At 38.9% G+C, this 72089-nt stretch overlaps 3 protein-coding genes across 8 annotated transcripts; 1 reads left to right on the forward strand and 2 right to left on the reverse strand.

The window, feature by feature from the left end:
* Positions 1-19067: 19067 nt before the first annotated feature.
* LOC107827020 (calcium-dependent protein kinase 17-like) lies at positions 19068-26917 on the forward strand. The gene is made up of 8 exons (XM_016654076.2): positions 19068-19839; positions 20596-20739; positions 21385-21537; positions 21769-21884; positions 22085-22252; positions 25606-25733; positions 25861-25960; positions 26484-26917. The coding sequence occupies exons 1-8, from the start codon at positions 19140-19142 to the stop codon at positions 26583-26585; spliced, it is 1611 nt and encodes a 536-aa protein (XP_016509562.1). The 5' UTR covers positions 19068-19139; the 3' UTR covers positions 26586-26917.
* A 1329-nt stretch (positions 26918-28246) lies between these two features.
* Positions 28247-37115, reverse strand: LOC107811039 (serine/threonine-protein kinase BSK7). Of its 2 annotated transcripts, XM_075222152.1 has the most exons (12): positions 36817-37115; positions 36508-36630; positions 35952-36112; positions 35632-35852; positions 35201-35336; positions 33858-33991; positions 33658-33763; positions 32533-32618; positions 30963-31151; positions 30016-30168; positions 29568-29681; positions 28247-29127 (listed from the first exon to the last, which is right to left on the reverse strand). In XM_075222152.1, the coding sequence occupies exons 3-12, from the start codon at positions 36028-36030 to the stop codon at positions 28882-28884; spliced, it is 1464 nt and encodes a 487-aa protein (XP_075078253.1). In that variant the 5' UTR covers positions 36031-36112; positions 36508-36630; positions 36817-37115; the 3' UTR covers positions 28247-28881. The 2 variants fall into 2 exon arrangements, with proteins under 2 accessions (XP_075078253.1, XP_075078254.1); XM_075222153.1 differs by lacking the exon at positions 36508-36630 and having other exon boundaries at positions 36817-36977.
* A 1835-nt stretch (positions 37116-38950) lies between these two features.
* LOC107811040 (uncharacterized) lies at positions 38951-44312 on the reverse strand. Of its 5 annotated transcripts, none has more exons than XM_075222155.1 (6): positions 41540-44312; positions 40780-40881; positions 40183-40394; positions 40018-40106; positions 39543-39740; positions 38951-39470 (listed from the first exon to the last, which is right to left on the reverse strand). In XM_075222155.1, exons 1-2 carry the CDS (start codon positions 44054-44056, stop codon positions 40873-40875), a joined length of 2526 nt encoding a protein of 841 aa, XP_075078256.1. In that variant the 5' UTR covers positions 44057-44312; the 3' UTR covers positions 38951-39470; positions 39543-39740; positions 40018-40106; positions 40183-40394; positions 40780-40872. The 5 variants fall into 5 exon arrangements, with proteins under 5 accessions (XP_075078256.1, XP_075078257.1, XP_075078255.1 ...); XM_075222156.1 differs by having other exon boundaries at positions 38951-39419; positions 39543-39656; positions 41540-44308; XM_075222154.1 differs by having other exon boundaries at positions 38951-39419; positions 39543-40106; positions 41540-44308.
* Between the last annotated feature and the right edge of the window lie 27777 nt (positions 44313-72089).

Genomic DNA, 72089 nt, shown 5'->3' on the forward strand with positions numbered 1-72089 from the left:
AGCAGCATCAACAGTAGAAAATCGATGATGATAAATTTGTATGGTACAACAGTATAAAAATTAAAATTAAAATTTTGTACAAATTTGATACAAATTTGACACATCTACAACAACATATAAACTAAAAATAAATTTTATACAACTAAATATATAGTATACAATTTATTTATAACTTATCTACAACTTTCATATATCATTTTTACTCAGTTAAATACAACTACAACATCATACAACTTAAATACAATTTCATACAAATTTTATACAATATGTCTGTTGTATGTGTTTTGTAAATGATTTGTATATATTTTGTATGTGATGTGTTCTTCTTCCTCTCTGAGATTCCAATTAATACTTCCTCTCTTAATACAATCTGGATACATATCAACAACTTTATGTAAAAATATAGTATTTATAATTTAAATAAAAATTTCATACAACGATTCATATGAGCCCGTTTGGACATAAGAAAATTTTCCCTTTCTTCCAAATTTTTTTTACTTTTTTCGAAATCAGCATTTGTTCATAAAATTTCCAATTTTCACTTGAAGATGTATTTTGAAAATTTGAAAAACTCCAAAAGATTATTTTTCAAAATTTTCACTCAAACCACCCATAAAACTTCAAAAACAACCCAAAATTATATTCATGTCCAAACACGACTCTAAATTTTAAATACCATTTTCACTTGAAATTTTTTTCCCCCTATTTTGGAATTTTACAATTCTTATGTCCAAACGCCTACATACAACTATTTTTCAATTTTCATACAATATTCAAATTATATATATATATATATATATATATATATATATATATATATATATATATATATATAAATACAATTTACTTATGAACAGAATACAACTTTAATACAATATCGTAACTATTGTATGTCACGTGTTTTTCTTCTTTTTCTTCTTCGAGTTTTAATTTGAAATTCAGCCAAAATCAAGTCTAATCTTCACCAAACACCCTCAAAATTGAGATATAAACTCCAAAGAATATTTTTAATGATTTGCAACAACACCCAATCCAAACAAACAATAGTTTTTGAAAACCCAAATTCAAAATCAAAGCTTCAGAACTTGTTAATGGCTGTCAATGGTGGAGAATCAAATACCTTCAAAATTTATTGATTGATAATTTCAATTCGAACACCAATTGTACAACATGAAAGGAAATTGCTAAACTAAAACTTTATATTATTGTTTACCCGAAAAATCGGATAACGTTGAATTTATGTACGGTTCTAAGGGTAAGTAGATTCCTTTGATCTGAAGATAACAATACACGTATTTATGATGCAAAATCGAAAATGATGAACAAAGATACTTAGTGGGCTTTAGAAAGATAAACACAATGAATTCTTAATCCCAGGGAAGATGTCTTCTATTACAATCTATCTTGCCTTTTATAGCCAAGGATCACTACTTTATCTATAGCAACATAATAGAATAATATTACTAGTGGAGGACCCATGATGGTGTGTCTCCTCCTTAATTCCCGCCAAGATTCTCTCCTTTCGGTTGTAACAACTTTTTGTCTGTGAGCTCGATACCGACTCGAGCTCGGTGTCGGATCGGAACCTCGGCCTTGGTTTCGAGCTTGGTGATCACTTTTGGGCATCGATGTTCGGGACCTGTATCGGTCGATGTTACCTCGGTCGATTCAGATGCCCCGAGCTCGACGCCCCCATCTCGGAATTCGTTCGGGTTCTCCGTAAAGATACCCCTTGACTGAGATGCCATCCTCGATCGATCTTCATGATCGAGAATCGATTTTAACCATATACAGATAGCCCCCTCGTTTCTTGAAAAGGAGATGACGAGAAACGATGTGATTTCCCTAAGGTTCGACCGAATCAATGATGACGTTTTTATCGACTTTGACTATGACGTGCGTGATAGCTGTCCCATCGATTTGGTTTTATCGAGGCATTTAATGTGTGTCAGTCGGTAGTCGGCCACCGCTAGAAATGAATCTCCATGCCTTATAAATAGTTTTCCCATATAATATTTTCCACTTTTGTTCTTCCTCTTTTCCCAAATTCCCTTTGATTATTTTCTCTACTTCGTTGCTTTAGTGCCGCTTATACCAGAGTTTTGGTGTTGTCCCCTCCTTCACCTTCCTTTGCGACTTTTTCTTCTCATATTGATGGCGAAAACTTCAAAAATCGTACCTCACAAGGAGAAAGCTTCCTCCTCACGGCCGTGTGACGATAACGCGCCGACAGAGCCGTCCGTTCAAGATTATATTCCCGACCCATGTATTTTAAAAACTGATTTTAGGGTGGAGAACCCTTCGTCCGTTCCGGGTCGGTGTGAGCACGTATCGATGTATACGTGCTCTATAGCGGAGGTTCACCTCGAGGCCGTCAGAAAAGACTGCGGCTGGGGTTCTGAGGTTGTGTTACAAATCCCATCCTCCGATGAGAGCGTCACTACCTACGTGGAGGGATTTTTAAGTGTTTACACCTATCCTTTTATGTTGGGAGCTGTCGATCCCGTGATTTTTGATTTCTGCAGGAGATATCAGGTCACCCTCGGCCAAATTCATCCTTCCTTATGGCGTATAGTCATCTTATTGCGTTTCTTCTCTACCAAAGCCGGAGGGTTGGATTTTTCTCTGAACCACCTTATACGACTGTATCGGCCTCAGATTTATCGTGGACTAATTAGGCTACATCGTCGAGCATCGAAGGCTTTGATGTCGAGCATCGATGAAGATAAGGATCGAGGTTGGATGGGTCTATATATTCGAGTGAGGACTCGTGATCTTATCCCGGAGGAAAAAATGCCATTTCATGAAAAATGGAATTTCGATCGTAAGTGATTCTTGTTTGCATTTCGTGTCTTTTTTCGTTTTTGTTAATATTATTTTCTGATGTCCAGCTGCACTTTGGATGCCATAAGCTGTGCCTGATCTCGAGGATTGGGTTCGAAAGTTAGCCTCGACTTCATCCTATGCCGATCGCGCTTGGCGTGATTTGGCTAAAGGTAGATGGGAGGCCAAGAATCATGGTGAGGTTTGGTTCCTGTTTCCCTCGAGGTATATTCTGCGTTCATTTCGTTATCGATTTTTCCTTTGTATATAGGTGTAACTAGGGATGCCGTTTTGAGGCCTTCGAACGGTGATGAAGGAAACAAGTCCCCGGTCCTGGAACAGGGAAATGAAAAGAAATGAAGGGCTTCCTCTCGGCCGGAGGACCCTAAGCCCAAAACTCGAAAGGTGAGGAGAAAAATCATTGCCCTTTCGATCGACTCGGTCCAACGACTGAGGGAGGAAGAAGACAAAGAAGATAGCTCCTCGGCTTTTGTAGTTTGACCTACGAAAGCAGTCGAGGTTGCTAGATATGTTGAGCCGATGGCGACCGTGCCCATCGGGGTTGGTTTCGAAGACCTAAGTCTCGATCGGAGTACTCCGAGTGATTTGCTCGGGGCAATGGCAATGGGTCATTCACCTTCTCTTCCGTCTTTTTCTGAGGAGGCGTTGAAGGAGGCTCGAGAGCTGAAGACTCCCGATATTGGTGCTAGCTCAGGTGCAGTGGATCCTTTTAAGGATTGTTTTACTGGTGTTGATGACAGTTCCGATATCGGTGATGCTTCTCTTTTGTTAGAGGAAGCTCAGCGTTTTATTACTCGGGTAATGATTCTTCCATACTTGGCTTCTTTGTTCTTTTCCATACTTGACGGTTCCGATATCGGTGATCCTTCTTTGTTTTATTGGTGTTGATGACAGTTTCTAACTATGCAGGCCATCGGTAGGTTTCGAGTTGATCTTAGCCAGTGTGAGGCCGAACTCCGGAAGGTCCTAGGTGAAAGAGATGACCTTCGGCTTCTTCGTAGCAAAAAGGAGGAGGTTATAAAGGATCTTCAAGCGGATTTGGCTAAGGTTCGTGAAGAAAATGTCGAGCTCGATCAACAGGTGAGCCTCGTTCTGTTAAAGTATGGATTCGACTCGACTGTGGAAGTTAACCCTTAGTTGTCTCAGTTGCAGCAAAAAATCGAGAAGATCGGGCTACTTCGAGAGGAGGTCGATCAAATCCGGGCCGAATGCAACCAGTGGAAGGAGACTATTGACCACCTGACAGCGGAGAAAGAAACCATCTTAACAAAGTTATTATCAGCCGATGTTTAGCTTCGAAACGTCAAGCAAAAGGTGTCGGTTCAGGCTAAGAAAATCGATGAGCTTGAGATACGACTTGCTGAGGCTAAGGCGGAGGTTGAGTCGTCGAAAGTTTTGGCGGATAAGTCTATTGCTGTATATCGAGCTGATGCTGAGGCTGCTCAGGTGGAGGCCCGGGAAGCGGCGAAGATTGCCGATGCTCGAGCTCATTGGGTTGCCGAACTTGTTAAGTGTAGATCTCGGAGGGAGACCCTCAAGGAGATACATGCTCGAGGTTTCGACCTTACCGAAGAGGTAAGAAAGGCAAAAGAGCTTGAAGCGGAAGCTGAAGACTTGGCTTCTGATAATGATGACGATAATAACAATGATGGTAGAAAAAGCGGGTCCGAGGGTAGGGAAGACCCCGACCCAGAAGCTTAGAGTCTAATTCTCCATATTTGTAAATTAATTACGTAGGCAATTATATGTATATATATAACAAGGTCGATTTTGATCGATCAGATTTGGAGTGACGTTTTGCTTGTTGAGTTGATGATAATGTGGTGGTTAACGTAAACTCTGAGTAAACGTAGCTTTTTCAATGTTTCAAACTCGATTGGGTCCTTGTTCGAACTCGGCAGCCCGTAGGCTTTAACATTTGAGTGTTTATTTCGAACTCGATATAGAAGTAGCCCGTGGGCTTAATATTCAAGTGTTTATTTCGAACTCGAGATAATGTGGTAGCCCGTAGGCTTAATATTCGAGTGATTATTTCAAACTCGAGATAATGTGGAAGCCCGTAGGCTTAATATTCGAGTGATTATTTCGAACTCGATGTTGAAGTAACCCGTAGGCTCAACGGTCGACTGATTATTTCGAACTCGATATAGAAGTAGCCCGTAGGCTTAATATTCGAGTGTTTATTTCAAACTCGAGATAACTCGATATGCCCGCAGGCTGGTTGCATAATAAATCTCAAGTCATTGTACATATGTTTTGGGGCAATCTATATTAGCATGGTTCATTTTGACCATTTTGGCTTTTACAATTTTTCCTCTATTATTGTGAGAAGACTTTGTTGCATCTGAACTCGATGTATTTGAGGGCCTGGTGCCCCCCAGTATTCGAGGCCGTTCAGGCTAAGGGTCGAAAGCCTCGGATACTGTTTTAAAAGCGCAACACGATCGATGGTTGCCTCATTAAAAATCTTGCCGCAAAAACCCATTTGGGAAAAAACCGGTCTAAGGAAAAAAGATTGCAACACGTGCTTTTGAGTAAAAGAATACTTTTGTTCTTTGTTCGAACTTCTATGCGGGACAATTGAATAAATATGGGAAAGGTCGGACCTTAGCAGTAGTACCGTTTTAGATGTGATACATTCCAACTGCTTGATAGTTGTTTGCCGTTTATGATGCCGAGCCTGTACGATCCTTTCCCAAAGTTCTCGAGCACCTGGTATGGTCCTTCCCAATTTGGTCCTAGTTTTCCTTCGTTTGGATTCCGAGTATTGATGGTGACTTTCCTTAACACCAAGTCCCCTGGCTTGAAGTGGCAAAGTTAATTCTTCGATTGTAATACCTTTCGATTCGTTGCTTTTGTGCGGCCAACCGGATGAGGGCAGCTTCTCGTCCTTCGTCCGATAATTCAAGGCTGGTGTTCATAGCCTCGTTATTTGATTCCTCCGTCATGAATCAAAATCTGGGACTAGGCTCTCCGACTTCGACTGGTATCAATGCCTCGGAGCCATATACTAAGGAGAATGGGGTCGCCCCTGTACTGGATTTCGATGTTGTTCGGTATGCCCAAAGGACTTCGGGCAGGATTTCTCTCTATTTTCCCTTAGCGTCGTTCAATCTCTTCTTCAGGTTTTGAAGAATAGTTTTGTTTGTTGATTCGGCTTGTCCGTTTCCGCTGGGGTGGTACGGGGTTGCTAGTATCCTTCTTATTTTGTGGTCTTCGAAGAATTTTGTGATTTTGTTGCCAATGAATTGCTTCCCATTATCACATACTATTTCGGATGGTATCCCGAATCGGCATATGATATGATCCCACAAAAAGTCGATAACCTCTTTTTCTCTTACTTTCTCGAACGCTTGCGCATCAACCCATTTTAAAAAATAGTCAGTCATAAACAAAATAAATCTGGCTTTACCTGGGGTCGATGGTAGGGGGCCGACGATGTCCATTCCCTATTTCATGAATGGCCATGGGGATAGGACCGAGTGAAGTCGTTCTCCGGGCTGATGGATCATTGGAGCAAACCTTTGACATTTATCGCATTTACGAACAAATTCTTTTGCGTCTTTGCCCATATCAATCCAATAATACCCTGCTCTGATCACTTTTCGTACTAACATGTCGGCACCGGAGTGATTGCCACAAGTGCCCTCGTGTACTTTCCGGAGGATGTAATTGGTATCTCTCGGACCTATGCATATCGCCATCGGTCCATCGAATGTTCTTCGATATAACGTTCCGTCCGCAGTCAAAGTAAATCGAGCAGCTTTAGTTTGAAGGGTCCTGGACTCTTTGTGGTCTGAAGGGAGCTTTCCGTTTTTTAAGTATTCAATATACTTGTTTCTCCAATCCCAGGTTAAGCTAGTAGAATTTATTTCAGCATGTCCTTCTTCGATTACAGATCTTGAAAGTTGAACGACAGTTTTCGAGTTCAAATCATTCACCTCGACCGATGATCCCAAATTAGCAAGCTCATCGGCCTCGTTATTCTGTTCTCATGGAACATGTCGTAGACTCCATTGTTTGAAATGGTTCAAAGTGATAAGCAGTTTGTCCAAATACCTTTGCATTCTGCCTTCTCGGACTTCGAAGGTTTTGTTTACTTGACTCACTACCAGCAAAGAGTCGCAATTGGCCTCAACGACCTCCGCTCCCAAATTTCTAGCTAGCTCGAGACCTGTAATTATGGCTTCATACTCGGTCTCGTTGTTAGTTAACCTGATAGTTTTAATAGCTTGCCTAATAATGTTACCCGTGGGAGATTTTAAAACTATGCCTAGCCCGTACCCCTTTACGTTCGAAGCTCCATCCGTAAAGAGGATCCATGCCCTCGTCGATAAATTTGATTTTAACAGTAGTTCTTTTTCGACTTCGGGTACGAGGGTCGGCGTGAAATCGTCCACGAAGTCTGCTAAAATTTGAGACTTAATGGCCGTTCGAGGTCGATATTTGATATCATACCCGCTGAGTTCGATGGCCCATTTGGCCAATCGGCCCGACAGTTCAGGCCTATGTAAAATATTACGAAGTGGGCAGGTGGTTAATACGCTTATGGGGTGGCATTGGAAGTACGGTCGTAACTTCCTAGAGGCACTAATCAGCGCAAGCGCCAATTTTTCCAAGTGCGGATATCTAGTTTCCGCTTCCCCTAAGGTCCGACTTACGTAGTAAACAGGAAATTGCGTACCTTCCTCTTCTCGAACCAGGACACTGCTTATGGCGACTTCTGATACTGCTAAGTACAGGTAAAGTTTTTCGTCGATTTTTAGAGTGTGCAGTAGTGGTGGGTTCGATAGATATCGTTTCAGTTCTTGTAACGCTAGTTGGCATTCCGGTGTCCAAGCGAAGTAGTTCTTCTTTTTGAGTAGAGATAAAAATTTGTGGCTTCGATCTGATGATCTCGAAATGAATCGGCCTAAGGCTGTTATTCTTCCTGTTAACCTTTGTACAGCTTTCACGCTGTTCACGATGGTGATGTCTTCAATGGCCTTGATTTTGTCTGGGTTAATCTCGATTCCCCGATTTAACACCATGAAGCCAAGGAACTTACCCGAGCTGACTCCGAAAGCACATTTTTCGGGGTTGAGCCTCATGTTGTATTTCCTCAGAATATCGAATGTTTCCTGCAAATGGGTCAAATGGTTCTCTGCGCGCAGGGACTTGACTAGCATGTCATCAATATAGACTTCCATTGATTTACCTATTTGTTCTTTGAACATTCTATTTACTAGGCGTTGATAAGTAGCTCCTGCATTTTTTAGCCCGAAGGGCATTACGTTATAACAATATGTTCCATGTCTGGTCACAAACGAAGTCTTTTCCTGATCTTCCGGGTTCATCTGGATTTGATTATACTCGGAATAGGCATCGAGAAAAGTAAGGATCTCGTGGCCGGCCGTGGCATCGATCAAGTGATCGATGTTGGGCAGTGGATAAGAATCTTTGGGGCATGATTTGTTCAAGTCCTTGTAGTCTATACACATTCTAAGTTTGTTTCCCTTTTTAGGCACTACGACCACATTGGACAACCATTCGGGGTATTTTATCTCTCTAATGGATCCTATTTTGAGCAGTTTAGTTACCTCATCTTTTATGAATGCGTGCTTCACCTCCGATTGGGGTCTTCTTTTTTGCTTCACCGGTCTGAATCTAGGGGACACACTTAGTCGATGTGTCGTTATGTCCGGCGAGATTCCTGTTATATCTAAATGGGACCAAGCAAAGCAATCGATGTTATCGATAAGAAATTGAATGATTTTCTTCCTGAGTTCGGGGCTCAAACCCCTTCCCAGGTATACCTTTCGTTCGGGCCAGTGTTCGATCAAAATGATTTGCTCCAATTCCTCAATAGTTGATTTGGTGGCATCGGAGTCATCAGGGGGCGCGAAGGATCAAGGGATCCACTGATCATTATCTTTTTCGATGCTCCGCTTATCTGGCTGGGTCGAGGCCGATGTCTTTGGTTGCTATTTGGCGTTCCGGCCTTCGACTGTGCCTTCTTTTGAACCCGATCCATTCGCCGGCGAAGAAGAAGATGTTGGTTTTGCTTCCTCGATGGAGAATATTTCCTTTGCGGCTGGTTGTTCTCCGTACACTATTTTGACACCTGTCGGTGTTGGGAATTTGAGGACCTGGTGTAGGGTCGAAGGTACAGCTCTCATGTTGTGGATCCACGGCCTTCCGAAAAGGGCGTTATATCTCATATCGCCTTCGATCACGTGAAACTTTTTTCCTCAATTGTTCCGGCGACGTTTATCGGTAGGGTTATCTCGCCTTTGGTGGTTTCGCATGCCATATTGAATCCGTTTAAAACCAAAGTTGCGGATACGAACCGGTTTTGTAGGCCGAGCTGTTTTACGACCTTCGATCTGATGATATTGGCCGAGCTACCTGGATCAATTAACACACGCTTAATTTTAATTTTATTCATGAGTACGGATATTACCAGTGCATCGTTATGGGGTTGGATGATTCCCTCTGCATCTTCATCATTGAACGATAAAGTCCCTGAGGGAGTGTAATCTTGAATTCGAGATCGTTTTTCCCTCACAATCGACGTTTTAGTGCATTTAAGCATAGGTCCCTGAGGGGCATCGACGCCGCCGATGATCATGTGAATGATGTGCTGTGGTTCTTCTTCTTCGTTTTGCTTGCCGAAGTCCTTGTTTTTAAAATGGTTCTTCGCCCTATCACTCAAAAATTCCCTAAGGTGCCCTTTGTTGAACAAGCGGGCTACTTCCTCTCTTAATTGTCTGCATTCTTCCGTTTTGTGACCATGGGTGCCATGATACTCGCATATTTGATTGGGACTCCTTTGGGCCGGATCGGTCTGCATGGGTCGAGACCATCTGGTATCTTTGATGCGTCTGATAGCCGATACGATGGCGGATGCATCGATGTTGAATTTATATTCCGATAATCGAGGAACTTCTATAGGATCGGCATATTTATCAAAACCTCTATTGCTCATAAGTCCCCGAGAATTTTGTCCCGATCATACATGCAGTTATTCCTAACTGTCTCATGTGCCGAACCGTGGTTCACCCGATCTGTGACGTACGGCTGGTATCGGTCTCTGTTTGACCTTTGTTCTCTGTTGGTTTCCTTCAGAACTTTAGTGGTTGCGCGGTTCTGACGCGTGGGTTCATACGGAAATCCCAATTGATCATCTTCGACCCTGATTTTCGATTGATACCGATTGTGTATATCCGCCCAAGTTATTGCAGGGTATTCGATCAAGCTTTGTTTCAGCCGACGTGATGCTGTCGAACTCAGTCCGTTCAACCCTTGGGTGAAAGCTTGTACGGCCCAGTCGTCTGTGACTGGTGGCAAATCCATGCGTTCCATTTGAAAACGGGATACGAATTCCCTCAGTATTTCATCACCCCTTTATTTTACTTTGAATAGATCCGATTTCCTCGTTGCGACCTTTATGGCACCAACATGTGCTTTTACGAACGAATCTGCTAACATGGCAAAAGAATCGATAGAATTTGGTGGCAAGTTATGATACCAGATCATTGCTTCTTTTGCGAGGGTCTCTCCGAACTTTTTCAATAATACGGACTCGATCTCATCGTCTTCCAAATCGTTGCCTTTGATGGCACATGTATAGGAGGTGAGATGTTCGTTAGGATCGGTCGTACCGTTATATTTGGGAATTACGGGCATACGGAACTTTTTTGGGATCGGTTTCGGGACCGCGCTCGATGGAAAAGGCTTTTGTATGAATTTCTTCGAATCCAGCCCTTTCATCATGGGCGGAGCTCCCAGGATCTGATCGATCCTAGCATCATATGTTTCGAATTTTTTGTCGTTGGCTTCGACTCGTTTTGTGAGTTCCTCGAGTAGTTTAGCAATTTCAGGAGCGGTTCCTGATTCTCGCTCGTTCGATTTCACTGTGTCGGGCTCCGTTCTGGGGGTTACTTCTCGAAGAAGTGGATTGGAGTTTGGATTACTTTGCATATGAGTTTGGCTCTGCAACTGAGCTATCGCTACTTGTTGGGCTTGTAGCATTTCGAAAATCATACGCAAGCTGACCCCGATTTCCCCCGTGCTGTGGGTGTCTCGGGCTATGGGTCAAGCGCCACCCTGAACGCTTCTTTCCTACTCGGAACGCTGATTCGCTTCTAGAGCCATTCGTGAATTGATATCTACTGGTACTTTAGCTCGAATTTCGGGTTCCTCGATTCGAGCCTCGTTGCCGTTATTGGGTAGCCTTTCGGCCACGGGCACCAAGTTGTTGGTTTTATCCTGAAGGCCGGCTTCGAGGTCGATTGGCAGAGCCATTGCTGGTATGAAGTTGTAAGCTGGAGTGTACTGTATATTTGTATCAAATAATCACTTGTTATCCTTAGCCCCACGGTGGGCGCCAAACTGTTTACCCGAAAAATTGGATAACGTTGAATTTATGTATGGTTCTAAGGGTAAGTAGATTCCTTTAATATGAAGATAACAATACACGTATTTATGATGCAAAATAGAAAATGATGAACAAAGATACTTAGTGGGCTTTAGAAAGATAAACACAATGAATTCTTAATCCCAGGGAAGATGTCTTCTATTACAATCTATCTTGCCTTTTATAGCCAAGGATCACTACTTTATCTATAGCAACATAATGGAATAATATTACTAGTAGAGGACCCATGATGGTGTGTCTCCTCCTTAATTCCCGCCAAGATTCTCTCCTTTGGTGCGGTTGTAACAGCTTTTTGTTTGTGAACTCGATACCGACTCGAGCTCGGTGTCGGATTGGAACCTCGGCCTTGGTTTCGAGCTTGGTGATCACTTTCGGGCATCGATGTTCGGGACCTGTATCGGTCGATGTTACCTCGGTCAATTCGTATGCCCCCAGCTCGACGCCCCCATCTCGGAATTCGTTCGGGTTCTCCATGAAGATACCCCTTGACTGAGATGCCATCCTCGATCGATCTTCATGATCGAGGATCGATTTTAATCGTATACAATTATAACAATTGAAATTCATTGATGAATTTTATGGGAAAAAAAGGATAAAAAGCAGAGAAAAACGAAGGAAGAAAATTGGAAAAAGAACAGTGAAGGAGACAAAGAGAGAGAGAGAGCGACGAAGAGAGAGCGCATGGATTGAGATTTCCTATTCAATTCCTAATATAAATGGATACTCATTAATGCTAATTTGTATATAATTGGTAAATTATATATACCAATATAATTAAGTTAAAGCTTGATTAGGGAGGGTAATAAAGTTTTCTGGTAGATTAATGACTTTCTGATTTTGATCGCTTTGACTTTGAGGTTACCTGGATTTCCATTAAATTCTTTATTAAGTGTCTTCATAAACCAAATTATTTGTATCGACAATTTAAATTGATGCTTTAAACCTCAAGTTGACTCGTCCTAGTTTGACTAAGTCAACTGGCATAAGTGGAAAATATAAAAATTGGAATTAATTTTGGTATTATCTAGTTATTCATCAAATGCTACAATAATTTGCCGAGCACAACTATTGGACTAATTTTACGTATAAGCACTGAACTTCCTATAATAATTTAACGAGGCACATTATCTTTTAATGAACATCCAAGGGGGAGTGTTATGAATATATTATATTATGGATGTTCATTTAGTACTCCGTTGTAAATAAGCTTCCTGAAGAAGTTTATCCATATGAGACTCCGCCATAAATATGTTTATCTATTTAGTACTCTATTGGAAATAAGCCTCCTGAATAAGCTTACCCTTTCGGTACTCCGCTATGGATAAATATTACCCATGATAGAAGATTATCTATATCTGGCACAACAGTTTAGAGCAGCAGCTTACAAGCAGCTTACACAGCAGCTTGCAGTAGCAGCTTACACAGCAGCTTCCTTTCTTCTATAAATAGAGGAGAATTCAGTTCATTATATACAGAAGTTTGAAGTTTGAATAAGATATCAGTTTCTCTCTATACTTGTCTTTACTTTACAGTCTTTATTTTATAACACGTTATCAGCACGAGACTCTGCCATCTCGAGAAAATACTTTAAAAGTATCAGAGGTACGAACTTTCTTTTTCTAAATAATGTCAAATCTTTCTAAACTTGAGTTTGTAGCCCTGGATATATCGGGCAAAAGCTACATGTCTTGGGTGCTTGATGCCGAAATTCATCTTGATGCGATGGGTCTGGCAGACACCATCAAAGATAAAAATCAGGCATCAAACCAAGACCGTGCCAAAGCAATGATATTCCTACGCCATCACCTTGATGAGGGCCTGAAAATGGAATATCTTACTGTTAAAGATCCAGTCATACTGTGGAATAATTTGAAAGATAGATATGACCACCTGAAGATGGTCGTTCTTCCACAGGCACGTTATGATTGGACTCATCTAAGGCTACAAGATTTTAAATCTATCAGTGAGTATAATTCTGCTATGTTCAGAATTATTTCCCAATTGAAACTATGTGGTGATAATATTACTGATCATGATATGTTGGAGAAAACTTTCACCACTTTTCATGCCTCGAATATGCTCCTGCAGCAGCAATATCGAGAGATGGGATTTAAAAAGTATTCTGAACTTATCTCACATCTTCTTGTAGCCGAGCAACATAATAGGCTATTAATGAAAAATCATGAAAGCCGACCTACTGGTTCTTGTCCATTCCCTGAAGTAAATGAGACGAACTTCCACCAAGCTAAGCGTGGAAGAGGACGTGGCCCCAGTCATGGTCATGGCCGTGGTCGGGGAGGAAACTCTAATCATGATAATAATAATGCACCAAAGAACCCTCCTCACCACCAGCAGTGGAAAAGGAAGGAGCAAAAGCATGAAGCGGTGCAAGCAGCAAAGCCAGAAAATGCATGCTATAGATGTGGAGGAAAAGGGCACTGGTCACGTACATGTCGTACGCCAAAATACCTGGTTGAGCTGTATCAAGCCTCCCTGAAGAAGACAGAGAAAAATGCTGAAGCAAATTTTATTTCTGAAGACAATTTAGACTTCATGCATTTGGATGTAGCTGATTATTTTGCACTCCCAGAAGGAGAAACAAGTCATGTGATCGGTAGTGAATCTGTAGAGATGTAAATATTTTAATTTTTGTTATTTGTAGTAGATAGTATGGTTATGTAATTATTGTACATAAATAAAAGTTATGCTTTGATAATAATGTTTACTATCATATTTATTTTGTTTATGTTATTTTGAAGAATATGGATAATCCTCAAATTATGTTTGGATCAAAGACCAATCATGAAGATATTTGTGTAGTTGATAGTGGAGCAACTCATGCCATATTCAAAGATCAGAAATATTTTTCTTATTTGCATAAGGAAAAAGCAAATGTTTCTACAATTTCTGGTAATATAAGTTTAATTGAAGGCTCCGGAAGAGCTATTGTATTTCTGTCTAAGGGAACAAAACTTATTATCGACAATGCATTGTACTCCTCCAAGTCCCGAAGAAACTTGTTGAGTTTTATAGATATCCGCCGAAATGGGTATCATGTTGAGACAATAGATGAAATGAATGTGGAATATATTTGTATTACAAAGAATATTTCTGGCCAGAAATGCATTGTAGAAAAGTTACCAACTTTATCTTCTGGCTTATATTATTCAAAGATTAGTACAGTTGAAATACACTCTATCGTAAACGAGAAGTTTACTGATTCAAATACTTTTGTACTTTGGCATGGCCGTTTGGGCCATCCTGGATCAATAATGATGAGACGAATTACTGAAAATTCGAGTGGGCATCCATTAAAGAACCTAAAGATTCTTACAAATAATGAATTTTCTTGTGATGCTTGTTATCAAGGCAAAATGATCACTAGACCATCACCAATAAAGGTTGGCATTGAGTCCCCTACCTTCTTAGAACGTATACATGGGGATATATATGGACCTATTCACCCACCAAGTGGGTTGTTTAGATATTTTATGGTCCTAATAGATGCATCTTGAAGATGGTCTCATGTGTGCCTATTATCATCTCGCAACCTGGCGTTTACAAAGTTATTAGCCCAAATAATTCGATTAAGGGCACAATTCCCAGATTATCCTATAAAGGCTATTCGCCTTGATAATGCTGGAGAATTCTCATCTCAAGCTTTTGATGATTATTGTCTATCAGTTGGGATAAAAGTTGAACATCCGGTAGCTTATGTTCATACTCAAAATGGCCTTGCAGAGTCATTTATTAAACGACTGCAATTGATAGCAAGACCACTACTTATGAAAACAAAATTGTCCACTACTGTTTGGGGCCATGCTATCTTGCACGCAGCATCACTTATCCGTCTCAGACCAACCCATTATAATAAATATTCTCCGTCATAATTTATTTTTGGTCATGAACCAAATATTGCCCATCTACGAATTTTTGGATGTGCTGTATATGTGCCAGTAGCAACACCACAGCGCAGTAAGATGGGCCCCCAAAGAAGGTTAGGAATATATATTGGGTTTGAATCACCCTCTATTATTCGCTATCTTGAACCATTGACGGGAGATTTATTTACTGCTCGATTTGTAGATTGTCGATTTGATGAAATAAATTTTCCACAATTAGGGGGAGAGAAAAAGGAAATCAAAAGAGAAATTGTGTGAAAAGTTTCATCATTATCTCACTTTGATCCACGTACCCCTATATGTAATCAGGAGGTCCAGAAGATCATCTATTTACAGAATATAACAAATCAAATGCCAGACGCATTTACTGATTTGAAAAGGATTACTAAGTCACATATCCCTGCAGGGAATGTGCCTATTCGAATTGATGTCCCAGCAGGACCATCTATTAGCATGAGAGCTAGTGAACCTAAAGCACGCCTGAAGCGTGGTAGGCCTATGGGTTCTAAGGATCAAAATCTTAGAAAAAGAAAATCGAAAAATGATCAAAATGATATTATGAAGGGATCTCCTGAAGAGACCCAAGATCTGATTAGTTATGAGATTCCTGAAGAAATCAATAAACCCGAGACTCAAGTGAGCGAAGAACTTTTAATAAGTTCTACTGGTGATGGGATTAATTTAAATCGATCTGAAATAGTGGTGGATAATATTTTTACATATAATGTTGCACTTAACATTATGCAAGATAGTGAGGATTTTGAACCCCGATCTGTCGAAGAATGTCAACAAAGATCTGATTGGCTAAAATGGCAAGGGACAATTCAATCAGAATTGAACGCACTTGCTAAAAGAGAGGTCTTTGGATCAGTAGTCCAAACACCTGCTAGTATAAAACCAGTCGGTCATAAATAGGTTTTTGTGCGAAAAAGGAATGAGCAAAATAAAGTTGAAAGATACAAGGCTCGCCTTGTCGCACAAGGATTCTCACAACGACCTGGAGTCGATTATGAAGAAACATATTCACCCGTTATGGATGCCATAACATTTCGATATCTCATCAGTTTAGCCTTACGTGAAAGGCTTGAAATACATCTAATGGATGTGGTTACAGCTTATCTGTACGGGTCACTTGATAATGAAATTTACATGAAAATCCCTGAAGGATTTAAAATGCCTGAAGCATATTCAAAATCTCGGGAAATGTACTCAATCAGATTACAAAGATCTTTGTACGGTTTAAAGCAATCTGGGCGCATGTGGTATAATCGCCTCAGTGAATATTTGCTGAAAGAGTGTTACATAAATGATGTTATTTGTCCATGTATTTTTATAAAGAAAATGGCTTCAGAATTTGTTATACTTGCTATTTATGTTGATGACATAAATCTTGTTGGAACTTCAGAAGAGCTCCAAAAGACAATTGAATATCTTAAGAAAGAATTTGAGATGAAAGATCTTGGGAAGACAAAACTTTGTCTTGGTCTGCAAATTGAACATTTAGCAGACGAGATCTTTATCCATCAATCTGCCTATACAGAAAGGGTCTTAAAACGCTTTTACATGGACAAAGCACACCCATTGAGTACACCAATGGTTGTTCGATCACTTGAAGTGAATAAGGACCCGTTCCGACCTCCAGAAGAGGATGAGGAGCTCCTGGGTCCTGAAACACCCTATCTCAGTGCAATTGGTGCACTTATGTATTTTGCTAATGTTACAAGGCCTGACATAGCATTTTCTGTTAATTTACTAGCAAGATATAGCTCTTCTCCTACACGGAGACATTGGAATGGGATTAAGCATATATTGCGATATTTAAAGGGAACTCTTGATATGGGTTTATTTTATGCTAACAAAGATAGTGCAGATCTTGTTGGTTATGCAGATGCAGGTTATTTATCTGATCCCCATAAAGCTAGATCTCAAACCGAGTACGTGTTTACATGTGGAGGTACTATCATATCATGGCGCTCCACAAAACAATCTATTATTGCTACTTCTTCAAATCATGCTGAAATAATAGCTATTCATGAAGCAAGTAGGGAATGCGTATGGTTGAGATCAATAATTTATTTTATTCGAGAAAAATATGGTTTGGAATGTGAGAAAAGACCCACAATTTTATACGAAGACAATGCTGCATGCATAGCCCAATTGAAGGTAGGATTTATAAAAGGAGATAGAACGAAGCACATTTCACCAAAATTATTCTACACATACGATCTTCAGAAAAATGGTGACATTGATGTGCAACAAATCCGTTCAAGTGACAATCCGGCAGATTTATTCACCAAATCTTTACCAACTTCAACTTTTGAGAAGATGGTATACAAGATTGGAATGCAGAGACTTAAATATTTGAAACAAGGTTTTCATCAGGGGGAGTAAAATACGCGATGTACTCTTTTTTTCTTATTAAGTTTTTTCCCACAGGGTTTTCCCTATAAGGTTTTTAATGAGGCAGTTAGCAATGCGTATTACTAAATATGTGTACTCTTTTTCCTTCATTAGGATTTTTTCCCACTGGATTTTTTCTAGTAAGGTTTTAACGAGACACATTATCTTTTAATGAACATCCAAGGGGGAGTGTTATGAATATATTATATTATGGATGTTCATTTAGTACTCCGTTGTAAATAAGCTTCATGAAGAAGTTTATCCATATGAGACTCCGCCATAAATATATTTATCTATTTAGTACTCTATTGGAAATAAGCCTCCTGAAGAAGCTTATCCTTTCAGTACTCCGCTATGGATAAATATTACCCATGATAGAAGATTATCTATATCTGGCACAATAGTTTAGAGCAGCAGCTTACAAGCAGCTTACACAGCAGCTTGCAGTAGCAGCTTCCTTTTTTCTATAAATAGAGGAGAATTCAGTTCATTATGTACGGAAGTTTGAAGTTTGAATAAGATATCAATTTCTCTCTATACTTGTCTTTACTTTACAGTCTTTATTTTATAACAAAATAACTAAATTTTATCTATTATAAGAGTAAGATCACTGAATTTTACTCGTCATAACAATAAAATTTATTCAAAGACATTTAGTAAAACTAAGATAATACAAGCTTTTCTTGGTAGGATAAGTTATTCTTCTCCTTCCATTTGTAGTATCAGTAGACTTGCAGTTGCTAATTTAGTTAGGTAAACTTCTATGGTGTAACTAAACTAACAATAATTACCAACAATTAGTTTGTTAAATTTCTTCAAAAAATACTCTGAGCCTCCTTTACTCAAAGTTATCTCTAGGCAACATTTACCATTCAGAGTGTTGACTAGTTTAAGCCATCCAAAGAATTCTTAAGCACATATTTGACAACTTAATCAACACAATAATAACAACGACAAACTCTGTATAATTTCACAAGTGAAGTCCGAGGCGGGGAGTGTGTACGCAATCTTAATCCTACATTGTGAAAATAGAAAGATTGTTTTCGATATACCATCGACTCAGGAGAAACATAGTCACAACCAATTAACTATGACTAATATACTTATCTACATCAACTGTCAATGAGTTTATATATTCGTATATATTAACATGTTGTAACATATAATAACATGGCTTATTATACGTCAGTATTTTTATTTATTATGGACGATTATCTATAACTATTTTTTAAATGACTTGATAGAGTGAACTTTTTTTTATTGTCATCGTATATAAGTTAAACTCATTAACTATATCTTATCAACAAACACTCATAGTCATAAAAAAAATAAAAAAAAATTAAAGATATTTCTCCACCTCTAACTCTAAGTCATTTTGCTTGTGAAAAAAATGAGTAACCAATCACCATCACTTTACTTCATTCACTCATTTATTTCAAACTTATATTTTCTTTCTTTTTTCTTTCTTTCCTTCTCCTAAATTAACTCTCTTTCTCTTTTCATATTTTCTCATATTGTGTTTATTTCTTCTTCATCTTCATTTCTTTAGCCTCTTTTAGTCCCCCTTTTACACAATGGGGAACTGTTGCTCAAGGGGCCAACCTGATAATGAACATACAAATAATAATGATCATACTAGACAAAAATCCAATACCAAAAATGATCAATCAGTTTCAAATAATTCTCAACAACAACAAAATCATGGTTCAATTACACCACCAAAATCTCCTGATCCTTCTTCAAAACCATCAAAAAATTCCCCTATAGGTCCAGTTTTAGGCAGACCAATGGAAGATGTTAGAAAAACATATTCTATAGGTAAAGAATTAGGGAGGGGTCAATTTGGTGTTACACATTTATGTACACACAAACAAAGTGGTGAACAATTTGCATGTAAAACTATAGCAAAGAGGAAATTGGTTAATAAAGAGGATATTGAAGATGTGAAGAGAGAAGTACAAATAATGCATCATTTAACAGGGCAACAAAATATTGTTGAATTAAAAGGGGCCTATGAAGATAAACATTCAGTGCATTTGGTTATGGAATTATGTGCTGGTGGTGAATTATTTGATAGAATTATTGCTAAAGGACATTATACTGAAAGGGCAGCTGCAACTTTGTTAAGAACAATTGTGCAAATTGTACATACTTGTCATTCTATGGGAGTTATTCATAGAGATCTTAAGCCTGAGAATTTCCTCCTACTTAATAAAGATGAAGATTCACCTCTCAAGGCTACAGATTTTGGTCTTTCTGTATTCTACAAACAAGGTAAGAATTATATATTTATTCGCACTCAATGTTTACGCCTTTTATTGCTTTTCATTTATTTTCTGGTTCTTATGATGCTGTTATTATTTTATGATTTCTGTTGGCGGTACTGATATATTATCTTTTTTGTCTTTTTGAACCGAGGGTTTATCGGAAACAACCTTTCTACTCCCTCGGGGTAGGGGTAAGGTCTGCGTACACACTAGCCTTCCCAGACCTTACTTGTCGGATTTTACTGGGTTGTTGTTGTTGTTGTTTACTCAATGTTTATACCAAACAACTGAATGTAAGATATAATTATATAAATACTGATGTATTCTCACTTTAGAATGGGAGCTTTGGAGCAACGGTAAAGTTGTCTCCGTGTGACCTATACGTCACGGGTTTGAGCCGTGGAATCAACAACTGATGTTGGCATCAGGGTAGGCTGCCTACATCACACCTCCTTGAGGTGCGGCCCTTCCCCGGATCCTGCATGAACGCGGGATGCTTCGTCCACCATGCTGCCATTTCTTTTCTCACTTTAATTTGTGACTCTTATGGTTATATTGTTCGATTTGGTTTAAACACGCAGTGTAGATAAGTATTTAGCGTATTATGATATAATTTGCTTGGTTCTTGAAATTATATTTGGTTTGCATGATTCTTTGATTATATTTTGTTAGTATGATTTTTGGAATATATTTGGTTAGCATGATTATTCTTGGGACTTTGGATGTAATATTAATATATCTCTTAAAATTTTGTATTGTGCAGGAGATGTGTTTAAGGACATTGTGGGTAGTGCATATTACATTGCACCTGAAGTCTTGAAAAGAAGATATGGTCCAGAAGTTGATATATGGAGTGTGGGAGTTATGTTATATATTCTTCTTTCTGGTGTTCCTCCTTTTTGGGCGGGTATATCACTAACACAAACCTTAGAGTATTCTTTAAGTTAGAAAAATAAGAGGCAAAATAAACACATATGTTTTTAATATCTGATTTGTGAGTCATCGGTTCACGTGAATATATTATCATGTGGAAGAGAATAGGTATTGAAAGCAAAATGAGATATCGAGTCGCTTAAAGTAAGTAATTAATAAAATCTCCTCCTTACCCTTTGTAATTTTATCTCAGTGTCGGATTCAGGATTTAGATTATTGAAATATATATAAGTTCAAATTGAAAGCCGTGTTTCTGTTGAACTCGTACAATATTAGTATATTTTTACCAACAACGGTTGTGGTAGAGTGGTAAGTACTCCTCCATCCTTAACCAGAGGTCTTGAGATCAGTCCTAGGTATGGAGTCGCCTTTGTTAAGAGCGCTTTATCCCCCAATATGGGACTTCCCGGCGCGAATCTGGATTTAGTCAGGCTTCAATGCAGATACCGGACACTGGATAGGAACCCCAAAAAACAAAAATATTAGTATATATTTGTGGAAATGAACTTCATGGACTAAGAAAATCCTAGTAATGGTATGTAGAGAAAGAATAGTCTATGTTACAATAGAGTGAGATTAATTAGAGATTAATGAATGATTATTATTAATTTGTTTTCAGAAACTGAACATGGAATATTCAATGCAATATTGAGAGGACATATTGACTTTTCAAGTGATCCATGGCCTGCAATTTCCCATGGTGCCAAAGATCTTGTCAAGAAGATGTTGACTATAGACCCTAAGCAGAGGTTGACAGCAATCCAAGTCTTAAGTAAGTGTTTTACATTGTTCAGTAGAATTCAATCATCCCCTCTTATAATCTGTCTGCCAATATAGTAATTTGTTAAAGGATATTCGAAAGGACTCCTCAAAAATGTTGTCAGGTGTGTGTCGGATCCTCCAAAAGTAGTGCATTTTTTAAGGATCTGATACGTGTGCGAACAATTTTGAAGAGTCCGAGCAACATAATTTACATAATAGCTAACAAACTTTTTATATGAAGATCATCCATGGATCAAGGAAGATGGAGAAGCACCAGATACACCACTTGACAATGCTGTTTTGAGTAGGCTCAAACAATTTAGAGCTATGAACAACTTCAAGAAAGTTGCTCTCCGGGTAATATATTTGCTCGAATCCTCAAGAAATGTTGCTGTATCCGTGTCGGATTCTCAAAAAATATATTATTTTTAGATGATCCGACACGAATGTGACGACATTTTTAAAGAATCTGAGTAACATAAGTTTTTGACGTCAAGTACATTTTAAGAATTAATTATCAATGTACCAAAATATTCACTTGGAGGAATATATTACAGGTAATTGCAGGATGTCTATCAGAGGAAGAGATTATGGGATTGATGCAAATGTTCAAAAGCATGGATACTGATAACAGTGGGGCAATAACACTTGAGGAGCTAAAACAAGGACTTGCCAAACAAGGCACAAAATTATCTGATTATGAGATTCAACAGTTAATGGAAGCTGTAAGTTCTCTAATTACTTATTATTGCAAATACCAAATTATTTTCTTATATTTAACTTGTTAATTCCTAATTAAGTTGTTAGTAATATCAATTGCACTTAGGAGGGTATCCACCTTAGGTCGGCCCAAGTGGTTGAGCTTATATCATAATTTATGGCAATGGGGACCTAAAAAAAACGTCTTGAGTCGGGGCTCTATCGGAAACAGCAACAACGACAACAACCCAGTATAATCCCACAAATGGGGTCTGGGGAAGTTAGTGTGTATGCAGACCTTACCCCTACCTTATGAAGGTAGAGATGTTGTTTCAGGTAGACCCTCGGCTCAAGAACAGAAAAGGGAGCAATAAACAAACAATAGTATCAACAAGGTACCCCACCCTCCAGTAATCTTTGTGCAATAAAGATTATTGAAAATGTTGCAACTTGCAAGTCTCTTATTCGTCAAGCCATGGGCGAAGCTAGGTGGGCAGATGGGGGTTCAGCCGAACCTCCTTCGCCGAAAATTACACTCTATATTAAAAAACTTTATGCATATATATTAGTTGTAGAATCCTCTTAGCGCTTCTTTGCGTGTTTACTTTTTATTTTATTTTTTACTTTTCAAAGTTCGGTGGCTAAGACCCAAATTGACTATCTACTCCTAAGGAGGTGTGATAGAGGGTTGTGCAAGGATTGCAAGATTATCTCGAGTGAAACACTCGCGACCCAACATAGGCTCTTGGTGATGGATGTCGGCATCATGATAAGGAGGAAGAAGAACGTGGTTCGGGGCCATCCGAGGATTAGGTGGGGTGCCTTAACGAAGGATAAAGCCCAAGAGTTGGAGGGGAGGTTGTTGACTATGGGGGCCTGGAGGAGTAGTGAGGACGCGAGCGATATGTGTAAAATGACGGCAAATTGTATAAGAGAGGCTGCGAGAGAGGTGTTAAAAGTCTCGAAGGGTTACTCGGGCGGTCACAGGGGCGACTGGTGGTGTAACACCGAGGTCCAGGGAAAGGTGGAAGAAAAGAAAATGGTGTACCGGAGGTTAGTGGAGAGTACAGACGAGGAGGAAAGGAGGATGAACAGAGAAAGATATAAGACAGCTAGGAAGGTGGCGAAGTTAGCGGTCACGGAGGCTAAGACTACAGCATTTGGTCGCTTGTACGAAGAGCTGGGGGACAAAGGCAGGGACAAGAGGTTATTCCGGCTGGCCAAGGCGAGAGAAAGGACGGCTCATGATCTAGACCAAGTGAGGTGCATCAAGGACGAGAAATGCAGAGTGTTGATGGAAGATGCTCAGATTAAACGGAGATGGCAGACCTACTTTCATAAATTGCTGAATGACGAAGGGGACAAAGATATTGTGCTAGGGGAATTGGAGCACTCCGAGAGTCACCGATATTTTAGCTACTGTAGGCGCATTAAGGTCGAGGAGACCGTAGGGGATATGCGTAATATGCACAGGAGAAGAGCGACCGGGCCCGACGAGATTCTGGTAGAATTCTGGAGGTTGGTGTGTATAGCAGGATTGGAGTGGCTAACTGGGCAGTTTAATATTATTTTCAGGACGAAGAACATGCCATAAGAATGGAGGTGTAGTACGATGATACCACTATACAAGAACAAAGGTGATATCCAGAATTGTAACAACTATAGGGGTATCAAGTTACTAAGTCATACCATGAAAGTTTGGGAGAAGGTAGTGGAAGTGAGGGTGAGGAGGTCAGTGTCAATATCCGATAACCAGTTTTGATTCATGCCTGGTCGTTATACTATGTAAGCTATCCATCTTATAAGGAGATTGGTTGATCTGTATAGGGATAGGAAGAAAGCTTGCACATGGTATTTATTGACCTAGAAAAATCATATGACAAGGTTCCTAGGGAAGTTCTTTGGAGATGCCCGGAGGTGAAAGGTGTTCCGGTTGCTTATATTAGGGTGATTAAGGACATGTATGATGAAGCTAAGACTCGGGTTAGGATAGTGGGGGGCGACTAGGAGCATTTTTCAGTTGTTATGGGTTTACACCAAGGATCGGCGCTAAGCCCGTTCTTATTTGCCTTGGCGACGGACATACTAACACACCATATCCAAGGGGAGGTGCCATGGTATATGTTATTCGCCGATGATATTGTCCTTATCGATGAGACGCGAGGCGATGTTAACGAGAGGTTGGAGGTTTAGAGATAGACCCTTGAGTCTAAAGATTTCAAGTTGAGCATGACTAAGACAAAATATATGGAGTGCAAGTTTATCGGCGTTTCGGGAGAAGCAGACATGGACGTTAGGCTTGACTCTCAAGTCATTCCCAAAAAATGGAGTTTTAAGTACCTGGGGTCGGTTATCCAAGAGGATGAGAAGATTGATGAGGATGTTACACACCGTATAGGGGTGGGGTAGATGAAATGGAGGCTAGCGTCTGGTGTCTTGTGTGACAGGAAGGTGCCCCCAAAACTTAAAGGTAAGTTATATAGAGCGGTAGTTAGACTGGCCATGATGTATGGTGCAGAGTGTTGGTCAGTCAAGAATTCTCATATCCAAAAGATGAAAGTTGCAGAGATGATGATGTTGAGATGAATGTGTGGGCAGACTAGGCTGGATAAGATTATGAATGAAGATATCCTGGTGAAGGTGAGCGTGACTCCCATAGAAGACAAGATACAGGAAGTTAGGCTTAGATGGTTCGGGCACGTATGGAGGAGAAGTATGGATGCCCCGGTTAGGAGGTGTGAACGACTGGCCTTGACGGGTGTGAGAAAAGGTAGAGTACGGCCTAAGAAATATTGGGGAAAGATGATCAGGCAGGACTTGGTGCAGCTTCAGATTCCCGAGGACATGGCCCTTGTTAGGACGTTGTGGAGGGCGAGCACTAAGGTTGTAGGTTAAGAGGTAGGAGGCTAGTCTGTATTTTGCCTTAAGCTGCTAGTGGCTTCAATTGTGTCCATATTACTTCATTAGGGTTGCAGGTTAGGTCGTAGGAGGCTAGTCCGATAGTGTAGTGTCTTAGGATGCTAGTGGCTCTTGTTGTATCCATATTACTCCATTGTGTATATAGTACTGTGCCATTGTTACTGCCTATTGTTATTTCTTTTCTCTCTATTTTATGGTTATTATGTTGTTGATGTTATCTTTCTTGCTCCCTTTGCTATTACTGCTCCACTATCTCTTTTCATCTTCTTGAGCCGAGGGTCTATCGAAAATAACCTCTCTACCCCTCCGGAGTAGGGGTAAGGTCTGCGTACACACTACCCTCCCCAGACCCCACTTGTGGGATTCCACTGTGTTGTTGTTGTTGAATTCCCTTGATGAAAATCCTACGTCCGCCACTGCGTCAAGTTAATGTTAATTTTCATTGAATATATTAAATTAGGCTGATGCTGATGGAAATGGAACCATAGATTATGAAGAATTTATTACAGCAACAATGCACATGAACAGAATGGACAAAGAAGAACATCTTTACACTGCATTCCAATATTTTGACAAGGATAATAGCGGGTAAGTCCTGTTCGAGGATTTAATTTATACATACTGATCGCATAAGAAGAATTAGTTACCTCTGTAATATTTGTAACCAACTTTCTCATAGATTAAAATTTGATTTATTTTCTTTCAATTTGTCCAGGTACATTACAATAGAAGAGTTAGAGCAAGCTTTAAGAGAATTTGGAATGACTGATGGAAAGGATATAAAGGAAATTGTTGCTGAAGTTGACTCTAATAATGTAAGCTTAAAACATGAGTACACGTTATATGAAATACTTGGTATGACGGAAAATATTTTCCAAATTTTTTCTTAAAAAAAGGTTTTCGGGACAACAAGTTATTTTCTGATGTTTGGTTATCAAAAAAATATTTTCTAAAAAAAAAAACATTTTTCACCAAAAGATGAAAAATGAATTTCCGCATTTTTGGGATAAAGTTATTTTCGTTCACAATCATCTCAACAAGAAACTTCATGTCATTGCTCCAACCAATAGTTACACATTACTATTAATATTTAATATACGGAAAATTTTCATCAAAATACTATCCGACTTGCTAACATTATTATAAATGTCAGTTATATTATTTATTTTGAAAAGTATTTTTCACTCTCCAACTGAGCACCCCTGAAATATAACTACTCTATAAAGAAGCCATTTTTTATAAAATATTATTCAAAATATATTTTCCCTTTCTACCAAACATTAAATTTTCAAATATATTTGGTAATTCATGAATAAATAAAATTATTTATTTTTGCAGGATGGTCGAATCAACTATGAAGAGTTTGTAGCTATGATGAGAAAAGGAACTCCAGAAACTGCAGCAAATCTAAAGAAAAGAAGGGAGTCATTTGTTGCATAAATTTTCATTGTTAATATAAAAAGAATTCAAAATTAAAGAAAAAAATCAAAGTCATTGGTACTTTTATTGGAGGGAAGACCAATGGCTTATTTTGTAAAGTTTTAAGAGTCATTCATGAAATTTACAAAAGTTCATGGATGATTATGTAAATTAAATAACTATCATTTTTCCTAAAAGCAAATTTGAAAAAATGAGATTGTAGAATTCATGAGTTTTTTTGGGATTTTGTTAAGAGTGGGAGATATTCTTTACATTATCTATGTATATATAAGGTAAATCCTTTTGTTGCCAAATTGTTGTGTGGTTGGTGCTTAATTGTTATTTGGAGACAATGGATTTCCTATTAGTGTTGCTATATAGTTTGTGCAGTATTAGAAATAGGTAATAATTGTTGCATTTGTAATCAACTACCTTCAAACATCACCAAAGGATGTGGTGTATCGGATGAGACTGCTCCTCCCTTAGCTAGAGGTCTCGGGTTCGAGTCTTGGGTATGGAAAAATCCTTGGTAGGGAGCACTTCCCCCCAAATGAGGCCCTATCCGGCGCGAATCCGGATATAGTCGGGCTCCAATGCGGATACCGAATACCGGGTGGGAAACTAAAAAAAACTACCTTCAATCAACTTTTGCCAGAGGGCAGCCGGTGCACAAAGCAACATGCATTCATGAAGGGTCCGCGAAAAAACCATACCTTAAGGGATGTGATTTACACAATCTACCATAATGCAAACATTAGTGATTGCTTCCATTACTCGAACTCGTGACTTTTAGGTCATACAGAGACAACTTTATCATTGCTCCCAGGCTCCCAAGTAAGATGAGTTAAAAATAATAATCTTATGATGGTGGGGGATATGTAGTATCTCAAAGCATCATTAATGATGGGGCAAGTGCACAGATAGTCATTCTCATGGATGCTATTTAGAAATTAGCCAGTACTTATTTTATCATAAAATTTTAAACAAAAAACCTTAACTTCAAGAAAATTCATGACAATTTTGTTCTGAAAAAATGAAATTCAAGTTGCATTGGCTAAAAGTTAAATAGCAGCCCCGTAGAGTGGCTACTGGTGTCATTTCTAGATTAATGATTGAGAGCTATATTAATCAAGATTACTGAATTAGTATGATCTATTCATCAAGTGACGTGTACTTGTTAAGCTATGACGCGTACTTCCATGCAAAACAAAGGCAATAATTCTAAATGGCTATAACTTGAACTTCACCCATCATTAACAAACTCCCAACCCTAGGAGGGGAAAAGATATGCTTAGGGTTGTTTGGAAAGAAGATAGTTAAAAAATCGGACCTTAGGCTCTACTCAATCCCATGAGCCGACTCCTACTCAACCCCATGGAGCCGGCTCTTGAGATGAGAATAGCCCAAGACCATATAAGAAAATATGAGCTCCCCGAATGCACAAGATTGGGTAGTGGACAACATAAGATGGAGGCAGAATATTGAATAAACCAAGAATACGGATAGATCTGGCATCGATACCAACTAGGTAACAACTCAACATTACCATGCATAACTCAGGTCTTGTACCATATTAAGAAAATGAACTTTACGCCTAACTCAACCACAAAAGTTAACTCTTGAAGTGGGAAAACCACAGATAATATAAGGAGTTATTAACCTATGTGAGACAATATAACAAATTGGAAAAGAGAACTTATATTCCAACAAAATGTGAATGAGCTACTAGCTGTATAAATAATTTGCCACAAGCCTTCAAACTTGATTCTTGAAATAAGATACAAACGTTACAAACAATATTCTGCAAGTTAGACCAGTAACAAATACTTAAATTAAGTACTGCAAGATAAATTACCACCACAAACAAAGGATATTGACCCCCCAACTCCAAGAGAAGAAAGAAAAAGGAAGGATTTTCAAGAAAAAAGATAACATAAGACTAAGAGAGAATCAAAACAATCTTAGTTGAGCAGCCAAATAGCACTGTACATAAATTACAGCACAGCAAGTTTCTCCAGCTTTCCTTTTCCACAGATCTTGGATCCTTAAGGAACCAATGGCATTGGATTATTCCCAGAGAATATTGTTATTGGAAAAGGCCAATCGATTCCCACAAAAGCTGTGACCAAAACCAACCCCATCCAATTATATGTTGCCAAAGAATGCTCTGAAGTAAACCAAACCTACTTAATCATCGAATGCACAAGGCGACAGATCGAACAGCCTCTGTTCGAAAAACAACACTTTTGTGATCTATGTCCAAACCCCTGCAACGGAGCAATAAAGTAAAAGATCACAGCGGTTCAGCTCGCCACAGTCAGGATGTTGTGTTCTTCTTTTCTTCAAGAACAGAACCCTCTTTAAGTGCAATTTGTGCCTCATTTTCCCTTCCCATCGCAAAAAGAGAAGCAGCTTGTAAATATGATGCAATATGCCAAACAGGAGATATTACTTGTGCTTGTACTGCATCATTAAGGGCTTCCTGCGGCATATCACTCATGAGATAAGACAGACTACGTCGAGCATACACAGTTGGGGAGACCATTGTTCCAACATCGATGAACTGCAAAACCAAGCAACATACTAAATGAATAATGTACTTCATAAATAGATTAAATCCACCACCACTTTCCCTATAAACATTAATCGACACTACAATAATCAGTCCTAAGAGTTCAGTAACAATTTCAAGGATATGTTATCACTATAATCAGTCCTAAGAGTTCAGTAACAATCTCAAGAATATGTTATCATTATAATAAGTCCCAAGAGTTCAGTAACAATCTCAAGAATAAGTTACCATTCTGTTTAAACCATATTTTGTGCACTATTATTTATCCCGTTACCCGAGTGTATAAAGCCTTAGTCTACAAGCTATATCTCCCCTAAGAAAGCACAGTTGTAAAGAATGAATCAGAGCCTCAATGCAACATAGGTATCATATTCAAACTTTAGTGAAATGATTAAGAGTATTAAAACCAATCGAGAATAATAATTTCCAACCTGTGTATAGCATTCGACGGCAGCCTTAGCATCTTTGTGCCTGAAAGCAGCATCACCCTTTTTCTTGGAGTTCAATGTTTCCTGCATCTGATTTGTCCACATTTGGAATGAAAGCTGCAACCAACATTGAAAAGTGTGGCTATCATGAGACTTTGATAATTGGCTTCCGAAGGTGTATGGCTATCATGAGACTTCGATAATTGGCTTCCAAAGGTGTATAGTAAGTTGGATTTGATAACCATATGAACAAGCAATAAGTTACAAAATGAAACTGCTAAGGAGCTGATTGATACTTCAAATTGTCTCACGTGTCGGAGAACTGAGAACAATCATTCTACTTGCATTGGAAACTTACGCCAAAAGGATTGATAAAAGATAAAAGATTGATAACATGCATGTACAGGATGAAGACATCAACGCCTCAAAATAATCATTGATAGAAACAAACCTCAGTAGCTGCTCCCTCATCGTCTTTGTACCCGAGCTTTTCTAAAATCTCATGGATGGCAGTTAAATCCATTCTCAAGCAGGCTTCACCAAGTGGAGACAGAGACATAGTTTCACTATTACGTGATATACCCATCAACACATGAGAAGGAACCTGCAGAACAAGTTTAAAAAGTTTATTCCAGCTAAGTTCTATAATTAATGTGATTTTTGGCATTTTACAGTCAGCCAATATAGAAAATCAATATTAAGGGAAAATAATGTAATCTAAAAAGTTTCTCACCTTATCCAAATTACTGTTTTTACTAATTTTAAGTAACTACTGTCATGGAACCATTGTTTTGACATTACTAGTGCCATGGAACTACTTAGGCCCCATTTGATTTTATTCGATTAAGACGTCTGAATCTCAACATTGAATACTTAAGATTTTGTGCTTACAACATCCAGACCCCACTTGTGGGATTATACTGGGTTTGTTGTTGTTGTTGTTGACCTAATAAATAGAGAGTTTATATATATTGTTTCTTTGATGAAGCACACTCTAAAATCTAGCTGCAGCGGGCTATCAGTGGTCATGGTAGTGCGGAGGAGGTTGAGATGGTGGTTGTGCAGTGGTGGCTGATGGTGGTGACTGACAGTGGAGATGATGGTTGTGCAGTAGAAGTTGGTGGTACAGGTGTTTGGTGACTAGAGGTAAAGGTTATTGGCGGTGGTACTTGCGCAGTGGAGACTGATGGTAGAGACATTTGGAGGCGGTGAGTAGTGGTGACGGGGGTTGGTGGTAGTGATTATGAGGTGGTTGAATGACTCAAATTCACCCCCCCCCCCCCCAAAACCCCAACAAAAGAAAGAAAAAGGAAAGTACACAGGCAGAAAACACACAATACAAACTCAGTATAAACCTTAAGGATACTAATGGATAATCAGGACAAGAAATAACAAGACCTCGGTTTCTTTCTGAAGAGGAAATAAAGCAGCGACTAGTGACTTTGGATTTGGCCGCTCACGTGGCTCGTATTGCAGACATCTTGAAGCTATCCGTACCAACTCAGTTCCATCATCAGAAGAAAATTGACCTTCCAAGCAAGAATCAGTTAACATCTGAAGATTCCGGTCTTTAATCAAATCAAGGGCCTGAAAAAAACATATAAGAGTATTAGAAGAGGATGACCACCCGAAAATAAAAAAAGTTAAGAGTGCCTCATCAATGACTTAATTACAGCAACCAGATATCCTTTGTCATAAACAGTTATGCTTGATAAAATCGATCCTACTTTACAAAAATTTAGTTGTTGTAGCACCACTCATCATCTTCAACAATCAGGGAAACCAACCCCCACCCCAAATTGAATTTGATGCCTGGTTTAAACAATTTTTCCAAGCTTGAAATTCTCGTTTTTCCATTTTCTTACAGGTGCATAACTATAAAATTATATGATAACAATTAGTGTCTTAACATGATTTAGACTGTTCGGATAACTTTTAATTAGCAGTCTAAGCATCAGTGCTGAGATTGAACAAGATAGATTACTAAAAAATGGGAGAGGCAGGAATAGGAAAAGACGAACAAGAATAAGATGCCCATGGTGTTTCAGTAATAGCTCTTCTAGGAACCTAATCAACGAAGACAACCATGAATATTACTCGAGTCTAGACATCAGAACTGCCAGCTTTGTTGTACAAATAGCTCCTGAATGTCCATTGCATTCTGGAGAATAATACAGCCAGGATTTCTCTATCTCTTGAGTTATGTTAGGAAGTGTTGCACTTGCATCTGTGCTCAGAAAGCCCATATATTAACAATTTTTTTTGGTAAATATATATATTACTCCATCTGTTTCAATTTATGAGATGTACATTGACTCGGCATGAAGTTTAAAAAGAAAAAAAAGAAAAGACTTTTGAAACTTGTGGCCTTAAAAGCTTAAAGGGTAAAAGCTTATGTGGGGCTTTCCATTTGTGTGGCTATAGAAACTTCTCATTAAAGGTAAAACGGGTAAAAGGAAAAGTTTATAGTCAAATTGTTTCCAAATATAGAATGTCATTCTTTTGGAACGCCTAATAAGGAAAGTGTGTCATATAAATTGAAACGGAGGGAGTAACAATATTTCCCTGCCCAACCTTGCATCTTACTGTTATTTTTCCTAGGGTAAGATCATCTGTAAAACAATAAAACGAAAATCACAGCTTTTCGAATATAGTCATCATTAAATTTCAATAACAACAATATACCCAGTATTATCCCATACCGTGGGGTCTGGGGAGGGTAGTGTGTACGCAGACCTTACCCCTACCTTGTGAGGATAGAGAGGCTGTTTTCAATAGACCCTCGGCTCAATATCAATAACAATATCTTTAAACTCAAACCGGCTTGGATCGTAAAGATTTACTTGTTTATATAAAAGATGTGTCGGACACAAACTAGAACAAATGAAACACATTAATATGTCACGTGTTCTTGTCCCAAAAGAAAGTAAAACAATATCGTCTTCAAAATTGGCAGAAAAGAACATACATGGCTTGGAGGAATATGTTTTCCACTGAGAAGGTCAAGCAACAGTGTCCCAAAGCTGTACATGACGCTCTCCGGGGTGATTCTTCCTACAAACATTTCAGAATAACCGAGTGAACGATGACAAATTCAACAATTCTTGACCAGAAATATTGTTAAGATCGTGGAGATCAATGAAGAGGCACTAATCCAAGTAGAATACAGCTAAATGAATAAACCAATGACATAAGGTAAAAATTGCTTGTAAAGATCATCCCCCTTTAGCCTTCTAAGAACAAAGAAAGATAATCAAGCAATATGCTAGGTAAATGCTGCAAAATATCCCCCCCCCAAACCAAAACCCCCTTCTTCCTTCCCCTTTTAGGATGGGAGGGGAAGTTTCAAATAACAAAAACCACTGTCATCAAGGAGAGACTATCACGAGTTCATCAGAAAAGAAGTCCGTCAACACACACATTAAATTTTAATATCGTATTTTATGAATCAGTCACCTACGTTTTGTATAACTAGAAGAAGGCCAAGTTTAACCAAAGTTCAAATCTCAATAGAGGCGACACTAGTTTAATTTTTCTCTCTGCGTAAGTCATTGTCGACGATTTTACCGATATGTATGCTGGTGGGAGATAGTAGGTATTCGTTAGATCAGATGCAATACCACAAGCTGGTCTCGACAACACCATTATATAAATAAACACACATGCATATAAGAGCATTCATCAATTGTACTTACTACCTAATGCCACCTTGACGTTAGAGGATGAGAAGTTACGTCGGTACCAAGCATTTTGATCATCCAGATTCATCCAATACCACTCAAAGTGGTATGTGTCTAAAATTGTTAGGTCTGAACAGCTTATTTCACTTGTATAATTGTAAACAAGCCGCACACATTTTAAGGAAAATTCGGGGAGAGAGAACAACTTTTGAAGAGTCAAGTGTTTACTGTCCTTACAGAAACTTTCTCTCCTCTTTGCACCTATCTATCAGCAGTACTCATGTTACTGCTTTACCAGATATACATGTTATTGAAATTTCATAAACAGATAAAACGAGAAGCAAAATGTCAAGCAACTAAGCTAGAAAATTAAATACTATTTGTCGATACACAGCAACTAAGAGAGGTCTTACCCGTCCTCAAATATTCAGGAGGAGTAAATGCCAAGTTCGTGCTGTAACTTTTTCCATCTCGACTGTTCTTCATCAAACCAAAGCAAGAGAGACGAGGATCACCTTCCTGAGAAATATCCAAAGGGTAGATCATTAGAGGCACTCAAATAATATATTTAACAATAAACAACGAAAGAATGATCATGGAACTATGTACTTACTTCATCAAATAATATTCTATAAGCATTAAGATCATGATAAAGTGCACGCCCTTTGCTTGTACAATACTCAAGAGCCTGTCCAAGATACAAAGCCACCCTTAACCGCATTGCCCATTTCATGGGTTGCGTTTCCCCTGGATATATAAATATGATAAGTCAACTTGAATTTCACCAATCACAAAGATATACATATCTTCCTTAAATCTTCACACAAGTCGTGATTCCCATTTTCCTTCATTAAAGCAGTAAAAATTCGAGTGTTCCCATCTCGTCCAATCTCATTTTCACCGAGTTTCTAGGTGAAGTTCAGATAAATTCATAATTAGGTTTATTTTGAAAATCTTTATATTTTCTGGACAAGTGATGGTGTAAAAAAATATAATTGCAAAAAAAAAAAAATATTATATCAATCAATCAACCAAGCTTAAATTCCAAATTAGTTTGGGTCAGGTATATGAATCATCTTTATCACTTGTCCCTTGAATTCCATATCAGTTACTCCTTCCGTCTCTTCTCAATAAAACCCTGGTTGCTCCTTTCATCATGTCGATTTAACACTTGACACACGTTAGAACTACTGTAGAAAATTAATCATGGTTGAGCCTTCCAACATCAAGTAACCTAACTATAATTTTCTTACGCATACATATAGCATGCAAGTAACGATGACACAAACCACAAATTACCCACCCCCCCCCCCAAACCCCCGCAGGATAGATTACCCCTTTTCGGATGATTGAGAAGAATATCATATAAAAAATGATAAATATGAAAGACCAGCCACAAATTTGAAAACAGAGAAAGATTCTCCCTATATACTATGGGCTTGCACAAAAATCTGGCATGAGTCTACTCGTTTAGCCAACTTATAGATAAGCTAACCAATAGTATACAAGATGAGTTTTTATTGTGCAAGTTATTTGGCAAATGATATTCTTGTTAATTAATGAAACTAGTGCAAGTCAACCAATAGTTCAAACTATGAAGATCACTTTAGAGATAAAGCGTTTTATGGATAAGAATAAGAAGGAACATAGGCAAATGCAAGTTTATATCCCCCATAAAAAAAACTAAAATGAGATTAGATGAGATTGTGGCACCTATATACAGACAATTAAGATATCTAAGCAAGATCTACCCATAAAATAGCACGGTAAGTGGAAATGTAACGAACGAAACTAAAATAGGATGACTTGAAAAGGTATTGTGGAGGTGATGTGATAGGAGGATAATTAACAAAGCAAACAACAATATTTACACCAAAAAGAGACTTCAGGAATCAATCAAGCCCTAAATTCCAGGACTAGGATGGAAAACAAAAGTACAAATATAATTGAACTTACAGTGAAAAAGATGTTTTGCAAGTGTCTCATTGGGCATAAATTCTGCCACAAGCAACCTCTCATCACCCTCGCAACAACAACCAAGAAGATTTGCTAACCTGCTGTTGCGGAGAGAACCAACCGATCTTGCTTCTTCCTGAAGTTCTCAATTTGAAGGATAAAGAAAAGGAAGTTAAAAGTCTATTGCTTAAACAAAGTAAAGTGCTTGTCAGTAGGAAAAAAACAAGATTCTTAGCTTCGAGCTATTAATACATCGAAAAAAGTGCATGCACTAAGGACAAAGAATAAGACGTGTAAAGCGTCATACTTCAATTTCCCATTTATGGCTCGGTTGTCTTATATAAGAAACACTAAATATCCTCGCTACTGGAATGCATATAGAAACTTAATTACCAGATGGTATTACATAAATCCTCTTTAGAATAACTTACTAAGAACTGTCGGGAATCAGGCCATGCAGATCTATTAAAGCGTTTGACAGCAACCCTCCTCTGGTTCTCTAACTTTCCCTTATAAACAACATTTGGAGCTTTTTCACCGTGTTCGGAAACTATATTCTCTACGGCAAATCCAGAAGTAGCTATTCTCAGCTGTTCAAGAGTAAACTCACGGAATGTAGGCAAATCACTAACTTCATCTTTTTCCTCGTCATCTATTAGAAGAAGGAAATCCGACAAAATTATAATTCTGAATTCAACTGTCCTCGGATAGTGATAGAAAAATACCCACAAAAAAAAATAGCTTTACATACCAGGATTCTTAGCCTCGTGAACGGGACCATTCTGTCCATCCCAGCAACACGAGGCGAGTTTTGAACATTCACAGCCCATCCTACAACCCCTCTACTTTAGAGCTCTAACGGCAACTTTGTGTCCGTATCACAACCACCACATGTTCTGCAGCTTAAAAGATCTGCATTTGGGTCCAAAAGCAAGTTTCTCAATACAAAATCATATCCTGGTTCTTAAAAGTATATCCTTGTAATTAAACTGGAAACAACAAAGATAAGTTTGAAAACTTGCAACACAATTCCAGGTGTACACACCAAAAGTTATACAACAGTCCATTGATTATGCTATCCACAACTCAAAGAAACTACAAAGTACACAATAGTCTATGCAATTAGCAATCCACAACTCAAAGATGTGGACAGCAATTCCAAAAACACAGCTACTTCACTATCCATCAAAAAGGTAAAATACCCATAAAACAAGAATCATAGACATCATATTTCAGCTCCATCACAAGTAAAGCAAAGACCAAAAATGGAATCAAGAAAAAAGAGCATAAACCCAAAAAAAAAGTACCTTTAGCATAGATTCAAATCTGAGTCAATCCAAACACTTGATACAAATCCCAAAGCTACAAACTTTCTCCCAAAAGCTCCACTTTTTTTCAATTGAGTCAACACACACCAATTTCAAACCACCCTGAAAAAACTCATCATACAAGTCAACCCCAAGTCAAGATTCAATCTTTTTAAGCTAATGCACAAAACCCAAATACAAAAACCACAAAGCATCACAAAACAACAAACCCCACATAAAAATAAGCAGCAATCTTCACATAGGTTAAGAGATAAAACCATAAACATCAAGAAATAAAAAGTAACTAACCAAAAGGCAGCTTTCTTGAAAGTTGATTGAGTGAAAAAAAGGTCCAGTTAAGAGTAATTTTCTTGAGATATAGAGAGAGAAAAAGGGAGATCAAGAAAGTGAAAAATATGTATTTATAGTGAGGAAGATAGAGAGGTGAGAAAAAAATAAAAAGATGTGTTTGTACAGATCCCTTTTTCAGTGTGTACATATTACTCTGTTACTAGGACAACTACTATTATGTATAAAATTATAATTAATGTACTATTTTGGTGCTTTTTTTTTCCTATTTTCCACCGACATTAAACACCCTTTTTTTCTCCTCATATTTTTCTAAGACATCGAGACCATAATCTATTGTCTATCCATCTGGCCACAAAACAAAGATATTATTAAGTTGGTGTATAATAATGCTTGAAAGGTCGAGTATAAATGATATTATTGTTGGTGTAATTGTGTACCTGGTAAATAATTAAAATGTAACTAATTAGAGATGCATCGAAAAGTTGATTGTTAGTTAAACTTTGAAAAATTTGTATTTATGTAGTTGAGTTTTAAAGTCGTCTAAACCGTTAAGATTTGGCGTAATATTGTGACTCTATTTAATATTGTCGTACTCTCTAGATGGGTAATATGTGCATTTTTTGTAACTTTAAAAGTTTCATTTATATAGTAATCTTATCGTTGATTTTATTTGATTGTATATCGTCATTTTATCGCAGGCAACAATCAAAATGATCTTCGTAAATTTACGAACGACATCAAAGTCAAACGAGCATTTTAGAACTATAACGATTTTTTACTTTCCTTTACAACATACGAAAGAGAAAGCACATCCTTCCAATCACTTCTATTATCTTTTATTGACGCTACGATATTCCATCAATTCCTGAACTAGCTCAACTAATTAACTTGTTGCTATTAAGCCCAAAGTATTTTGTAACTATAAGACACTTTGTTTATTTCAAATTATCTAGTGTCGTAATATTTTTTACATTTAATGTAATATAATTTTTTTATTACGTTAAGGTGATAAAATAGTCTCCCAGAACAATTAAGAGAACACCACTTGGGATGTATATGGACCTTCAACAAAATCTCCATCCAATATTTTGAACATTAAATGAGATATAAAGTCGTTGGCTTTCATTTATTCCAAATTTGATTTGGAACTTATAAAAATAACTTTTTCTTTAACAAAACCAAACAAACCTATTTATTTTCCTTTTGGGTTGACTTTCGACACAATAATGTTCGTTCAACATTTGCCTTGCATTATTTAAAGGTGAGAAAATATGATATAACAAGAGAGGGAGATATTTCATTGGAAGTTCAAATATTGAATTTTAACATTTAAACATAACCAAATTATATTTGCAAAAGTTGAAATTCGAAATTTGCAAATACTAAAATGATATTCTATGGCCTAACGCTTTCACTTGAAAATTTTTATGTTACGAAAATGGGCATGTTTTAATTTGAATTAAAGGGTGTTTGGCTACTTTACGAAAAATTAAACCGCCTTTTCAGATTTTTAGTGAAATTAAGCATTCGATTATCATCTATCTATATAAAATCACAAGTGATTTACATAATTCATGAGGATTCTAGGTAAGCAAGCATTAAATGCAACTCTAAGCTATTAATTTCACTACAAATAAATTATGACCCAACAACATTTAATTTCACCTGCTTCTTTTCTTTTTTAAAAAAAATATAAATATATATATATATATATATATATATAAACTAAGTTAACAGGGAGCTAAGCAGTTAAGCATGTGAAAAATTATTTGTTCTCATATAAGTTGAGTCATTAGAGATTCAAAATTTAAATAAAATGTAAGAAAAATGAGAGAGAGACTATCTTTATTTCTCTTAAATTTTGCCATATTCTCCAAAAACAATAATCACAATCACAGGAATTGCTCGTTTTATGCATATGGAAAATGAAAAGACATTATTTACTTTTTTCTCTCATTCTTTAATTTTTATTTTCAAGACAACCTAGCTAACTTCATTCTAAGCTGTATTGAAAATCAGAGAACATTGGTTGGAAACAGTCTGCATTAATATGTTTTGATTTGAAAAAGAGTTCAACTTCCACGCTGCACTCAACTCTATCAGCCCAAAGCAGAATTATGGCAGTGACCTGTGGGTTCAACTGAATTCATTATTTTCGATTCAAACAACGTATACATAAGCAAAAAGAAAATGTAAAATTTATACACATAATAAGATCACACTCATTATTAACTCATTGACTTTAAATCATGGATTCTAAATCCTGGATTTGTCTATGCCATCAGCCATTTGATTTGCAGCATCCAGCCACCAAGAATTTTCCGACATCTAAAGTGAATCTCTCTGTCCATTAATAAAATCTCTCATGATAAAATTTCTTCTCTTGTTTACCACCAAACACCAAGTATCAAGAACTAAGCTGAACACTGTTATCAAGCATTCTGCGCATATTATCATGGTTCGGGGCATTTGTGGATATCAGTCCATCAAAGTTTCAATGTTCCCGTTAGAAGCAGCTTCCTTGTTGCCAGAGATGTCCACAGCAGCCAGATGAACGCTCAAAAGTAAAGCACTTCCTTCCTCGTCGCAGATGCAAAGCTCTAGGAAGGTGATGAACCATGTGAACTTAGGTCGATACACCCAAAGTTCACCTAATGCAGATATATTATTCAAGGAAGTTGATAAATAACTTCAACTTGGATCAATAAGCTGAAGATTTTTACCTGTAAAATTCATCTCCTTGAAGTTGATTGTCAACACAACTTAGTTTGACACAATACAGAGGTAGCTTCCAATATTGGACTTGCCAGCTGCTAAATTCATCTCTTGAAGTTGATCTAATCAGATACAATTATCACCTGATAACTTATTTGCAGCTTCTTGACTGACATGATATGACCTCACATGTAAAAAACGATCTACTGATAGTGACCAGAAGTAGATAATTGAAGAAATAGAACAAAGAAGTTAATATTATTGGCAATAGTTTGTGCAAGAATCTTAAACACAACTACACCAATAAAGTTGTCCGTATGGAGAGGACAATGCTCCAGAATAAAGTAGTTTAATTCTGATAATGATACCTACACATTACCGGATCTATTACTTATATAATAGGCTGACCATAACTACTGCATAACCTATTAGGATAAAGATAGATAACTTCTAATAACCATAATAAAACTGCTAAACAGATACCTTCTAATAAACTTCTAATAACTGAAAGCTCCAGGAATTATCTTCTCCTAAATTTCTTTGCTTCTTCTGGAAGATACGTGGCTTATCATCTACACTGGCAAGTGACTAGGTCAGGCAGCTGAAAAGAGAATAAAAAAAGGCAGCCCGATGCACGAAGTATCCCACCTTCACGCAGGGTCCAGGGGAGGTCCGCTCCCCAGCTGGTAAGAGAATACAGATGTTTATTCAGAACTTTTGATTGAGCTACTTTTGCTAAATAAGCAGCTCTCCTACTCCAGATAGTTAACAACCGAAGCAAGTTTGAGGTATGAATGCAAATCAAGCGGGGAACCATCATTCCCGTTGCTGTTGATTGCAGATGTGATTCACATCCAAAACTGCAAAAGAAGCTAATATTACTGAATTTACTTGCTTCAGCAAGACAAAAATTGCTATTATGGCACACATAAATCATAAAACAGAGATAAACAATAGCTGCATAGCTGCTATACATGAAAAAGTCGTGCACTTCTTTCTTCAAAGGCAACATAGCTGCATCAATTAACTTCTCATTCACATCACTCCATTACTTCAATGCTTTGATTATATTGACTTTTAGCTAGGATTGATCCAAAGACAACATGCAAATTCAGCTAGAAGCAACTCGCGAGCCGGCACGATAACTTAATTAAACATTACACTAAGCTACAAACACAAACCTATAAAAATCTAAATTCGCGGAAAGAAAAACCAGGGATAAATACCTTTGAGTATGTCACATACCGTATGTAAGATGTTATCATGAAGCCTCTCGCTCACACACCTTTGCAGGCATAAGAATTTTGCTTGTGGAGGAACCCCAATCCCTGAAGCTTATCATTGGCACTGAAAAGTTCAATAAAAGAAGAATCATTAGATGGGAAACAATATACTAGATTCAAAGATTTCTTCTTTCCGTGACTGAAAGGAGTATTTGACAAGGCATAAAAGGGTCTAGTGACTAGTGAGATTCAGCAGGCAGTTGATTATTATGTTCGTGAAAAAGCAAGAAAAAAGGGAAACGTTATTTTCTGTTCATCTCATGAGGGACAAGTGCCTGAAGATGATATATCACTTGATCTATTTATTTCCCCTAAAGCATTGGTTCAACAAGAAGGTAGTACAATGTGGGATGTCTGATAGGCGCACATTACGAGTTTGAATCCTGACGGGTGAACAAAGTTTGGTATTTAAGTGGTGAAAGGTAGATGTGTGCACCCATTATCCACCAAGTTTCGAACTTAGAAATAATAGAGTTACATCACCCAAAAAACGAAAAGGAGTTACAAAAGAATAGCCTATTCCCATGATCGCATGAACCGCGTAACCAAGGATAACTTTCTACTGTTTCAAGAATGAAAAAATATTAAGGGGAAACATGAGGCTATCCATGGAATAACAACACATACCGATGTCCTCTAAAAACTTTAAAAAAGAATTAATAACTATAAAATGTGAAGAGAATCGCTACGTCTACAGCACTAGGAGCTTTCTGAGATAGTACCTGCTGAGCAGAATCCAACTGAAGCTTGGATAAACTATTGTGAAGCTTGTTCAACAATTCACTGCATGGAATGCTAAATACTTCTGATTTTTCTCTGGAGAAGTTTGGCAACAGCTCTGCCACATTGACATCTTCAGATATATTGCAAAGACACGTCAAGATTGTTGAAGTGAGTTTTGAGTCCAGATCAATGCCCTTAACAGCCATTTGGTTAAGCAAATCAATAATTTCTCTAGTTTGACCATTCAAGCTAAAGCCTTTCAGTAAACAATTATACACAGAGTTATCCGGTGTCAAGCCAGATGCATTCATCCTCTCATATAAATTCTTTGCCTCATCCAACAGCCCTAGTTTTGAAAACCTATTTATTAATATGGAATATGTGAAAGCATTTGGATTCAAACCCATATGAAGCATATGAACAAGTAACTCTTTAGCAGATTTTAAGCTTTTTGCTTTGAGCGTTCCATCAATGATAATATTGTATGACGCAAGATCTGGCTCACAATTGCCATCTAACATCTCTTGAAACAACCTCCTAGCTTGTTCCAAGCTACCCTCATTGCATAAGCTTTCCATCAAGATATTGTAATCAATCACGGTTGGGCAATATCCATTGTTTCTCATCCGAAGAAACAAACCTTTCGCGATATTTAGTACATTCAACTCACAAAAACCATCAACCATAGTGCCATAGGTCAATGAGTCTGGAATAAAACCCAATTCATTTGCCTGCTTCAAGAGTTCCATAGCTTTAACAACATTGTCTGCTTTTATGTAAGCTCCAATAAGCACAGTAAAAGTTCTCATGTCAACCAGTGTCTTGTTAGCAACCATCTTCTCATGAATTTTGGCAGCATTACTTAGATGTCCTCCTTCACAAAGCACTTGAATCAGTACATTCATTGTCGTAATGTCTGGCTGAACATATGTCTCATCAGCTAACATTGAATTAAAAAGTGTCAAGGCATCGTCCACCTTCCCATTTTCACAAAGTCCTCTCACCAGTGTATTGTAAGTAATCAAGTCAGGCTTCTTGCCCTTTTCTATCATCTGCTGCAGAATGTTAAAAGCATCAGAAAGTAACCCTTCCTTGCAAAGTCCACGCAGAAGAATATTGTAAGCTATGTTTCCAGGCTCTTCACCCTTCTCCACCGTCAATTTAAACAATTCCACTGCTTTCACAGCCCTCCCACCTTTGCAAAGCCCGCTAATCATACTGATAAATGTAATGACGTCCGGCTGGATTTTGCGCTTCAGCATATCATCATATAACATAGTTGCTTCTTTTAATTGGCCCTGCTTACAATAGCCATGTAATAAACAAGAGTAAGTAACCACATTTGGCGAAATTCCTTCCTTCAACATCTCATTCAAGAGCTCTTTCCCTCTATCAACACATCCTTTGTTGCAAAGTCCATTTATGAGTGAACTATACACTACAACATCAGCTTTCAAACCCTTAGTTGTCATCTCCTCCAGCAATCCCATAGCTTCATCCAACCTTCTCTCTGAGCAAAGACCATCTATCAAAATGGAATAAGTAATCATATTGGGAGCTACATTCACCTTTTCCATTCTACTCCTCAAATCTAAAGCCGCCTCCAATTTCCTCTCTCTGCAAAGTCCTTTCATAAGGGTGTTTAAGCTAACGACATTAGGAGTCACTTCTTTCATATATAAACACTGAAAAACTTCTACAGCCTTAATAGCCATACCATTTTCACACAATCCTTTCAATACAATATTAACAAGGTAATCATTAACCCTGAAACCATACTTCAAAATCAACCCCAACACAGAAATCGCCAATTTTGGTCTTTGAACATGCACTAAACATTCAGTCAAAGCAGCCAACGACAAAAACCACGGGGATATCCCCACCTCTCTCATCCTACCATACACCTTAAAAGCCAAGCTGTACTCCTTATTCTTTGCCATTGTTGCAACAAGAAAATTGCAAGTAAACTCAGAAGGTATTCGACCCGAATTAACCGCGTCGTTAAAAAGTTTATAAGCATTAACATACTGAGGATTTGGCTTTTCACAAAGACCCTTCAACTCTGCATCCAATGCGTGTACATCCATTGTAGTATGTTCTGTAACTGCTTTTGCACAATAATATTTCACAAAACTCGCTTTTGGTGGGTTAAGAGCTACTCGGAAACAATGCGAATTAAGCTTTTCGCAAAGCCACTTTAACTTTTCATCCAATTCTTGAACATGTGAACAACCTGCAGTAGCAGCTGTACCTCCAGCTGGTACTGTTGTATACACGTTTTTCACAAATATTGCTTTTGGGGGGTTAAATGGTATTCCAAAACAATGAAAGTTAACATTTTTATAAAGCCAACACTTCTCATTCAACTCTTGAACATTTTTTGAACAACCTGTACTAGTAGTTGTACCTCTAGCTTGTATTGTTGTACACAAATATTCCAAAAAAATTGCTTTCTGGGGGTTAAAGGGTGCTTGAAAACAAACACAGATGTTAGATGATTGCTTTCTAATCATCATTTTATAAACTAAATATTAATATATTATATGCTTGTGTAGGGATGGTGAGTAAGGTCAATAAAGAATGATATTTACGTCATTCCAGTTAGATTTTTGAGAGCGTGAAGGTGAATACCTAGGTGATGATGAAGGTGGCGAACCGGGAAACTTGCCGCCGGCGATGGATGTCGGAGAGGCGGCAATCGGAGAACGGGAATTTCTCAGTGATTCTATCAAAGAAAGGTCGAGGTTCTATCAGAGATTTTTGCACGTGCTGCAAGTGGAAATGTTAAGTAGATAAATATGAAATTTGACCCCCAAACTTTGATAAATGATGTAATGTCAACCAAAATTTTCTATAATTGTGGATGGTTATTATTTTATTTTAAACTTGGTGTTCGATACCAGCATTAGGGCCGCGGCTAAGTCGTCGCGCCACTTGAATCCACATAGGGAAAATATTTTTTACCAAAACAATTCATTTTCAATGCTCGACTTTAAGATGTCTAATATAGGATAGACATATCATATCTATTCAAGCACAACTTTTGATGATCTTATGCTTGGTTGAATTAATCAACTTCAGTGACTAAATAGGTAAAATTAAAAAAAAAATCGATATTTAAAAGCTACTTCATATTTTAACTATTCAGAAAGTCTTTTTCGTCGGACGATTCATAAGAGGTGAGAAGGCCCTTTTATATTTGGAAGGCGAGCATTGTGTTCGGCTCGAAAGGTATAGTTTTTAGTATATCTCCGGATAGGGCCCCACTAGGCCAGCTAGCTAGTGAGCATTTCTTTTTTTTGCGGGAAGCAGGCCAGCCCTACGGGCGGGCATAATTTTTAAGAGAAAACATTCAGAATTGTCAAAGTTTTTTATTTGGACTCTCAGGTAGGTAACAAATATTTTTGAACAGAAGAATATTTTATACAACATAAGACACTAAACGATAAGTTTATTTAGAACTTTTAAAGTAAACAAAATTTGAGACTAAGAAATGATTTATTGTATATTGTACGTTTGAATATGGATGTCTAGGTTTGAGGATAGATTTTCTTTAGTATAATATATCCAAAGAGATAACTAATGTATATTTATTCTGTTGCAAACTTTATTCAGATGCAAAGGGATTGCTGGTCTATAAATTTGAAGTGCACTAGACTAAACCCCTTCATTCAAAAAGGGCAAAGATTTTAATGTCAAAGTCATATAAACTTTTAAAATACTTAAATTGGATGTTTAATGAGTTAATTTTCTTAACAAGTATAACTTGAATGACTTCATGTTTCTGAGTGTTGCTTCGTATTTGAATAGCTTCGAGAATAACATCAGTGTCTGCAAAATACTTTGCTTCTTGCTAATAGAATTTTTACATGTGAATTGTCTTTTAAATAACATCCAACTCCTTACCCAAAAATGGTTTGATTCCTTTGCTGCATAGAGTTTTTTTTTCTAATATGCTGCATAGAGTTCAACTACTAGAGTTGATGTCCCATTGTATAGTGTTTCTACGGGCAAATATCACTTTTATCCCGTGCCAAAATTATTTATATTTGGTAACCGCAAAAGTGTATAAAATTATATATATATATATATATATATATATATATATATATATATATATATATATATATATATATATATATACTAGTTTCTACGAACGTGCGTTGCACGTTAATATTAGCGTGTAAGTGTTTAGTCAATTATTTATATGAATAAATAACATATAATTTTTATATATACACACATATATATGTGTGCCGGAAGTTATAAAGAATTGATATAAAGCAATTAATATGAAAAAATAAAACAACCCTCTAAATGCCAGAGGTCAATGTTATTACATTAGTATAATACTTGAATTCAAATTAATTGGACGTCATCTGAACTTGCATAAATGATAAATTTAGTTAAGTTAGATAATATTAGTATGTACTTGTCACGACCCGAAATTTTCACCTTCGGGACCGTGATGACGCCTAACATTTCACTTGCTAAGCAAGCCAACGTTAGAGAAATCCTTGAGCAAGTTTTTTTTTTTTAACAATTCAAATAAGTAAAACCAATTAAATAGAAATAGAGCCAAAATAAAGTACGAAATAGCATAATAATCCAATATCTAGTACAACCCGGATCTGGAGTCACAAGTACACGAGCTTCTAGAGGTTCTACAAATAGAGTCTGAAATAAATACAACTGTCTCGAATGAGATGAACGGTAAATAAGGTGGAGGAAGGGGACTTCAAGGTCTGCGGACGCCAGCAGATCTACCTCGAGTCTCCAAATAAGCTAATCCGAGCTGATGCGCCTCATGGACAGCTGGGACCAGTACCAAAATCTGCACAAGAAGTGCAGAGTATAATATGAGTACAACCGACCCGTACTCCGTATATGTCGAGCCTAACCTTGATGAGATAGTGAAGAGGCTATGACAGGACAACTACGTAATTAAACTTGTACAACCGAAAATATACGTACGACATAACAACAAATAAAGATTTAACATGTACGATTGGGAGGGGACATAAAAAAAGGTACAAGATACGGTAACTATAACAGGAAATGACAACACGAAATAGTCAATAAACCTTCAACCAATGAAAACAGAGAAAACATAATAAATAAAGACTGTACGATATCACCCATCGTGCTTTTACCCTCAACCTCACCATGAAACAATAACAATGACACGATATCACCCTTCGTGCTTTTACTCTCAATATCTCCATGAAATGATAAATACGACAAGACATCACCCTTCGTGCTTTTACTCTCAATTTCATCATGCAACAATAAATACGACACAACATCACCCTTCGTGCTTTAACTCTCTTCCTTACTATATATAAATCAATAAATAAAACAATAATCGGTACGATATCACCCTTCGTGCTTTAACACTCTCCCTTACCATATAGCAAAATATATATAACATTTGGGAGGAAGAATAAGCAAGAATAATCCTTACGTCAACACCAGTTCCACAATACCGAACCTCAACTTCCAATAATGCTCAATTATCATAAATAGTTCATAAATATGGAAAGACGATCAATTAAGTAATAAACTAGTCTAAGCATGAGTATCATAATCAAAGAAGGAAGTAAATTACAATAAACAAGTCTCATCCATATGCTTTAACCCAATAACAACGCATAAGTACTCGTCACCTCACATATACGTTGTACCCGATATTTTAAACATGTAGCAACTAAGCAAACAAGTCCTAATTCCTCAAGTCAAGGTTAACCACGACACTTACCTCACTCCTCAGTCAATTCAGAGCTCTACCGGGGCCTTTCCTCTAGAATCCGCCTCCAAACCACTCGTATCCAACCACAATCGACTCGATAACGTCAAATAATGCTAAGGGAATCAATTACAATACATAAAGATAAGATTCTTACACTTTTCCCACAAGGTCAAAAAAAAACCCGGGCCCGCTTGGTCAAACCCGAGGTTCGGACCAAAATTCATTTACCCATTTACCCCGAGTCCGATTATGTAATTAGTCTTGAAATCTGACCTCGAATTAAGGTCTAAATCCCGAATTTGCAAAAATCCCTAATTCTTCCTAAATCCCTAGTTTTCTACCATGTAAGAATAAATATTAGGGCTAGAAATTAATGGGTGATGTTAGAAGTGAAAGAAAATGAGTTAAAGTGTGCAAACCTATGAATTGGTATTGAGTTTTCCCTTCAAAATTGCCTCTAGACCGAGCTCAAATGGAGAGTTTAAGAAAAATGGAAGAAATCTTGTTTGGACTGTTTTAAATCACTGGCGCCAGGCCTTCTTCGCGTTCGCGAAGGTCCTGACGCGATCGCGAAAGGCATCGACTAGAATGGCCTTCGTGAGGTGCTCCAAGTTCGCGATGGTTCTTCCCCCTTGACCACCGCGTTTGCGTCCCCCGGTCCGTGTTCGCATAGCACCAACCCAGTACCCCTCAGGCCTAAAGTCTTATGAGTTCGTGTAGGTATGGGCGCGTTCGCGAAGGGCAAACCCCCTACTGCTCCGTGTTCGCGTCCATCCCCTCGAGTTCACGTAGAATAAATCCTCCCCAGTCCCAGATTCCCCTTCGCGATCGCGAAGCACAACACACGAGATGACAGCTGAAGCTCAAAACCAGATTTTTTTAAGTTCGAAACATTGGTAGCCTATCTGAAACTCACCCGAGCCCTCGGGGCTCCAAACCAAACATGCACACAAGTCCAAAAATCTCATACGAACTCGCTCGCGCGATCAAAATACCAAAATAACACTTAGAACTACGAATCGAATACCAAATCAAATGAAATTTTTAATGAAACTTAAGGATTTCTATTTTAACAATCGGACATCTTAATCATGTCAAATCACTTCCGTTTTGCACAAAATTTGGCAGACAAGTCATAAATATCGTAATGGACCTATACCAAGTTCCGGAACCAAAATTCAGACTCGGTATGAATAAAGTCAAATATCGGTCAAATTTATGAGTTCTTTAAACCTTTAAACTTCAAAGTTTTAACAAATTGCGATAACTCGAGCTAGGAACCTCCGAATTCGATTCCGGGCATACGATCGAGTCCCAAATCACGATGCCGATTCACCAGAACCGTCAAAATACGGATCCGGGTTCGTTTTCTCAAAACATTGACCGAAGTCAACTCAAATAGATTTTTAAGGCACGAATTTATATTTTAATCAATTTTTCACATAAACGCTTTCCGGAAAAAGGGCGGACTGCGCATGCAAATCGAGGAAGGCTAAAAGAAGCTATTTGAGGTTTTAAAACACAAAATTAAGGTTTAAAACTCTGGATGACCTATCCGTTCATCACATTCTCCACCTTTAAAACAATAGTTCGTCCTCAAACGGACATATAAAAGTACCTGGACTGGTGAAAAGGTGTGGATATATACTCTGCATGTCCGACTCAGACTCCCAAGTGGCTACCTCGACCGGCTGAACTCTCCATTACACTCGACTTGAAGGATAACTCTTAGACCTCAACTGCCGGACCTGCCGAGCTAGAATAGCCACAGACTCCTCCTCATAAGTCAAATCCGTGTCCAACTGGACTGAACTAAATTCTAACACGGGATGGATCATTGTGATACGTCCAGAGCATGGACACATAGAACACCAGATGGAATGCTGATAAACTAGGTGGTAATGCGAGCTTGTAGGCCACCTCACCCACTCTCTGAAGAATCTCAAAAGACCCGATGTACCTAAGGCTCAACTTGCCATTCTTTTCGAACCTTATCACACCCTTTATGGGTGAAACCCGGAGCAACACCCTCTCTCCGACCATGAATGCAACATCACAAACTCTACGATCAGCATAACTCTTCTGCCTAGACTGAGCTGTGCGAAGTCGATCTTGAATAATCTTGACCTTGTCTAAGGTATCCTGTACCAAATCTGTACTCAACAACTGAGCTTTCCCCAGCTCGAACTATCCAACTGGCGAACGACACCGCCTCCCATATAATGCCTCATAGGGAGCCATCCGAATGCTTGACTGATAGTTATTGTTATAGGCAAACTCCGCAAGCGGCAAGAATTGATCCCAAGAACCCCCGAAATTCATAACACAATTGCGAAACATGTCCTCCAATATCTGAATAGTGCGCTCGGACTGTTAGTTCGTCTGGGATGAAATGCTGTGCTCAACTCAACCTGCGTGCCCAACTCATGCTGTACGACCCTCCAGAAGTGTGAGGTGAACTGCGTACCTCAATCAAAAATGATAGACACGGGCACACCATAAAGGCGGACGATCTCACGGATGTAAATATCAGCCAACCACTCTAAAGAATATGTAACTGCCACATGAATGAAATGCGCTGACTTGGTCAATCTGTCCACAATGACCCATACCACGTCGAACTTCCTCTGAGTCCGTGGGAGTCCAACAACAAAATCCATAGTGATACGCTCCCACTTCCACTTAGAAATCTCTAACTTTTGAAGCAAACCACTAGGTCTCTGATGCTTGTACTTAACTTGCTAACAATTTAGATACCGAGCAATATATGCAACTAATCCTTATTCATCCTCATCCACCAATAATGCTATGGTAAGTCCTAATACATCTTGGCGGCACTCGGATGAATAGAATACCAGGAACTGTGGGTCTCCTCAAGAATCAACTCACGAAGTCCATCTACATTGGGCACACAAATACGACCATGCATCCTCAAAAACCCATAATCTCCCACCGTAACCTGCTTGGCACTACCGTGCCTCACCGTGTCCCTAAGGACAAGCAAATAAGAGTCATCATACTGCCGTTCTCTGATGCGCTCATACAAGGAAGACTAAGCGAATGTATAAGCTAGAACACGATTGGGCTCTGAAACGTCCAACCTCACGAACTGATTGGCCAAAGCCTGAACATCTGCAGCAAGCGGCCTCTCACTAACTGGAATATATGCAAGCCTGCCCATACTCATTGCCTTTCTACTTAAGGCATCAGCCACCACATTGGCCTTCCCTGGATGATACAAGATGGTGATATCATAATCTTTTAACAGCTCTAACCACCTCCTCTACCTCAAATTGAGGTCCTTTTGCTTGAACAAATACTACAGACTCCGATGATCCGTGAATACCTCGCACGACACAGCGTAAACATAATGCCTCCAAATCTTCAGTGCATGAACAATGGCTGCCAACTCTAAGTCATGAATATGATAATTCTTCTCATGAACCTTTAACTGCCGCGACGCACATGCGATCACCCAGCCATCCTGCATCAATACTGTACCGATCCCAATATGAGATGCATCACAATACACTGTGTAAGATCCTGAACCTGTGGGCAACACCAACACTGGCACCGTAATCAAAGCAGTCTTGAGCTTCTGAAAGCTCACCTCACACTCGTCTGACCATCTGAATGGGGCACCCTTCTGGGTCAATCTGGTCAATGGGGCTGCTATAGATGAAAACCTCTCCATGAACCGACGGTAATAACAGGCCAAGCCCAGGAAACTACAGATCTCCGTAGCTGAAGTGGGTCTAGGCTAGTTCTGAACTGCCTCAATCTTCTTAGGATCCACCTGTATTCCCTCTGTCGATACGACGTGCCCCCAAAAGGCGACTGAGTCTAACCAAAACTCGCACTTTGAAAACTTGGCATATAACTGGCTATCCCTTAGAGTCTGAAGTACAATCCGAAGATGCTTCTCGTGATCCTCTCTACTGCGGAAGTAGATCAAGATATCGTCAATAAATACAATCACAAAGGAATCCATGTAGGGCTTGAACACCCGGTTCATCAAATCCATAAATGCTGCTAGGGCATTAGTCAGCCCAAATGACATCACTAGAAACTCATAATGCCCAAACCGAGTCCGAAAACTGTCTTAGGGATATCAGATGCCCTAATCTTCAACTGATGGTAGCCACACCTCAAATCAATCTTCGAAAACACCTTGGCACCCTGAAGCTGATCAAATAAGTCATCAATCTTTGGCAATGGATACTTGTTATTGATGGTGACTTTGTTCAACTGCCGATTGTCTATGCACATCTTCATCGGTCCATGTTTCTTCTTCACGAACAACACAGGCGCACCCCAGGGCGAGACACTAGGTCTAATGAAGCCCTTATCAAGCAAATCTTGCAGCTGCTCCTTCAATATTTTCAACTCTGGCAGGGCCATACGGTACAGCGGAATAGAAATGGACTGAGTACCCAGAGCCAAATCAATACAAAAATCAATATCCCTATCGGGTGGCATCCCCGGTAGGTCTGCAGGAAATACCTCTAGAAACTCACGAACAACAGACAATGAATCCATGGAAGGAACCCCCGCACTAGAATCATGGACATAGGCCAAATAAGCTAGACACCCTTTCTCGACCATATGCCGAGCCTTCACATAAGAAATAACCCTGCTGGTAGAATGGCCAGGAGTCCCCCTCCACTCTAATCGAGGCAACCCCGGCAAGGCTAAGGTCACCGTCTTGGCGTGACAATCCAATATAGCATGATGAGGTGATATCCAATCCATACCCAAGATGACATTGAAATCTACCATATCAAGAAGTAGAAGATCTATGCTAGTCTTAAGACTCTTAATAGTAACCACAGACAAACGATAAACACGATCTACTACGATAGAATCTCCTACAAGTGTGTACACATACACATGAACACTCAAAGAATCACGAGGCACTACCAGATATAAAGCAAAGTAGGATGACACGTAAGAATAAGTAGAGCCCGGATCAAATAGAACTGAAGCATCTCTAAAGCAAACTGGGACAATACCTGTGATAATAGTGTCAGATGACTCAGCCTCAGGCCTCGCTGGAAAAACATAAAATCAGGGCAGGGCCCCACCACTCTGAATCGCATCCCTAAGACGGCCTCTAACTGGATGGCCTCGACCTTTAACGGCCCGGCCTCCACCTCTAACGGCCTGACCTCCACCTATGTCTGTCTGACCCCTGCTCCTAGTTGGATGAGCATGCAGTGAAGCAACTAGTGCCGAAACCATGGCACGAGAACCCTGCTACTGTGAGCTGCCTGGTGCCCGTGGGCAAAATCTAGCAATGTGCCTCGGGTCACCACAAGTATAACAGGACCTCGGCTGCTGTGACTGCTGACCCTGAAACTTACCCTGTCGACCTGAGTAACCACCCTGAAAACTCTGGAGTAGAGGTGTACTAATATGAGCTGGTGGTGCACTGTAGGCTAGCTGATAGGGATAAGACATATGAGGGCCACGACTACCTGAAGCACTGTGAGATGCCTGGAGCACCTAGTGAAACGGCCTAGAAGGATGGCCTCTACCAAAAATACCCCTGCTTCCAGACGAGGCACCACTGAACCCACCGAAATGACGAGTCCTATTATCAGACCCCTGCCCTCTCTCATGTGCAAGAACCATCTCAATCTGCCTAGCAACATTAGCAACCGTCTGAAAGGAAATCTCACCCCCGGTCTTTTTGGCCCTCTGTAACATGATAGGGTGAGTGAGTCCATCAATAAACCTCATCACCCTCTCCCTCTCAGTAGGAAGCAAGAGAAGAGCATGGCAAGCTAGATCCATAAAACGAGTCTCATACTGGGTAACAGTCATACTGCCATGCTGGAGATGCTCAAACTACTTGCGTTAATCCTCTCTCAGTGTGATAGGGAGAAACTTCTCTAAAATAGCTGTGAGAACTACTCCCAAGTAAGTGTAGGCGACCCAACTGGTCTGGCCAACATGCAATCTCTCCACCACCTCTTGGCGGAACCCGTCATCTGAAACCCAACAAAATTGACCACATTGGTCTCAACTATACCCATGTTCCGCAACACCTTATGGCAGCGGTCAAGATAATCCTGTGGGTCCTCAGAAGGTGCACCACTTAAGTGAATTAGAAAGAGCTTAATAAACTTGTCCATTATTAATAAGCCCTCAGAGGACATGGCGGGCCTATCACCGGCCTGGGTCGTAACAACTGGCTGAGCTACCCCAACTGGCGTGGCTGCTGAAGTCTGATACTAGGGAGCCATCTACTCCGGAGTATGAGTATATAACGACTCGACCGGTCGTTTTGAGAATTTAAGTCTCGTTCAGCGGGAATAAGGCCCTGATCAGCTTCGTATTATGTGTATTGACTTGCGTGCATGGTTGAATTCAATTACCGGATGATTCGGAGCGATTTGGGACACTTAGTCCCTAAAACGGAAGCTTAAGCCTTAGGATTTCGACCGTAGTCAGAACTGTGCGAAGACGACTCCGAAATGGAGTTTCGTAGGTTCCGCTAGCTCCGTTGGGTGATATTTGGACTTAGGGGCGTGTCCGGACTATGTTTTGGAGGTCTGTAGCTCATTTTGGCTTGAAATGGCGAAAGTCAATTTTTTGGAGATTTTGACCGGTTGTGGACTTTTTGATATCGGGGTCAGAATTCGATTCCGGAAGTTGGAGTAGGTCCGTAATATTGAATATGACTTGTTTGCAAAATTTGGGGTCAATCGGGTGAGGTTTGTTAGTTTTCAGCATCGGTTGTAGAAATTTGAAGTTTCAAGTTCATTAAGTTTGAATTGGAGGGTGATTCATATTTTTAGCATTGTTTGATGAGATTTAAAGCCTCGACTAAGTTCGTATTGTGTTATAGGACTGGTTGGTATATTTGGTTGAGGTCCCGGGGGCCTCGGGTGAGTTTCGGATGCTTAACGGACCGAAATTTGGACTTGTGTAATTGTTGAAGCTTTCAAGCTTGTGGTGTAATCGCACCTGCGGTGGGGTGGCCTCAGGTGCGGACACGCACGTGCGTGAGGCCAAGTGCAAAAGTGGGATTGAGGAGATGGCTAGGGGTCTCAAGTGCGAGGGAAGTTCCGCATCTGCGAACCCGTAGATGCGCTTGAAGTTCCGCAGATGCAGAGAGTGAGCTGGAGGGGCAGTACGCAGAAGCGGACATTTGTTCGCAGGCGCGCACTCGCAGGTGCGGCCATTTGATCGCAGAAGCGGACCCATGTGTGTAAGCTAAGTCCGCACCTGCGATGGATTTTTCGCAGGTGCGGCGTCGCAGGTGCGACTATGGGTCCGCAGGTGTGAGATCGCTGGGCAGAAAAGAGGAAATTTCGAGGGTTTGGTCTCATTTTTATTTTGGGACTTTGAGAGCTCGGATATGGGCGATAATTTGGGAGATTTTCAGAGGAAGCTTTTGGGTAACGATTCTTAACTAATTTATGGTTATATTCCACTAATCTATAGTTTATTTTATCATTTAATTAAGGAATTTGGTTGAGAAATTTGGGAAAAAATGGGTGAAGTTCTTCAACTAAGTTTTTGAGTTTTGATTGGGATTTTGATATCGGATTTGGATAATTTTGGTACGAGTGAACTCGTGGTTGATTGGGTGTATGTATTTTGTGACTTTTACCCGATTCCGGGACATGGGCCTGGGTCGACTTTTTAGGACGATTTTCGAAATTTTTGTTAAAGTCTTGATTTCATTAATTAGATTAGTTTATTATAGTTATATTTATGATATGTAATTGTTTTTGGTTAGATTTGGGCCATTCGGAGTCGGATAATCGAGGAAAAAGCATTGTCACCGATTGATTGAGCTTGGTTCGAGGTAAGTATCTTGCCTAACTTCGTGTGGGGGAACTACCCCTTAGAATTTGAGTCTTCAATGCTAATTGTAGTCCGTGTACGCGAGGTGACGAGTACGTGCGCAGACTTATTTATAGAAAGTTGGCCTTTTAGGGTTCTTAGGTCCTTGTATTCACTGATTATGTAGTTGTTATGTTATGAATACGTCTCTTAATTACTAGTTTCACCTCTAACTGCTTTAATTAGAATTAATTACTTCATGATCCGCCCTTGATGCTTATTTGAGTCATCTGTGCCTTAACTGAAATTAATATCTCTTCTATTGCCTTGTTATCTTTCCCCTAACTGCTAATCTTTATTTGAAGTTATAATTATCTCTTTTGTAATTGTTCATCCTTAATTGAGGCTATGATTATCTTTCTATTGCTTATCCCTAATTGAATTTGTTGTATCTCGTTCTTAATTGCCAACCTTAAAAGGAGTTAGATATCCTATATTTTAGTTGACTTGTCCTTATTTGGAATTATTTGCCTTGTGTTAGCTCCCTCGTTGTCGAACTGTACATTGTGGACCGTTATTACATAATATTTCCTTTCTTGTTGAGTTGTTCTTATTATGACTAGCATTCTATATTGTGGCCACTCCTTGTGAATTAATTCCTCCGTTCCTTTGAGTTCTGGAATATCTGAGTTGATTTATTTGTCGTACCCTTGTATTAGTGTTATTGTTGCTGTTGTACTTGTTGTTCTTGCATATTTACTTTGGGACTATGAGGCGGTACCTCGAAATATCCCCCTGTCTTGCATATTTACTTTTGGAACTATGAGGTGGTACCTCGGGAGATCCCCTGCTGAGCATTTACTTTTGGGACTATGAGACGGTATCTCGGGAGTGACCTTTGTTGACATCTCTTTGTTATGGGGTTGCACGAGGTTTCTGCCGTGCTATTGTTACTATTGATATTTGCACATGCGGCATGAAAAGGAGGGGATATATATATATGTGGGTTTCGCAGGTGGCGAGACAAGGTGGGAACATTATTATGGACGTGTGGCGAGACAAGGCGGGCATTTACTTTACTATTGCACACGTGGCGAGACAAGGTGGGCTATGTCAGGGATTGATTTGTGATGATCTGTGATGGCCTGGGGTCATTCTTGTTGTTGATATTTGTGTAGTGGTACACTTACCTGTGTAAGCTTTATCTTGTGAAAGTTGTGAGAAAATATTCTACGTGATGTCTGTTCTTTTCCTTATGCTCACTAGCTGGTATGAACTATGTTAGGACACTTGCACAAGCATATACGTAGTTAAGCACTCTTATCAGATAAGGGGTTTTCTTGATATTGTTGAGTGTAAATGCATACCCTTGCTTACTTGCCTTCTATGTGAGAATGATTCTATTTGGCCCGTGAGTCGTCAATGCGGTTATGAGGTGTAATTAGGGCACAGGATGCCAAGTGTTAGGGTTCAGGTATTGAGACCCATGAGTTATGATTTGTCCGAGGTTCGGTACCTCGTGGGGTTTGTTGACTAAAACTTGATGTAAAAGCGTTCGTTGTTGCTAAGTTATTATTTGTTCTTGCTGTATCTGTGATTTTGGATTTAGGTTGTGTTTACGTTCACCCTTCTGTGTCATTCTTATGGTATTCCGCTGATAGTTGTTGGTGTCCTTTCCTATTGCAATTACTGTATTGTTAGTCATATCGCGTAGTCTTTATATAGATATTATACTCTGTTGTTTCTATACGTATACTTTGTTCAGGTTATTTAGTCCAGTAGGTGTCTTGACTGTTCCTCGTCACTATTCCACTGAGGTTAGTCTTGATACTTGCTGGGTACCGCCGTGGTGTACTCATACTACACTTCTGCACATTTTTGTGCAGATCCAGGTGTTTCGAAGTCAGTTGATCATTAGCTAGCTGTGCGGACTATTGCTGTGGAGACTCAAGGTAAACCTGCTGCTGCGTTCGCATGCTTCAGAGTCACCTTCTGATTTGTATTCATACTGTTACTTTATTTCAAATAGTTGTATTTAGAAAATTGTAGCAAACTCTATAGAGCTTATGACTTGCACTACCGGTTTTGGGAATTATAAATTTTATCGAGATTTCTATTTCAAAAGTTGTTAGATGTTATTTGTTATTGTTGTTATTCAGTAAATATTAGGCTTACCTAGTTCCTAAGACTAGGTGCCATCACGATACCCAACGGAGGGTAAATTGGGTCGTGACAGAGTAGTGGGAGTCTGTGCTCCTCCCCCAGCCTGAGAGACGGCTGGTGCCACCGGAAATGGACTGGCCTGGGCCACACTCTCCATAAGGCCCACCAAATGGACTAGAGCGTCCTGAAGCACTGGAGTGGCGATGAACCCCTCCGGAACCTGAGCCGGTCCAATAGGCACAGTCTGAGTTGGAAACTCCTCATCGAAATCCACCTGAGGCTCCACTGCTGGTGCTGGTGCTCGAACTCTAGGTTAAGCTCTGCCCCTGCCTCGGCCTCTGGCGCGACCTCGGCCTCGACCTCTACCCCTCGTAGGAGCTTCCACTGGGGACTCCGGCTGCTGTCCAGCTGAAGATGCAGTATGTGTCCTCGCCATCCGCGAGAGAGCAAGAATAGAAGAGTTCATCATTAATGATAGAATAAAATCGCACGACAGAGAAGAATAGAAGTCAAATTGTTCTTAAACTCCATAGCCTCTGGGAGATAAATATATACGTCTCCGTACCGATCCTACAGACTCTACTAAGCATGTTCGTGACTCGTGAGACCAAGGTAACCTAGTGCTCTGATACCAACTTGTCACGACCCAAAATTCCCACCTTCGGGACCGTGATGACGCCAAACATTTCACTTGCTAGGCAAGCCAACTTTAGAGAAATCCTTGAGCCAGTATTTTTTAACAATTCAAATAAGTAAAACTAATTAAATAGAAATGGAGCCAAAATAAAGTACGAAATAGCATAATAATCCAATATCTAGTACAACCCGGATCTGGAGTCAGAGGTACACGAGCTTCTAGAGATTCTACAAATAGAGTATGAAATAATACAACTGTCTCGAATAAGATGAACAATAAATAAGGAAGAAGGAAGGGGATTTCAAGGTCTACGGACACTAGCAGATCTACCTCGAGTCTCCAAATAAGCTAATCCGAGCTGATGCGTCTCACGGATAGCTGGGACCAGTACCAAAATCTGCACAAGAAGTGCAGAGTGTAATATGAGTACAACCGACCCAATGTACTCCGTAAGTGTCGAGCCTAACCTCGACGAGGTAGTGATGAGGCTATGACAGGACACCCCCGTAATTAAACCTGTACAGCCGAAAATATACGTACAACATAACAACAAATAAAGATTTAACATGTACGATTGGGAGGGGACATGAAAATTAGTACAAGATACGACAACTACAATAGGAAATGACAACACGAAACAGTCAATAAACCTTCAACCAATGAAAACAGAGAAAACATAATAAGTAAAGACTGCACGCCATCACCCATCGTGCTTTTACTCTCAACCTCACCATGAAACAATAACAATGGCACAACATCACCCTTCGTGCTTTTACTCTCAATCTCTCCATGAAATGATAAATACGACACGACATCACCCTTCGTGCTTTTACTCTCAATTTCATTATGCAACGATAAATATGACACGATATCACCCTTTGTACTTTAACTCTCTTACTTACCATATATAAATAAATAAATGAAATAATAACCGGCACGGCATCACCCTTTGTACTTTAACACTCTCCCTTACCATGTAGCAAAATATATATAACATTTGGGAGGAAGAATAAGCAAGAATAATCCTTACGTCAACAACGGTTCCACAATACCGAACCTCAACTTCCAATAATGCTAAATTATCACAAATAGTTCATAAATGCGGAAAGACGATCAATTAAGTAATAAACTAGTCTAAGCATGGGTATCATAATCAAATAAGGAAGTAAATTACAATAAACAAGTCTCACCCGCATGCTTTAACCCAATAACAACGCATAAGTACTCGTCACCTCACATATACGTTGCACTCGACATTTTAAACATGTAGCAAATAGGCAAACAAGTCCTAATCCCTCAAGTCAATGACCAACCGAGTACCAACGTAACGTATCATTCTTATTATACTATCATGGGTAAATGAACCTGAAAGGCCGTCATGAGATAACTAGAATTAAACATAAGAGAATACTCGATATGGGATGGCCCAACATGATATAGAATCATATGGATGCGACATACGAGCCTATAAGGCCGACATGATCATTTGTATACTCAAAACATAGGCCGACAAGGCCATACAAGTATCCATATACATGACATCTGTCTACAAGCCTCTAAGAGTACATAAACATCATAAAGGTCGGGACAGGGTCCCACCATACCAATTAATAAATGTCCAAATCATACTGACCAAATAGTTAACTCCGGAGCAAGTGGAGTGCACCAACACCTTCCGCTGGGCTGATAGCCTACTAGGAGGACTCTCAGCCTGTCTATCGGAATCTGCGGGTGTGAAACGCAACGTCCCCAGGCAAAAGGGACGTCAATACAAATAAAATACCGAGTATGTAAGGCATGACAGTAGTATATAAAAGACATGAAAGGAACATGGAGTATAGAACTCAACCTGTAATTCTGAATAGCTTTGTGAATCATGAAAATTTTATAATGTCATGCATGTGCGTATAAATGTCAACCGTGCATAGGTATATGCGTACATAACATCATTAAGCCTCTGACGGTATCCCATCATATCATCTCAACCACTGTGGGTGAAATCATCAACATATACTAGCTGATCAGGTGGTGGTATGTATATAACGCCATAACCTTTTCCATATCCTATATACATATACTATACGCATATATAACGCCATCTGGTCATGGGTCATTGTACATATATAAATGAATGCAATGCATAATGAAGTAAGTTAGTAAGATCTCTCAAAATGTCATAAGATCAATATGCCTTCGGTTAATATTTTGAAATAAACTTTATCAACTTCGTATTTTCTGAGACCCATGAACAAACGATAGAATAATAGGACACATGGGGAATCAAGAACATAGGCACCCCTAGTACTTCTAAGAATAGAATCATTTGTGAAAATTGCGTGCTTGCTCGTTTCGTTGCATCATATGGATCATGCCAAAAGGAAAGAAGGTATATCCTTAATATACCTTTGCAATCTTCTCTCCAATCGTCAACCAAGCTCAATATGATCTTCTTACGTCTACAATGAGTATCCCGACTTCGTCGTCATCATATAAGCATTGTAACTCTCATATTTCAAAACCAATATTCTACAAGAAAACGGATAGCACCTCCCCTGTTTTTACTACATCCCATAAGTTACTAAAAGTCACCAAACAACCCAAACAACAACAATATAATTCACAATAAGCTCTCTCATTACTTCAACAACCATTTTGAGCGGCAAGCTCGATTTACAATTAACAAAATATAATTTAATCCAATTCATTTTCCATGAATCTACCTACAACTTATATAACATCATACTTATGCTTACCATATCATTTTCTTCCCAAAACATCATAAGAATAATCTTCAAAAATAGTCCACACGCCTAGCACCTTAACCTTTATCGTCAACCTCTTATTTTTCATGTTATCTTCTTCAATCCACTGAATTAGCACATATATAAGCTTAACAACAGCAGCCAAAACATAATCAAACTATTTATAACAATTTCCAGCCACAACAAACCATATATATAGCCTCAACACAACCCATAAAAAACGATAACGATTCCTTATGCTATGTCTATTACTATCTTGAAGATTTTAACTCAAACAACTCAAACAACACATGATTAACCTTAAGCACCACCAAGAACATGATTTACATACCTTAGGCAGTAGATACAACTTGAAATCCCCAGCTGGTGTAGCTCATAACAATCCTCAATCATACTACAACATCATAGAAGCATTCTCTTGTAGTCTTTAACACCTTTGATGATGATTTGAGTTGATTTTCATTGAGTTTAGTTCTTAGGATCTTGGGATATGTTAGGGAGGGTTTTGGAGAGATTTTGGACGAAATTTGGGTGAGAAATGACCCGAAATGAGACTAAAACATCTTTTAAAAGACGTAGGGTCGGTGGCCATCTCAAGCGGCTCCCAACCGAGCTGCTTGCGCAGTCTCGCGAAAATGCGGATATCTCTCTACTCCGATGTCGTATCGACGAACGGTTTGCAGAGTTAGAAACTAGATACATGAGGCTTTAATTAAATATAAATATATCCCGGTAACTCTCAATATATTGGGAGAAAACGGCCTCGCAACCTGGCCTATAAACCTGCCAGTTTCTCCGAAGTGCGGCGACGTGACTTGGCGATCCTACTTTAAAAATTCATATTTATCTACCCCGATATCGTATGAATAAATGGTTTGGACCGTTGGAAACTAGGTTCAAATACCTTCATTTTGGTATGATATATGTCCTAAAAGGACATCATAAATCTTACGAATTAATTTCTCAAACGGCTCATTACAAGGCAAATCTTAGCTCGATGTTTCCGCAACTTAAATCCGATTTTTTTCAAACTTTATATTTCATATCCAAATATCATATATAGTCATATCATGACTTTAAACTCATTTAAATTATGATTAACAAGTCTCATATTCATCTTAACTTACTTAAGACTTCGGTAAACCTTTCTTATCCTTGTAACAGGATTTTGTCCTTTTTGAGCTTAGATTAGATAATCCTATAATGATAGTGACGTCTGAAGTACGAGTGTGAGCACCTAATTTTTTTATCATATTTGAATTTTTATCACCTTCTACTATGTAAATATTTTCAAAAATTTAATATATATATTTTTAGCTTTGTTACACTTTTTTTTATATATAGGGTAAAAATTAATAATAATTTAAAAGGTCAATTATTACTATTAGTATTATTTTTATTTTTATTTTGATCTTTATTTTAAAATAAAATAAATTAAAAAACCGAAAAAAATAAATATTTCTTTTTTAAAATTTCGGATGGGAATAAAAAATTAGGAAAAGTAGAAATATATAATTAAAAAAGTATAAGTAAAAGTAGGTGGAAATTGTTTAATAAAAAAGTAAAAGAAAGTGAAAAATTAAAAAAAATAAAAGTAAAAGAATGTGGAAATTTAAAAAATATAAAGTAAAAGAAAGTTGGAATTAAAAAATAAAAGTAAAGGTAGCTGAATTGTTTTTAAAAAAAGGTAAAGTAATTAGAAATTAAAAAATAAATAAAAGTAAAATAAGTGGGAAATAAAAAAAAAAAGTAAAATAAGTGGCAAATAAAAAAAGAAAAGTAAAAAAAGTGGGAATTTAAAAATAATAAAAGTGAAAAAATGGGAAATTAAAAAATAAAAGTAAAGGAAAGTGGAGATTTTTTTTTTAAAAAAAGAAGAAAAATGGGAAGTGAGAATTCTTTTTAATTAATAATAATAATAATAATAATAATAATAATAATAATAATAATAATAATAAAAAATCTGGAAATTCTGAAATTTTTCCTATAAATAGGAGGGAGAAAAGGAGGGAAAAAAAGAGAGGAGGGAATTGAGAGAATTTTGTTTTCTTCCTCTATGCTAAGGAAATTTCTATTTGTGTCATTCTTTCTCCGTCTTTCACCACCCTTTAATACCAAAATTCCAGCCAAGATAAGTTCATAGAAACATATTGAAAATTAGTCCCAAAACCATCGCTAGAGTAAGGTGATGTTCGAGTTTTCTGGTTCGAGGTCATGGTTGATGGCTCGTTCCGAGAGTTCTGCTTCAGGAGCTTCCATATCATTGTACGCAGCAGAAAAAAAATTTAGCAAAAGAGAGGTCCACTCTTCTTCTTTATTATTGCCTTGACAATATAATTTCTTTTAGGTGATTAGTAGCCTATTAGTTTTCTCTTGTTGTTATATTACAATTGAATAAAATTTCTAAGTTTTGATGTATACTAGTAGTTTTCAAGATTAATAATAGATTGTCTTATAATATGGGCTATTAGATGAGACAACTGGGCCGTTTTGGGTTTCATATTGATTTGTTTAAGTTAATGGTTGATTTTTAAACTTTTGTTGCTAAGGTTTTCATGTTGGTTAGATTACTGCCAAGAACTTCAAAAATATAAGTTCCATTTTTTTTGTCTGATAAGTTTTAACAATTTGAACTGTCACGACCCAAAATCCATAAAGGTCGTGATGGCGCCGGACTCCACTGTCAGGCAAGCCAACACTAAATAGTTAATTAAATCCTCATTTTAATATTTTTGAAATCGTAAAGTTTCTTCAATTTATCTAGTAAAAAGATGAATTTATAGAATAAATAAAAATGCTTTCCAATTTCAATATTGAATATCCCATAATCATCCCAGAACCCGGGGTCACAAGTGCATGGGACTTTTCTAGAAATTTAAAATAAAATACAATAACTGTACGGAATACAACTTGGATAGGAAAGAAAATACAATACTCTGAAGGAGACTCTGCTGGCTGCGGTGCGTTGTATAAAATGTAGCTCACCTAAGTCCCTGCCATGTTCGCGCCTCTGCGCCCACAAGGCCGCTAAACATATGTGTACCTGCATAAAAATATGCAGCAAGTGTAGTATGAGTACGTAAATCAACGCGTACCCAGTAAGTATCCCACCTAACCCCGAAGAAGTAGTGACGAGGGGTCGACTTCGACACTTACTATGGGCTATAATAAAATACCAATGATATGATTAAGTATGGATTTCGTAGAACGGCTGTAAGCTCATTATTTTGAAGTAAGTAAGCAATTCTTTTATAATTAAGAATCTCCAAATTTATTTTCATCTTTTAACAATTTACATCTCCGGCCAGTGAGACCATATCAATTGTCATAAATTTCAGGGCAAGCAATACAAACATGCGCAAATCATGCCGAGGTCATACGGCCCGATCCAACATAATATTTAAACTGTGCACTGCCAGAGGGTCGAATGGCGTGAACCATAGATGCATCTATTCACTACCGAGGCGCTCGGCCCGATCCACAAATAACAATTATTTTCAAGAAAACACAAGTTTCTCATTTGCAGTCAAGTATCTCATACAAACCTTCAAGTAAGTGAATTTAGCCTTATACAATTCTTTTATTTATTTCTATCATGACTAAGTGATTATATTAGCAAGTAAGTGCACAAACATTCTAAGTATAGAATGATACGGGTCCTAAACTACCCGGACAATAGCATAATAGTAGCTACGTACGGACTCTCGTCACCTCGTACATACGTAGCCCCCACAATTAGGTACAAACATTTATTTAATTCACCTATGGGGTTAATTCCCTCTTACAAGGTTAGAAAGGAGACTTACCTTGCTCCGAAGTTCCATAACCGGCTGCAATGCCTTTTCAACAACTCAAACTGATTCCCAACGCTCCAAAACTAGTCAATAAATGTGCAAATCCATAAATATATACTCTAATACTCGTTATAATTCAATTCACTATAATTTTCAACTCCGCTCGAAAAATCAGTAAAATCACCCTCGTGCCCACGTGCTCGATTTTCGAAAATATTTGAAGATAATCATTACCCATAACCTTATAAACTCAAATATATGATTTATTACCAATTCCATGCCCAAATTCATAGTCAAAATCCAAAATACCAAATTCTAGGTTTTTCTTCAAAATTCCAAATTTCTACAAATTTTCATGTCTAAATCCGTGTATAATCCTTGTATGTAACTCACAACTAGTAGAAATCACTTACCTCATGCTTGATGATGAAATCCCCTCTTCAAAAGCTCCGAAAATCGCCGCAAGCTGTGAGAAAAATGGGTGAAATAAACTCAAACCCCGCTTAAAAACATTCTGCACAGCTTAGGTCCGCCCTTCTACGCGTTCGCGAAGGCCAAAGGTTCCTGACCCAAATTTCCTCTTCGCGTTCACAAAGGCCAGTTCACCCCTCGCATTCGCATTGCCAGCTGGCTATACCCCTCGCGTTCGCGTTCGCGTTACCCTCTACGCATTCGCGTAGGCCAAATGGCCTTAGGCCATGCTCATCATTTCTTCTACGCGTTCGCGATTGCCCCTTCGCGTTCGCGTAGTTTCCTCGCCCAACCTCTCCGCGTTCGTGACCTACACCTTGCGTTCGTGATGAGTAATTTCCTCCAGCCCACAAATCCTTATTCGCGAATGCGATCTCCTCCCCGCGTTCACGATGAAGGATACCAGAACCAACATCAGCAGAAAAAACATGGGAAAATTGACCCGAAACCAACCCGAAACACACCCGGGGCGCTCGGGACCCCGTGCAATCATACCAACCTGTCCCAAAACACGACACAAACTTGCTCAAGGCCTCAAATTGCATCAAACAACATCGAAACCATGAATCGCACCCCAATTCAAACTTAATGAACTTTGAAACTTCAACTTCTACAATCGATGCCGAAACCTATCAAATCATGTTCGATTGTCCTCAAAATTTGTGCACAAGTCACATTTGACATTACGGACCTACTCCAACTTCCGGAATCGGATTTCAACCCCGATATCAAAAAGTCCACTTCCGGTCAAATTTCTCAAAAACCTTCAAATTTCTAGCTTTAGCCAAATGACTCCAAAATGAATTGCGAACCTCCGAATCCACTTTCGGACGCGCTCCCAATACCAGAATTACCATACAGAGCTATTCCCAGACTAAGAATCCCAAACGGACATTGATAACATTGAAATGCACTTCAACCCAAATTTATGAAATTTTTCCAAAATGCCAACTTCCACAATAGGCGTCGAAACGCTCCCGGGTCATCCAAAACTTGATCCGGACATACGCCCAAGTCCGAATTCATCATACGAACCTGTTGGAACCTTCAAATCCTGATTCCGAGATCCTTTACTCAAAAATCCAACCTTAGTCAATTCTTCCAACTTAAAGCTTCCGAAATGGGAATTTTCTTTTCATTCAACTTTGAACTTCCGAAATTTCAATTCTTACCACGCGTACCAGTCATAATACTTGAAGTGAAGCTGCTCATGGCCTCAAACTGCTGAACGACGCGCTAGAGCTCAAAACGACCAGTCGGGTTGTTACATTCTCTCCCACTTAAACATAAGTTCGTCCTAACGTGCTAAGAACTATGCTGGAGTTGTCCGAAATAATTGTTTAATACCTCGTGCACCTACTCGTGCTACCGCAACTCAGTTGAGCACATTAGCTTGATCAATTCTAAAGATATTCTCTTTTATTTATGCAAATAAGCCTTAGAGTCCAATTCCATCATTCGAAATTCTCTGCCAGGCCGGCTTCCCACATACGAACACCGTATCAATCACCACACGATGTACCAGAACATGACTGCATACCTTTGCTGAATTCACACCATGCACCGCAACATTCACATGACCATAATAACATTCTCTGATCATAATAGCCGAAATCTCACGAATTCGATGCTCACAATACACCTCATGACATATATAAGTCTTGTTTCAACTCTGGCAATACCGCCACGATGGAAGAGATGTGTAGAAATTCATAACCAACTGCCGAGTCAACAAACCATTGAACCTCTCCTCTTGACTAGAATCATCACCTCATTATGAACCAAATAATGGTATTTGCTCTTTAATATACTTCATATAATCCGATCGCACTGATCCCATGTCTAAAAATCTCGTCTCACCCAGTATAAGCTGCTCAGGCAACAAGCCACCTTAGACATGATCAAAAGTCTCATGTGATGCCACAATGTGCCAACAAGCTACCAACTCGAACATGATACATAGGGAAAATGAACTCTGGAAGGGATTACTCAACCCACGCAACTAATTAGACAACCGAAAAGGTGTTATGAACCTTCCCAGAAAAATGGAAAACAAAACACATGAAAATAGATATAGGGGGACTGTAATCAACATCCCATTGTTGCGGCATACAACTCGATCCAAATAACATACTCGTGGCGGCGTGCCACCCGATCCACACATAAAATCTACATAAAGAGGTACTTACCGAGCTAGAATGCTCATTACTACAAAATACCCGAATATCGTCCACAAGCACGCTAAGTGCATAATATTATCCCTGGGGAGACAGATAGCGCCATACGCTACAAAACTCAAGCACAACTAAGGTGCAGTATATGATTTGAATCTCGAGAGCCATCCTGCTCACATAACACCATTGCTATGCGGAACCTCAACACATAAGAAATTTACCAAGCCGTTTCACAACTCAAATGGCACAATATAGTATTACATGAAATAGCCGATGACGAAACGACATCCAACGTCCGAATACTCCTCCATAAGGAGCGCTATGCTAAAATAAACACATCTGGCCTGATATAGAGCCCATAATCATATTTAAATCCATCCACAGACCTCAAGCTGATTCTGATCGCACCATACTAGGATAATAACCTTTCAAGGATCCATAATAACCCTTTTTCCCATAACACACAAGAACAACCATCATAACCGGAACAAACTTCCACAGTCCACAACCAAGTGAACCGAGCGCCCTCCAGGCATAAATTCTCGAATCAGCGATATTACCACAATCTTCATATTTGGTTTCAATCTTCACTCAATCAAGTGACTACATGCCATTCTTACACAATCTTTTCGTTGGACATGCTCCCATGACCTTCCGCACCAGGTAACAAGTCTGCACATCCATACCACCGGTCACACTAATGTTGTAAAGCATATGAAGAATCTGCAATCAGTACACAAAGCCTCTTACACATGACACTGATCTCAGGTAACGCTGGAGACAATACCAGCTTATTCTAAACATCTAAATTCCTTTTCCTGCTCATCCGAGCTTGTGACATCCTTGTCAATACCGAACTGCAACCTCAATCCCTAATCTTTTAAATTTTATGCCGCTCACCGCACTTATCTTACCAATGCGCGAGGACCCAAGAATTGCATCATAGCTCCTAAACCACTAATAGGATGCACACTTCACTTTATAGAAACCTTTCGCTTTACTCGTTTCAGGAGAATCATTGCAACACATGACTGAATCCTCATATCCGCAGAAAATACCAACCTCAAGTAGTGGTCTAAACCACCATAACCCCTCCAGGATCCATCTGCACATAATAGGCCATAATACTCGAAAGCCTCCAACTAACGTCTGTTACGGCGCCCGTCAAACCTCGCACGTATCGTCACAAATCACATGAATAACGCAACACACTGAAAGAGCTGATCATTGCCATCATTATGCCAATTCAACCATTGCTAACCAAACCCGACTTCTCCTAATTTACTCTGAATCTTCCTTAGAAATAACAACGGCTCCTTTATCAATATAACGAACTTAATCCGCACTCATCCCGAGTGACCCCATTTCATAAGACCACATTGTCCCCAAAACCCACGAACCATTTCATACCCTCATTGTGCGCATAATCGCGTCTTCAACTGATACACCCATTCTGATGATTCTTCTATAAATCCAAAGTTACATGCTCCTCTTCCTCTCATTATACCTCATAGACCAAAGATAACACGGAACACTCCAAGCTCTTTTATCATAATCCGCTGCAGAAGCTCGATATTCAACCATACAATGGACTCGAAATCCTCAGGCACCACGCCTTAACTTTTGAATCCACTAGGACCGTTATTGAGAGTCACCCACTATGACTTGGTGACGAATATAATCAACTCCAAGGCTCTGCTAGCACATGAGCAACCTCTCAAAGAAGCACTTGGCCGAATCATCTTCCTTGTAACTCGCCTCTACACGAAGCATAAATCTGGAGTCTTCCCAAAGCCCGATCATGAATCGATAAGGCCAACTATAGCCCACATTCCTCAAATTGCTCGCTCAAATTACCACTGATGTTCTCTTTCCTTAGTTGTAACAACCCATCAATATGCCGATATCCCAAAAATCTTACAAATAGACGACCATGCAATCCAACTGTAGGCGGTGGGACTCTCCCGCTTAGCTTGAAGCTACCATGGCATAACTCTAGAACCCGCCAAGATTCTTTCTTCATCGTTGACACGATCTTGCACAATCAACCCACCAAATTCCTCGAAACCTTTATGTTAAACTCTTCATAGCCACTATGAATCACTAGCCACATGCACATATTCGACCTCTTCCTGAATAGTCAGAAGAAATTCTTCGCAGAAGCTTCGTACGACCGCTAACCTGCTCACAGGAGATAACCCACCTATGGAAATTACATGCCGACATATTTCCACAATGATACACCGAGTACAATTACCACGAAGCCAACAAACCATCCTGAGCCCGTGCTCATCCACCAGCTGTACAAGCCCGTTCACTCCCCATTGGCATCAACTAAACATGCGACAATACATTCCAACCCAAAGTCATGTTGTATCCTTTTTCATATTAAGCTACCCCCTCCTGTAACCCCAATCTTCCTCAATATAGCAGCTAATATTCCAAATTAAGCCCGTAGACCTAGTCACTGTCAACCATGAATCCTAATCACTCCAAACTTTCCTCAAGACGTGTAGCTATCCTACCCCGTAACCCATATGCTACCTTGCCACTCCCCCACTTTGGTCAAACCCTCTTCTTTAAGCAACTACTCAACTTCTGTTTCTCATGGCCTTCTAGGAACTTAACCAACACAAGACACCTCCCACATGTCCTTCCTCATCCTTCGCTGCCCAGTTGTTGCCTTAAATCAAAATCTACCTTTGTAGCACTTGAACCTATAGACCGCTACCAACTTTAGACCTTTCCGAAGATCATCTTCCTCGAGCCCATCAACATTAAAAATATCCATATGATTCCGAAATTGTTACAATCTGCTACCCCTGACAACCGCTTATCTGGCACCATCTCACAGATCAAATTTTACCACGCTCGAAAATACCAAGTCTCATTGCTCCATCAACCCATACCTGAACCTTCATAGGCCAATTGCCTTTCCTCCGCCGGAAATAAATACTGAACCTCTGAGTCATGCACTTAGTAAACCCCTTTCCAAGTCATTCATTGTTCTGACGCATATACAAGCATTCTACCATTACACAAACACTGTGCGATAGCAACACACGAATCGTCATGATAATCAAAGCCAATTCTCGAACCTTAGGTAATATTGATACTGAGCTGAAATGATAGAACGATCTTCCACAAGGTGACGACAATCGTCCAAAGCAATTACGCAAGGAGGAACATCCTGCACCACATCTGTAGTACCATTACAATTCCTCAAATTCCTGATTTATAACAAACGCTTCACGTCGCATAAGATTGAATAGGAAGGAAATGAAGGCATAAGCCTCAAAGGAATCAAATTGCACGATGAGGAATCAAGAAGGGAAGTGCTCCTAACAGTCTGGTAGCCTCTCGAAGATAAGTACAGACGTCTCTGTACCGATCCGCAAAACTCTACTAGACTTGCTCATGTCTCGTGAGACCTAAGTGAACCTAGTGCTCTGATACCATGTTGTCACGACCCAAAACCCATAAAGGTCGTGATAGCGCCAAACTCTACTGTCAGGCAAACCAACACTAAATAGTTAATTAAATCTTTATTTTAATATTTTTGAAATCGTCAAATTTCTTCAATTTATCTAGTAAAAAGATGAATTTACAAAATAAATAAAAATGCTTTCCAATTTCAATACTGAACATCCCATAATCATCCCAGAACCCGGTGTCAGAAGTACATGGGCCTTTTCTAGAAATTTAAAATAAAATACAATAACTGTACGGAATACAACTTGGACGGGAAAGAAAATACAATACTCTGAAGGAGACTCTGTTGGCTGCGGTGCGTTGCATAGAATGCAGCTCACCTAAATCCCCGCCATGATCGCGCCTCTGCGCCCACAAGGCCGCTAAACATATGTGTACCTGCACAAAAATGTGCAGCAAATATAGTATGAGTACGTAAATATATGCATACCCAGTAAGTATCCCGCCTAACCCCGAAGAAGTAGTGACGAGGGGTCGACTTCGACACTTACTATGGGCTATAATGAAATACCAATAGTATGATTAAGTATGGATTTCATAGAACGGCTGTAAGCTCATTATTTTGAAGTAAGAAAGCAATTCTATTATAATTAAGAATCTCCAAATTTATTTTCATGTTTTAACAATTTACATCTCCGGCCAGTGAGACCATATCAATTGTCATAAATTTCAGGGCAAGCAATACAAGCATGCACAAATCATGTCGAGGTCGTACGACCCGATACAACATAATATTTAAACTGTGCACAGCCAGAGGGTCGAATGGCGCGAACCATAGATACATCTATTCACTACCGAGGTGCTCGACCCGATCCACAAATAACAATTATTTCAAGAAAACACAAGTTTCTTATTTACAGTCAAGTATCTCATACAAACCTTCAAGTACGTGAATTTAACCTTATACAATTCTTTTATCAATTTCTATCATGACTAAGTGATTATATTAGCAAGTAAGGGCACAAACATTCCAAGTATAGAATGATACGGGTCCTAAACTACCCGGACAATAGCATAATAGTAGCTACGTATGGACTCTCATCACCTCGTACGTACGTAGCCCCCACAATTAGGTACAGACATTTATTTAATTCACCTATGGGGTTAATTCCCTCTTACAAGGTTAAAAAGGAGACTTACCTTGCTTCGAAGTTCCATAACCGGCTCCAAAGCCTTTCCAACAACTCAAACCGATGCCCAACGCTCCAAAACTAGTCAATAAATGTGCAAATCCATAAATATATACTCTAATACTCGTTATAATTCAATTCACTACAATTTCCAACTCCGCTCGAAAAATCGATAAAATCACCCTCGGGTCCACGTGCATGAATTCCGAAAATGTTTGAAGATAATCATTACCCATAACCTTATAAACTCAAATATATGATTTATTCCCAATTCCATGCTCAAATTCGTAGTCAATTCAGAGCTCTACCAGGGCCATTCCTCTAAAATCCGTCTCCAAATCACTCGTATCTAACCACAATTGACTCGCATCAATTACAAT

This window comes from Nicotiana tabacum, chromosome 9, assembly GCF_000715075.1.
Source record: "Nicotiana tabacum cultivar K326 chromosome 9, ASM71507v2, whole genome shotgun sequence".
Lineage (NCBI taxonomy): Eukaryota > Viridiplantae > Streptophyta > Magnoliopsida > Solanales > Solanaceae > Nicotiana > Nicotiana tabacum.

Bases quoted from the DNA above. Each gene is read 5' to 3' on its own strand.
- LOC107811040 (XM_075222155.1), bottom strand. From the start codon at position 44,056: ATGATGATTAGAAAGCAATCATCTAACATCTGTGTTTGTTTTCAAGCA.
- LOC107811039 (XM_075222152.1), bottom strand. From the start codon at position 36,030: ATGGGCTGTGAATGTTCAAAACTCGCCTCGTGTTGCTGGGATGGACAG. The intron at 33,992-35,200 runs GTAAGTTCAATT...TTATATATCCAG, and splicing joins TGCAAAACATCTTTTTCACT to GGGAAACGCAACCCATGAAA. The intron at 29,682-30,015 runs GTTTGTTTCTAT...TGTTGGTTGCAG, and splicing joins ATGAGGGAGCAGCTACTGAG to CTTTCATTCCAAATGTGGAC.
- LOC107827020 (XM_016654076.2), top strand. From the start codon at position 19,140: ATGGGGAACTGTTGCTCAAGGGGCCAACCTGATAATGAACATACAAAT. The intron at 25,734-25,860 runs GTAAGTCCTGTT...CAATTTGTCCAG, and splicing joins TTTGACAAGGATAATAGCGG to GTACATTACAATAGAAGAGT. The intron at 25,961-26,483 runs GTAAGCTTAAAA...TTATTTTTGCAG, and splicing joins CTGAAGTTGACTCTAATAAT to GATGGTCGAATCAACTATGA.